At 52.5% G+C, this 63,755-nt stretch overlaps 1 protein-coding gene across 2 annotated transcripts; it reads left to right on the forward strand.

Moving 5' to 3' along the window:
* The first annotated feature begins 12,132 nt into the window (after positions 1-12,132).
* GRK6 (G protein-coupled receptor kinase 6) lies at positions 12,133-46,748 on the forward strand. Of its 2 annotated transcripts, none has more exons than XM_077823875.1 (16): positions 12,133-12,241; positions 20,526-20,621; positions 24,668-24,780; positions 25,218-25,295; positions 25,642-25,742; positions 27,283-27,375; positions 27,776-27,839; positions 28,661-28,801; positions 30,708-30,898; positions 31,492-31,529; positions 31,712-31,801; positions 35,004-35,212; positions 35,906-36,043; positions 36,371-36,508; positions 36,814-36,948; positions 40,172-46,748. In XM_077823875.1, the coding sequence occupies exons 1-16, from the start codon at positions 12,190-12,192 to the stop codon at positions 40,175-40,177; spliced, it is 1,683 nt and encodes a 560-aa protein (XP_077680001.1). In that variant the 5' UTR covers positions 12,133-12,189; the 3' UTR covers positions 40,178-46,748. The 2 variants fall into 2 exon arrangements, with proteins under 2 accessions (XP_077680001.1, XP_077680000.1); XM_077823874.1 differs by having other exon boundaries at positions 41,070-46,748.
* Positions 46,749-63,755: the final 17,007 nt, after the last annotated feature.

Raw genomic sequence — 63,755 nt, forward strand, 5'->3', positions numbered from 1 at the left:
GGCCATATTGGTTAAAAACCAATCTGGTTTAGTGGGGAAGTGAAGGCAGCTATAAAAAGCAAAAACATGTATATAAAACAAATGTAAGAAAGGGAAGGAGACAGCCCTGAGGTAAGTGGGGAAGTGGGATACCGGGAGGAAGCACAAGCAGGAGTGCGTGAGAGGGGAGGGCTCCTGCCTCATACTGAGAAAGAGGGGCGATCAGCAAGTTATCTCAAGTGCCTATACACAAAGGCAAGAAGCCTGGGAAACAAGCAGGGAGAACTGGAAGTCCTGGCAAAGTCAAGGAATTATGATGTGATTGGAATAACAGACTTGGTGGGATAACTCACATGACTGGAGTACTGTCATGGATGGATATAAGCTGTTCAGGAAGGACAGGCAAGGCAGAAGAGGTGGGGAAGTTGCACTGTTTGCAAGAGAGCAGTATGACTGCTCAGAGCTCAAGTATGAAACTGCAGAAAAACCTGAGAGTCTCTGGATTAAGTTTAGAAGTGTGAGCAACAAGGGTGATGTTGTGGTGGGAGTGTACTATAGACCACCGGACCAGGGGGATGAGGTGGAAGAGGCTTTCTTCTGGCAACTCGCAGAAGTTACTAGATCGCACGCCCTGGTTCTCATGGGAGACTTCAATCACCCTGATATCTGCTGGGAGAGCAATACAGCGGTGCACAGACAATCCAGGAAGTTTTTGGAAAATGTAGGGGACAATTTCGTGGTGCAAGTGCTGGAGAAACCAACTAGGGGCAGAGCTCTTCTTGACCTGCTGCTCACAAACTGGGAAGAATTAGTAGGAGAAGCAAAAGTAGATGGGAACCTGGGAAGCAGTGACCATGAGATGGTCGAGTTCAGGATCCGACACAAGAAAGAAAGGAAAACAGCAGAATACAGACCCTGGACTTCAGAAAAGCAGACTTTGACTCCCTCAGGGAAGTGATGGGCAAGATCCCCTGGGAGAATAACATGAGGGGGAAAGGAGTCCAGGAGAGCTGGCTGTATTTTAAAGAATCCTTATTGAGGTTACAGGGACAAACCATCCCGATGTGTAGAGAGAATAGTAAATATGGCAGGCGACCAGCTTGGCTTAACAGTGAAATTCTTGCTGATCTTAAATACAAAAAAGAAGCTTACAAGAAGTGGAAGATTGGACAAATGACCAGGGATGAGTATAAAAATATTGCTCGGGCATGCCGGAGTGAAATCAGGAAGGCCAAATCACACCTGGAGTTGCAGCTAGCAAGAGATGTTAAGAGTAACAAGAAGGGTTTCTTCAGGTATGTTAGCAACAAGAAGAAAGTCAAGGAAAGTGTGGGCCCCTTACTGAATTAGGGAGGCAACCTAGTGACAGAGGATGTGGAAAAAGCTAATGTACTCAATGCTTTTTTTGCCTCTGTCTTCACGAACAAGGTCAGCTCCCAGACTGCTGCACTGGGCAGCACAGCATGGGGAGGAGGTGACCAGACCTCTGTGGAGAAAGAAGTGGTTTGGGACTATTTAGAAAAGCTGGATGAGCACAAGTCCATGGGGCCGGATGCGCTGCATCTGAGAGTGCTAAAGGAGTTGGCGGATGTGATTGCAGAGCCATTGGCCATTATCTTTGAAAACTCATGGCAATCGGGGGAGTCCCGGACGACTGGAAAAAGGCTAATGTAGTGCCCATCTTTAAAAAAGGGAAGAAGGAGGATCCTGGGAACTACAGGCCAGTCAGCCTCACCTCAGTCCCTGGAAAAATCATGGAGCAGGTCCTCAAGGAATCAATTCTGAAGCCCTTAGAGGAGAGGAAAGTGATCAGGAACAGTCAGCATGGATTCACCAAGGGCAAGTCATGCCTGACTAATCTAATTGCCTTCTGTGACGAGATAACTGGCTCTGTGGATGAAGGGAAAGCAGTGGACATGTTGCTCCTTGACTTTAGCAAAGCTTTTGACACCGTCTCCCACAGTATTCTTGCCAGCAAGTTAAAGAAGTATGGGCTGGATGAATGGACTATAAGGTGGAAAGAAAGCTGGCTAGATTGTTGGGCTCAACGGGTAGTGATCAATGGCTCCATGTCTAGTTGGCAGCCGGTATCAAGTGGAGTGCCCCAAGGGTCGGTCCTGGGGCCGGTTTTGTTCAATATCTTCATAAATGATCTGGAGGATGGTGTGGATTGCACCCACAGCAAGTTTGCAGATGACACTAAACTGGGAGGAGAGGTAGATATGCTGGAGGGTAGGGATAGGATACAGAGGGACCTAGACAAATTGGAGGATTGGGCCAAAAGAAACCTGATGAGGTGCAACAAGGACAAGTGCAGAGTCCTTCACTTAGGACGGAAGAATCCCATGCACCGCTACAGACTAGGGACCGAATGGCTAGGCAGCAGTTCTGCAGAAAAGGACCTGGGAGTTACAGTGGACGAGAAGCTGGATATGAGTCAACAGTGTGCCCTTGTTGCCAAGAAGGCCAATGGCATTTTGGGATGTATAAGTAGGGGCACTGCCAGCAGATCGAGGGACATGATCGTTCCCCTCTATTCGACATTGGTGAGGCCTCATCTGGAGTACCGTGTCCAGTTTTGGGCCCCACACTACAAAAAGGATGTGGAAAAACTGGAAAGAGTCCAGCGGAGATCAACAAAAATGATTAGGGGACTGGAACACATGACTTATGAGGAAAGGCTGAGGGAACTGGGGATGTTTAGTCTGCGGAAGAGAAGAATGAGGGGGGATTTGATAGCTGCTTTCAACTACCTGAAAGGGGGTTCCAAAGAGGATGGATCTAGACTGTTCTCAGTGGTAGCAGATGACAGAACAAGGAGTAATGGTCTCAAGTTGCAGTGGGGGAGATTTAGGTTGGATATTAGAAAAAACTTTTTCACTAGGAGGGTGGTGAAACACTGGAATGTGTTACCTAGGGAGGTGGTGGAATCTCCTTCCTTAGAAGTTTTTAAGGTCAGGCTTGACAAAGCCCTGGCTGGGATGATTTAGTTGGTATTGGTCCTGCGTTGAGCAGGGGGTTGGACTAGATGACCTCCTGAGGTCCCTTCCAACCCTGACATTCTAGGATTCTATAAGTTGATTGTAATATAACTCAAGAAGACAGGAATTGTAGCAAATTGATAAGGGAAGCAAAGGGACACAAGGCGAAATCTACAACGAGGAGAGTTAAGGACAATAAGAAGGTATTTTTTAAAGTAAACTAGGAACAAAAATAATCCAAACACTGGTACTGGTCCATTACTAGATGGAAATGGTAGAATTAGCAATAATAAAGCAAAAAAGCCAGAAGTGTTCAATAAATATTTCTGTTCAGTATTAGGGGGAAAAAACAGATGTTGTAGTCCTATCATGTGATAACACTCTTTCCATTCATTGTCTCAGGATGATGTTAAACAGCATCCCTGACATTTTTCAGTCAGCAGGTCCAGATAACTTACATCCAAGAGTTTTAAAAGAGCTGGCTGAGGAGCTTCCTGGACTATTAATGTTGATTTTCAATAAGTCTTGGAGCACTGTGGAAGTTCCAAAGGACTGTAAGAAAGCTAATGTTGTGCCAATATTTAAAAAGAGTAAATGGTATCACCTCCATAATTATAGGCCTGTCAGCCTGACATTGATCCCGGGCAAGATAATGGAGCAGCTGAGCCAGGACTGGATGAATAAAGAATTAAAGGAGGGTGATATAATTAATCCCAATCAAAGTGGGTTTATGGAAAGTAGATGCTGTCAAACTAGTTTGATATCTTTTTTAGATGAGATTACTAGTTTGGTTAATAAAGGTAATCATTGATGTAATAGACTGGGACATTTGCAAGGCATTTCACTTGATACCACATGGCGTTTGATTTAAAAACTGGAAAGGTATGACATTCACAGAGCCCACATTCAGCGGACTAAAAGCTGGCTCGCTGCGAGGTCTCAAAATGTAATCGAGAATGGGGAATCAGCATGGAGCAGGTGCGTGTTAGTGGGGTCCCACAGGGATCAGTTCTTGGTCCTGTGCTATTGAACGTATTTATTAACAACCTGAAAGAAACCGTAAAGCCAGCATTGTTAAATGTAACCCCTCTGGCAGGGGTGCTCTGAGCCCCTGGTCTACAGTGGTAATGGTGGCAGAGGCTCAGGACTCCATTTCCCAGAGTGCCTCAGGCTTAGGGCGGAGCTAGAACTGGCTGGCAGCACCACCAGAACCAATGATGTGCCGGAACTTAGAGACAAGGGTTTGGTTTTACCTTCCATGTGGGCTGTGTTTGGAGTGGAACAGGGAGAGACGAGTCACAGCGGGGGGGGGCTTCTGCCCATCCTAAGGGAAGACTCTGAGCCCTGTGGGGGTTTGAAACAGTGTCATCACAGCTGAGAGCAGACACCCAGGAGGCGAGTCCTGGCCATGGCCTAGCTGCCCACTGAAACCCAGACCGGAGAGCCGCAAGGACGGTTTGACCATCGGGAGGGACATTGTAAGAACACCCCTGGTTGTTTAGTTTGTTGTTGTTTTAAGAAGCCCCTGCTTGCGGCGCTGCACCATCCCTCAGAGCCCGAGCCTGAGCTCACGGCTTCCCCAGCCAGGTGCTGGGAGGGGGCACAGGCTGTAAATGTTGGGAGGGGCAGAGTTTGTGTATTGTTCATTTTGGCTTTTATCATCCTGATCCCTTTGCTCATTGTCCCCTGCCCTGAGTTCCCTACACCAGTTACTCTGGGCCTTGGGATAGCTATTTGAGTTTGTTGTGCTCTGACTGACACGCCTCTGGATGAGATTGCGTGTTGGATATTTTCCCAAGGGACAAGCCCTCTTGTTCTCTGCACTGGGAGGGGTTTCCTTGGGTGGAGGCACCAGGCACCCTTATAGGTGAGCCCAGGACCCAAACCCCAGAGGAGACAAGGGAGAAGGCTGCAGCCACACTGCAAAGCTGGGTTACATAAAGTTTGCAGATGACACAACAACTGGGGGAGTGGTAAATAACGAAGAGGACAGGTTACTGATTCACAGCGATATGGACCATGTGGTAAGCTGGGCGCAATCAAACAATGGGCATTTTAATTTGACTACTTGTCAATGTGTACTCCTAGGAGCAAAGAACGTCTGCCATACTTACTGGGTGCGGGGCCAGGACGACACTCTAGCTGGGGAAGCAGCGACTCTGAAAAAGATTTGGGGGTCATGGTGGCTAATCAGCTGAACATGAGCTCTCAGTGTCATGCTGTGGCCAAAAGGGCTAATGCCTTCCTGGGGTGCATCAACAGGGGAATCTCGAGTAGGAGCAGGGAGGTTATTTTACCTCCACATTTGACCCTGGTGCGACCACTGCTGGAACTGTGTCTAGTTCTGGTGTCTATAATCCAAGAAGGATGTGGCTAAATTGGAGAGATTTAGTGAAGAGCTGCAAGAATGGTCAAAGGATTAGAAAAGATTCTTGTAGTGATATATTCAAGGAGCTCAATCTCTAACAGAGCCCCATTTATCTGATCTAATTGGGAATGGGGCCAGATCGGATCATCACAAATTTGGATAATCCGGAAAAATGCGAGGTTGCAGTGCCATCTAGTGGCCACACGAGAGATCTGCTTCTGGACCTGTGTGAGCGGGCGGTTCCGTTAATATAGAGAGCTGGATAATGGAGGGTCGGATAAACCGGGTTCTACTGTATTTAGCCTAATAAAGAGAAGGTTAAAGGATGACTTGATTGCAGTCTATAAGTAACAACAAGGGGAACAAATATTTCATAATGGGCTCTTCAATCTCACAGAGAAAGGGATAACACAATAGCTGGAAGTGGAAGCTAGATAAATTCAGACTGGAAATAAGATATACATTTTTAACAGTGAGAGGAATTAACCACTGCAACAATTTAGCAAGGGGTGTGGTGGATTCTCCATAACTGGCAATTTTTAAATGGAGATGGGATGTTTTTCTAAAAGATCTGCTGCAGCAATTATTTGGGGAGGTTCTGTGGCCTGCGCTATGCAGGGGGTCAGATTAGATCATCACAATGGTCCCTTCTGGCCTGAGAATCTATGAATCTCACAGATGTTATGCAAAATACAGAAGGCACTTATCACATGAGACCCATAATGAGAAACATCCAGCCTTGTCATGAGGCACCACCACCCTCCCTTCAGCCTTCAAACACACACTCCACTGTCATTCTGCAGCTACTCTAGGTAAAATTAAACCACTTTCTCTTGGCAAAGCGACAGATTTCAGAGTAGCAGCCATGTTAGTCTGTATCCACAAAAGAAAAGGAGTACTTGTCGCACCTGAGAGACTAACAAATTTATTTGAGCATAAGCTTTCGTGAGCTACGAAAGCTTATGCTCAAATAAATTTGTTAGTCTCTCAGGTGCGACAAGTACTCCTTTTCTCTTGCAAAGCATCCATTAAAAGGCTTCAGGAGCCAAGGAAGCAAAGGGTAAGCTGTGTCTTCCAGAATGACAGGAGGAATCATAACTCCGCTAATGTCCATAATGGTCTATGCAGCAAGCAAGCCCGAGTTTCTATAGATCCTGGTATCATGGATCTTTCCAGACACCCCACATTAACACTGGTGAATCTTCCATGGTGATCAACATTACAACACCGTGGAGAAACACTCCTTCCTGTTAATTGTCTTTGCCCTGGTGAAGAGGACAAAGAATAAGGGTGTGTGTCCCCTAAACAGCCCCAGACAGTTTGGGAACCCTATCCTTGCAGAACCAGCAATAGCTTCCTGTGCATTGTCAAGCTTTGACCCAGAACAACAGCATCTTCCTCATAGCATCACAAACCTCCGTGACAACAGCCCTGATAGTTGATCTACCATCACCCAACCGGTTGCTGCAGCCAAACTATATCAACCATTTAAATCCACCAAGACTCAACAGGAAGTTTTTGACAAAAGTAGAGACCTTTTTCACCTTCTAGATCAAACCAGGCAAGAGTGCAGGATAGAAACTGTGTCCAAATTGAATCTCACACATTCCAGCTACACCACCTGGGAAATGATTAAGAGACTGTGCAGAGATTCTCATCTGGACAAGAGGGAATACCCAATCTGCAAACTCCATCACATCCCAGCTAGCCAATGGCAGGGCAAAATCAGGACAAAGCTTTCAGCCATCAGCTTTCAGCCATCCAGCTGACATAGTGGTTGATGAGAGATGGCAGGCTCCAAGTGTAGACACAAACCTCATGGCTTCTTTCACTGACCAAGAGTTCGACATAGTTATACATCAACTGCAGCCAAACAAGGCTCCTGGGCTAGATAACATCCACAACGAGTTTGTCTCTCATTTGGGGCCAGTCACCAAAAGCTGGTTATACCCAGAACTGCAGCATCCCAAAAGCCCAGCATAGAGCAAAGGTCATAACTGTTCTCAAGATGGGGAAACCATTGACAGACCCAATGAGCTACTGCCTGATTTATCTGCTGTCTTCCCCCATAAACTGAGGGAAGAACTAATCCTGATGCAGATTCATGAGGTGGTTGATCCAGCTGGATTCAGAAGGGGATGATGCACCCAAGATCAGGTATTTCGTCTGATTCAGGACAGAGATGAATTTAGCACCTCGCATTGCTAGTGGCTGTTTCAACTATACACCAACTCCAGTCTGTACGTGCTGGCACACAGTTCTGCCAGCTGTTAAGTCTCTTTTCATCTGTCACTGCTATCCAAGCACACAATTATATCTCCATTACGCTACGAATCCTATCACTATCTCCACCCCATTCTCAGACAGGGAACAACACACTGTCAGCTCAAAGGGCTGCTCATATTCAGGAGAGGCATCCACCCTTGTGGTCCAGGATGGGATGCTGAGGTTGATCTCTTGACACTCCTTTGCTACAAAAAGAAAAGGAGGACTTGTGGCACCTTAGAGACTAACAAATTTATTTGAGCATAAGCTTTCGTGAGCTACAGCTCACTTCATCGGACGCTACAGCCGCTCACACACTCTCAGCCCTTTCCCGTGCCTGGATGATCAGTGCCACCAGGGAACCGAAAATCAAGTCCCTACAGAGTGGAAGCCTCGGTGTCAATTCAGGAATCCATCACTGCACCTGCCTTCTTGTCCACTTGATTGTAGATGCTGGACCAAGCTCAACAGGCTACTCTCTGGCTCAACCAGAATTGCCACAACCATGGACTCACTTGGCCTGGTTTCCTTCCCATGCGGAGTACGGGGCAGCATCACAGACTATAACTCAGGGTGGAAAAGTGCCCGACCCGATTTGACGCTATACCCCATATTCTTTATGGAAATATCCGTAGGATATGAATATGGCATAGCAGATATATTTCATGCAAGATGGGTCATGTGAGGTTTCATTGGAAAGGTTATGATTTACTGAATGTGATTATCCTGTTTGTATGCATGTATAATTTCTGTATCTAAAGTTAGGAATATTGACTATGTAACAATTAAAACTGTGTGTGTATTTGGGAGACACCCACCAGGCAACAGGCCATCAGCCTTGATGGACCACTAGGAAGAAACAATGAGACTTCGAAGATACTAATCTCTCTCCTTACTGAGAGGGGTCCTGGGACGTAGCTGTGACACTACTAGGTCAGGTGGTCCTGTCACCTGGTACTAAATACCACCCTGGACACTGCTGGTACTTTTCCACTGGAAACAAAGGCTTCCCGCCTTATGTAAATTCTATTTAAGGCTGGGGAGTAAGGCGAACAGGACTCTTCTCCTTTGCCTTCCTGCCCAAGAAGACAGACTGCTGAAAGTACCTGACAAGACAGAGGAACTGAGCTGAGCGAAAGGCAAGGGCTGAGTCCAAACTAAGACAGGAATCTAGTCTGTAAAGAGAATACGGGGAACTCTAAGCTACAGAAACTCTTCAACTTGCCTAAAACAACATTTTGGGTGAAAAATTACTTCTTGAAACCAAAAAACAAAAACAATGAGGAGTACTAGTGGAACCTTAGAGACTAACAAATGCATCTAATGAAGTGGATTTTAGCCCATGAAAGCTTATGCCCAAATAAATTTGTTAGTCTCCCAAGGTGCCACTAGTACTCCTTGTTTTTGTTTTTGCTGATACAGATTAACACAGCTACCACTTCTTGAAACCTGTCTCTTTAAGATCTTACACTTAGTATGTGTCTTTTGTTTTATTTGCTTAGTAATCCGCTCTGTTCTGTTTGCTATTGCTTATAATCACTTAAAATCTGCCTTTTATATGTAATAAACTTGTTTTTGTTTATTAGTAAACACAGTTTGTGCCATTTATAACTGGGGGCGGGGGGCAAGAAGTTGTGCTTATCTTCCTCCACATTGAGGAAGGGGGTGAATTTATGTGCTTACACTGCACAGATTTCTCTACCATGCAAGACAATGGTATATTGGGTGTACTTTCCAGAGGGGATCTGCACGTGAGTGCTGGGCAATTTCCTAGCTGAGTCATCCCATAGAGAGCTGTTTGCAGACTCTGTGTAATGATTGTACAACTGATGCGTCCCTACCTACCGTGTGTGTGCTGCCTGAGGCTGGAGAGCCTAATTTAGCAAAACAGGGAGCCCAGGCTAGTGGAGCAGTCAGGCTCAGTGAAACCCCAGTACATCAGGAGGCACCCCAGAAGGGAGGTCCAACCTGTCACACCGACCTCTGGAGGGCCGTCTACCATGCCTAGATTCCCTCAATACAAAAGCCATCGTGTGGTTACAAAACACTGGACATCGAGCTGGGATGTTTGCGTATGAGAGGAAGTAGCTAATCGGGGGTGGGAAGCTTCCAGGTGGCAATGGCAGCATGTGTCACTACACTGAGGGGAGCTCTCACGTTCATGTTCTCACACCGTCCCTCCAGGGTTAGTGCTGTGCAGATTTCTAGAAAACTGGCCTTTGTCATCTTGAAGTTCTGCAGACAATGAACAGTGAGGTGCTGTCCATCAGTCACTGCAGAGCCCAGAATGGGTATACCACCGAGCAAAGCTGCCCCAGGTAAATGCTCTGCAGACGTAAACTGCCCCACAGCTACCGCCTGCCCCTCCCCACACCCCAGTTACCACCCTGCCCCTCCCCACACCCCAGCCCCACAGCTACCGCCCACTCCTCCCCACACCCCAGTTACTGCTCTGCCCCTCCTCACACCCCAGCCCCACAGCTACCGCCTGCCCCTCCCCACACCCCAGTTACCGCCCTGCCCCTCCCCACATCCCAACCCCACAGCTACCACCTGCCCCTCCCCACACCCCAGTTACCGCCCTGCCTCTCCTCACACCCCAGCCCCACAGCTACCACCTGCCCCTCCCCACACCCCAATTACCACCCTGCCCCTCCCCACACCCCAGCCCCACAGCTACCGCCCGCTCCTCCCCACACCCCAGTTACCACCCTGCCCTCCCCACAGCTACCACCTGCTCCTCCCAACACCCAGCCCCACAGCTACCGCCTGCCCCTCCCCACACCCCAGTTACCACCCTACCCCTCCCCATCCCCCACTTCATGGGCCCCAGCCTGACTCTGCCGCACGCGCTAAGATGGGCGACTATTGAGGGGGTTTCATAAATAACCTTCATAAATAATCTGGAGGATGGTGTGGATTGCACCCTCAGCAAATTTGCGGATGATACTAAACTAGGAGGAGTCATAGATACGCTGGAGGGCAGGGATAGGATACAGAGGGACCTAGACAAATTGGAGGATTGGGCCAAAAGAAATCTGATGAGGTTCAACAAGGACAATTGCAGGGACCTGTACTTAGGACGGAAGAACCCAATGCACCGCTACAGACTAGGGACCGAATGGCTCGGCAGCAGTTCTGCGGAAAAGGACCTCGGGGTGACAGTGGATGAGAAGCTGGATATGAGTCAGCAGTGTGCCCTTGATGCCAAGAAGGCCAATGGCATTTTGGGATGTATAAGTAGGGGCATTGCCAGCAGATCGAGGGACGTGATCGTCCCCCTCTATTCGACATTGGTGAGGCCTCATCTGGAGTCCTATGTCCAGTTTTGGGCCCCACACTACAAGAAGGATGTGGATAAATTGGAGAGAGTCCAGCGAAGGGCAATAAAAATGATTAGGGGACTGGAACACATGAGTTATGAGGAGAGGCTGAGGGAACTGGGATTGTTTCGTCTGCGGAAGAGAAGAATGAGGGGGGATTTGATAGCTGCTTTCAACTGCCTGAGAGGTGGTTCCAGAGAGGATGGTTCTAGACTATTCTCAGTGGTGGAAGAGGACAGGACAAGGAGTAATGGTCTCAAGTTGCAGTGGGGGAGGTTTAGATTGGATATTAGGAAAAACTTTTTCCCTAGGAGGGTGGTGAAACACTGGAATGCGTTACCTAGGGAGGTGGTGGAATCTCCTTCCTTTGAGGTTTTTAAGGCCCGGCTTGACAAGCCCTGGCTGGGGTGATTTAGTTGGGGATCGGTCCTGCTTCGAGCAGGGGTTGGACTAGACCCTCCTGAGGTCCCTTCCAACCCCGATCTTCGATGGTTTCAGAGGAGCAGCAGCCGGGTCGGTCTGTAGCCGCAGAAAGAACAGGGGGATCCGGGGCACCTGAGGAACTCACCCATTAACTGGAGCAGCAAGGTCCACGGGCTGCAGCCGCTGCACCGGCCGCGGGCCCCGGAGCGGCGGGAAAGGCAGCGGGGAGCCGGGGGGGCCGGACTCAGTCAGGCCGCCGGTGCAGGGGCTGCGGCCCCCAACGCTCGGATAAATCGGCCCGTCTCCCAGGTGCCCGCGTCCCCCGGCTCCTATTGGGGGGTCACACCCGCATCGCGGCAGAGTGGCAGCTGGACCTCCAATCAGGTGTCTGCTCCGCCTGGTAGGCGGGGTCCGTTCCTCACATAGCTCATGACTGTCCAATCCGAGAAAGCACTGAGATTGCGTTATGATGATTGGCAGCTCCCTGACCTATCAGACTCCTCTGACACTGCAGGGGCCAGGCTTAGCCAATCGCCGCGCGCTAACACACGCGCACACACACACACACACACACACAGAGCTCTCGGTCCCCGCCCCTGCACACCTCCCTCAGCTATGGGCCAATAGGAGCGGAGCGGCGCGCAGGGGGCGGGGTCCGTGCGCCGTGCGGCCCAATGAGGGGGCGGCGCGGGAGGCGAATGCGCGGGGATTGCTGCGCTCAGGTAAACAGTGGGCGGGGCGAGCGGCCGGGGCGGGGCGGGGCTGGCGGCGGAGGCGGGCGCTGAGCCGGAGCCGGAGCCGGAGGCGTCGCGAGCCCGGCCGGGGAGGAGGCGGCGCCGCCCCGGGCCCCATGGAGCTGGAGAACATCGTCGCCAACACGGTCCTGCTCAAGGCGCGCGAAGGTGCGGCCGGGCCCCGCCCGCTGCCTTGGGGCTCGCCGGGCCGCGCGTGAAGGGGGAGCAGGCGCGGTGGGGGGGTGGGTGTGAAGGGGGGGACCGGGGCCGGGTGTGAAGGGGGGTCGGTGGGGGGCCCGGGACCGGATGTGAAAGGGGCAGTGGGGGTCTGGGAGGCCCGGGGGTGGGTGTGAAGGGGGGGCCGGGGCCGCGTGTGAAGGGGGAGCAGGCGCGGTGGGGGACGACGACCGGGGGTGGGTGTGAAGGGAGGGCGGTGGGGGGGGGCCCGGGGCCGCGTGTGAAGGGGGAGCTGGTGCGGTGGGTGGGTGGCCCGGGGCCGCGTGTGAAGGGGGAGCAGGTGCGGTGGGGGGGCTTGGGGGTGTGTGAAGGGGGAGCAGGCGCGGTGGGTGGGGGGCCTGGGGGTGGGTGTGAAGGGGGGGCCCGGGGCCGCGTGTGAAGGGGGAGCAGGCGCGGTGGGTGGGGGGCCTGGGGGTGGGTGTGAAGGGGGGGCCCGGGGCCGCGTGTGAAGGGGGAGCAGGCGCTGTGGGTGGGAGGCCCGGGGCCGCGTGTGAAGGGGGAGCAGGTGCGGTGGGGGGGGCCCGGGGGTGTGTGAAGGGGGAGCAGGCGTGGTGGGTGGGGGGCCTGGGGGTGGGTGTGAAGGGGGGGCCCGGGACCGCCTGTGAAGGGGGGGTAGTGGGGGTCTGGGAGGCCCGGGGCAGTGGGTAAAGGGGTGCTGGGTAGGGAAGATGGTTGGGGATGGTTTGGCTTTGGCCAAGCCACAGAGCACATACAGGAGCGGCAATCTCCGAGGCCCAGCTAAGGCCTGGGCATGTGGCTGTGGCATGTGTGGGTGCTGCGGTGGGGCTGGTGAGAAGCAGTGTTTCTGCTGCAGGAGAGGTATGGAGAGGACTTGGGGTCAGTGACAGGGTTATTGATAGTGGAGGCAGTTGGGAGGCCCTAGTGGAGGAGGAAGGCAGAGTGGCTGGCCTGGGGGAAGCTCTTGTTGCACAAGCTTCTGCCTATGAGATGTACGCAGGAAGCTGAGCTATAGCCACAAGCTGACATGGTTGGGGCAGGCAGAGAGAGGGGCATTTGTGGTGTCTGAAGAGAATCAGGGTGAGTTAGCTAAGGGAGTTGTTGGAGGCTGTTGGGCTGTATTGGGGATCAAGGATGTGCCTTGAATTAAGCATCTTCACTAGCAAAAAGAGGGTAATTGTGCTGAGCGATCTGGGTCCTAGACCCAAAACCAGTCAGGGATGTTGAGGGGAAAAACCTTTCCCAAGGGTTGGTCAGAGGGTGGTGGTCATGCTGGGATATGAGGTGGATAGTGGCACTTTTTAGAGAGCTGGAGAAGGTTCCAAAGGCAAAGAAATTGCTGAGAGTGGAGACAATGTAGGGAGGGGACCTGTGTTTAAATGACAGAAGGAAGGGAGTCTGGAGAATGGATTATGTTGGGTGTGGCTGAGCATGTCCAATAGATTGGAGTGTATATGGATAACCTGGGTGAGATTTACGGAGAAATTTGAGTGACGCCCCCGAGTATGGGTGTCAGCCTGGCACTTATTACCTGGGTTCACAACCTGGCATCTTGTTGGATCCTTTGCTGCTGGATGTCCAGGTGCCAGTTAAGAAAACCTTTCATCATTTTTGCCTGGAGTCTGGGTGAGGGACTTAGCAGCAGGTATCTAGGTTTGTCATCTCGGAGTTGGGTCACTGGAATGAGCTGTACATGGGCTACATCTTCAAAGGAGCCTGTTACGTTCTGTTCAGCCCAAACTCTCCAGTGGGTAAACAAGGTTTTATTAAGCCTGAGACAAGTGGAAATGTTTGACATCTTAAAAGTCTAGTGGAACACGTTGTTTTTAAACAAATAACCCTTCTCCAGCCACGTGTGCCACCCAAACACTGGAGCACTGAACTCCAGAGTGGGACTGACTATCATTTTACCAGCTGAGCAAGATGCATAAACCGTGTCCAGATGTGAACTGACTTCTAGAGATTCTTTCCCTTCTGATAACTCTGAGTGCTGATAGTAACACAAGGAGAGGTTTATTTACATTATATGATTTTTTCATTGACAGTGCCTCATCTGAAGATTGCAGCTTATGAACTTTCCCAGGGGAAGCATCTCTCACTGGTTTTCTGTGACCTAGCAGCCCATTTCCATGGGATGTTTATGATGGCTTTGACCTATAAAGCCCTGGACAGTTTGGGTCTTGCCTCCTTTAGAGACTATCTTTGTCCTTGTATGATTCCACAGCAGCTATGTTCACCACGAGTGCACAAGCTCACAGGCCCATGGCTTAAGCAAGAGAAGCCTAGGGCGGGGTACTTTTGGTGAAAAATTCTTGACTTCCCTCTCCTTGGTCTGCCAGGTCCTGGATTGGACAGCCTGGCTGCGTTCAGCCCAGGATTGCCATTGGGGAGGCTATAAGGTGGTGCTGTGCCTAGTTTATCACGTTGTCTTTAGTTTTTGTGCATGTCCTAAAGAGATTATAACTAAATGCCTCGAATCTCTGGGGTGGGTAAGGAAGGGAAAAGTATTAGGGATGCTCCGGTAGAGGAAATACCAACATGAATTAGATTTGTCAGTTTCAGAGAAGGAAGCCAACTGCTTACCCTACTTTTTCCTGGTCAGATGAATGTGGAGAAGAGGCTGTATGAGGTGGAAGAGGGTGGACGACTGGCCAGCACTCTTGGCAGTGTTCTCTCTAGTCTGAGCTTTTAGTCTTACAAGCAGAGAGGCCACTGTCACTGGCAGCCCACTGGAAGCATGCATCTGCTCAGTCATCATTGCAAACCTCCCGCTCTTTCTCCCTCACAGAGCTCTTGATTATATTGTCACGAGACCCCTTTCTAATCTGAGGTGTGAGGATCCTCTCCCCTCCCTTTCACTTTGCCTGTAAGTTTTCTGCCCTGTGCAACTCTTCACAGGCCTTGCTGCATGGTCTGAAAATGGCTGGGATGTCGGTGAGGGCAAGTATGAAGGTCAAAGCTTCCTGGCTCACAGTGCCGCTGCGGCCAAGCATGCGCTCAGTTGCCAAGGAGAAGCAATAGTGCTGTTTTCAACAGGTGGCACAGGCATGTAGTGCCTAGTGTTCACTCTTGCCCTTCCCATTGCTGTCTTCACCACTTGTACCTTGATGGATGCGCAAACCAGCTACCAGTGAAATTCTGGTGCTGTGTAGTCACCCTCAACCTTGTTGGCCTTATCCTTATTTAGTATGGATCCAGATCTCAACCTGCATTCAGTGGTAACTGTGGAGACTCTCTCTTCCTCAGTGAGTAATTCTGCCCCATAGCGCAGCTAACGGATGGTTTGCTGTGGGCTGGGCATTATTAGATTTCCTCGGATGTATTTTCAGTCCAGGAGGACAGCTGGCTTTTGGTTTCTTCATCACAGTCTGAGATACTAGAGAGTCTGAATATCTTATGCTGTTGGATGCTCTGATTCTAGATTGCTGCCCTGACATGGTTACTGAAGGAGACGCGCAGATAGGGCATCGTATCTGTTGATGCAGAGAAAAGCAAGAGCCGGACATGACTAGTCATGTATATGGCTTACAAGAATATGCAATTATAACAGTTAATACGAACAGAGTTTGGAAGGGATAAAAACTCATGCTTTGAGGGTTAAACTTGTTAGGGACTAGGATGAGACCTACATGGTAGGTAGTTTACCTCACATCTGCTACTGCTGGGTTTCTTTTAACTTCCCAGAGGCGTCTGGTATTGGCCTGTCAGAGGCAAGATACTGGACTAGATGGACTGAAGGTGTGATCTGGCCTGGTGATGCCTTTGTTGCCAACGATCAGCCTGGACCCTGGAATTTGATTTCTAGACTTCTTGTATGTCATTCTGAACCCCGAGGATTGTGGACTTCACTGATTAAGAGGCTGGTGAACTCTACAGGGCTGGTAGGATAAACTTGTCCCTAAATGAAGCCCCAGAACTTGGTGTCCAGTCCTGCACTCAAGTGGCTGTGAGACTGGTGCACCTATCTACTTGCCACTGTTCCTTACTGCTTATGTTGCACCAGGAACTCAAGAACCTTTAGGGTTTCTGCATCTCTGGGCAGCAATTCCTCTGTCAACAAAGCCATTTACACACCACACTGTGGATCTCAGTGGTTCTAGAGCCTGCCCCAGAGGCTGCTGCTGTCATAAAGGCGAAGAAGCAAAGCCTGGCTCTGCAGTCTCTTGGGCAAAATGGTAGATTTCAGCCTGACAATCCAACTACCTCTGTAGTGGCCCTCTCCAGTGCTCACCCCAAAACTTTATAAGTGCAGGTCCCACTCCTTTGCTGACTCCTATAGTGACCATGGGCTTCAGTCTTCTGCAAAATGGAGCAGGCTCTGCCAGGTGCTGAGGCTGAATTCCAGGACTTCTGGGTTGGGTGGCAGGCTAGTAGCAACAGAATTGTGTGAAACGTGGAGCTGGCTAGAGGTGCAAGTTGACTGTGAGGGTGATTAGCCATTGGAACAGCTTACCACTGGAAGTGGTGAATTCATTATCACGTGAAGCCATTAAATCAAGGCTGGTTGTCTTTCTAAAAGAGATCTAGTTCAACCCCATGTTACTGAGCTCAATAGTGTCGCTTATTGAGTGAAGAAGAAGAAGAATTCCCTTCACTGTTGGAATAGGGGGTGAAATTCTCTGGCCTCTGTTATGTAGGAGGTCAAACCAAGTGAACAGAGAATGGCTCCTGCTGGATTTGAAGTCTATGAAAAGGTTTTGAAGATGAGGGTTTTTGGGGAAAAACAAAAGCTGAATAGGGACATGGGCAGAGAAACTCCTCAAGCTACTTGAAAATCAGCTGTGGGGTAGAAACCCCAGGGAAGGTAGAATACTCAGGCCGGGTAATCCCAGAGCTATGTGCCAATGAGGTGGGAAACTGAAATCGCTTTAGTGTTGGACTTAGATACGGAAGGATCCAGTGTCTGAAGAGACATGCTATCAAAACCTCCAGAGTAGTGGTGGACAACCTGTGCCCGTCAGGGTAATGTGCTGGTGGGCTGCGAGACAGTGTTTACTTTGACCATCTGCAGGCACGGCTGCCTGCAGCTCCCAGTGGCCACAGTTCCAGAGGAAACTAGGTGGCAGCAATTATCTTGCTTTCAGACTCAAGAGATGTGAAAGGAACCCTGCTCCTGCACTGGACTGCCATAAACTGCTGATTTCCAGAGACTGGAGTCAGTTACTCACACATGGGGAAATGGGGGAGCCACAGCCTCGGTTCTGGGCAACTATTCAGCAAGGAGCTTAGCCGGCCCTTCTGCTTCTGCTATTAACAGTCACTTTCCATGAGCGTCTGGGTGCAGTTAAGCACAGCCACAGCGTTAATGTGCTATACAGTCTTTTATTAGAACCATGGAAAGCACCAAACCAGAGTTTGCAATGTACGTGATTAGAGAATGGAAGATGCTGGGCTAGCTGCTTGGGTGTACCAGAGCAGTATGTGGCTGTACCACGTTTCCACATCCCCCTATCCTGGGGGTCAAATTGCAAAGCCCTGCTTGCAAGCGAGAGCAGCCTGTGCTAGCCAGTCCAGCCCTCCCTGGAACACCACTTACACTGAGGCAGATGGGATGGGGTGACGCTGCCCTACACCTGTGGAACAGTGCACTCCAGGGAATCCTCAGCTGCTGCCTGAAGAGCGCTTCACGTTTCCGTTGCACTGCTGCAGCAGGGCCGGGAGCCAAGAGGGGCTGAGGATCTGGCCCACTGACTGTAAAGCTATTCCCTACAATATCAACCCGTCCCCCAAATTAACTCCCCATCGCTCACCCACTCTTGCCCCAGATGCCTTTGAAAATAGGCCAACTTGGCAGTGTGCCCTGGAGCTCAGCTCCTTCAGGTTTTGGGTGGGGAAGAGCTCCTACTGGAGAATGGCCTGCCCCTGGCTTCTTCCCCCTTAAGGCACAGGCTGTTAGCTGAAGTGCCCGCACTGCTGGCTGCTGTGAGGGAGTTGTGCAGGGAGGGCAGCTAGAGCTCAGCTGAGCACCCAGCTGCTTGCTAAAAGAAAAGGAGTACTTATGGCACCTTAGAGACTAACCAATTTATTTGAGCATGAGCTTTCGTGAGCTACAGCTCACTTCATCAGATGCATACCGTGGAAACTGCAGCAGACTTTATATATAAACAGAGAATATGAAACAATACCTCCTCCCACCCCACTGTCCTGCTGGCTGTTACTCTGAAACCTGTCAGCTGCTTGCTGTAACCAAGGGGAGAGCTTGGGGGGTGAATGCCTTGCTGCTACGGTTCCTTCTCTAAACAGGGCAAAGGAAACATGAGTTCTGCAGCTCTCCCCCCCGTCCCCCACATGAAGTGGGGTTCTGGGTCTGCCCTTCATCAAACCCTCTGCATGGCAGGTGGGCTCTCCCTGGCTCTGTGGCCCACATCCCCCTCCTGCCTTTGTCTTTGTCACTGATTAGTCCTTCACGTCCTGTCACTGCAGGCTGTAGCTGAGAAGAAGGTGTCTGTGCTGCTGGCTCCTTCCCACTCCTGCTTGCCCTGAGTCACTTCCTTCCTGGGTTTGTATAGTTAGTTGCACAGCAGAGCTGCTGATGTTGGGCAGATGCAATGCTGCTGCCCATAGAACATGCAGCAAACTCTGGCACGTGCACCAGGTGCTCAGCTCCTTGGGCTCCAGCCTGCTGTAGCCTGCATGGCTGCATGAGACATTCTGGGCTGGAATTTCGCTGTATCCAGAGCCCACGTAGTGTGTTGAGCTGGTGGTTTGTGCCCTATTATCGGAGGCAGCAGTTTCTCCTCTGGATGTTTGCGCCTCTGAAGCTTTCAGTGTTGGGTGTCTGTGTGAAGTGAGCGTGGGGGAAGCTCTCTTTTTGCCCCAGAGAAGGCAAGCTGATTTAAACAGCTCTGGTTGAAAGCAGCAATACCAAGGGCTGGCCAGAGCTGGAGGTACTTAGTCCTGCACTGTACCTGGGGATTTTCTGCTGGGTACAGTTCCTCTCCCCACCCCTCTGCCAGGGCTCTTGTCTGTGTATTTAGTAAGTGCCCTGTCCTGTCCAGATGGTCTCTTATAGGCCCTCCCCCACCCCCTCCCCCCCAGTGGTGGCTGCAGGAAATCTGGCTGGCGGGGGATGTGCAAACTGGCCAGGATCAACGCTAGGGGTTGGCTCATGTGTTCAGCAGTTGTTGGTGTGCTGCTGCCAGCTGCTTTTTCACTAGCTGATGGATCAATCAGAATGAAACATCTTCCCCTTTCTGGAAGAGTCCCATTTCTGTGCCTGAATCAGCTGGCTCTGGCTGAGGGGTTGAACACAGCCCAAGTGCACCTTGGCTGGCCTGGAGGAGAGGCAGATGTGCTGTGGGCTAGTTTCCAGAGTGGATATCCTACCCTGCAGCATTTTAATACTTGCCATTTATATAAAGTATTGTATACACAGTATTTAAAGAGCTTCCCAGTCCTGTCCTACGGCGCTGAGCAATTAACCCTAAGAGACCAATCTGCTTTTAACTATTGATGCTGTAATGATACCTAGCACTTGGATCCTGCTTTCCAGACATTAACTAACTCTTGCTCTCTACCTTGGAGGGAGGAGTTAGTTCCATTTGCAGGTGGGGCGGCTGAAGCGACTTGCCCAAGGCTACCCAGTGAGTTGGCTGCAGAGCTGGGATTAGAGCAGAAATTCTTGTCTCCCAGTCCCACATGCATTTTTCATTAGCATGTTGCCTCCCTGTAGTGAATATATTTAGCCTTGGAAGATTAGGTAGCATGAACATCTCTAATTGTGCTAGGCAGGAAATTCTGCAGCTGGGGATTTCATACCTTTGCAGCACCGGTAAATGTTATCCTTCAGCTTACTTTCAGAGATGGGGGTCTGAATACAGGCCTGGGAGCTAGAACTTCAGCTGATACAGGTGCTCTTAGGCCTTCTCCAGTCTGTGCCTTAGTTTCCCCATCTGTAAATGCAGATAAATCCTTTGAAGTGGTTGGACAGAAGAGTTCATTATTGTTGATTCAGTGACTTCCTGCTCCTCTCTTATGAGCTGGAGTGATTTAACTTTCCTTTAGTAGCAAGGCGGGGTCCTGTCACTCAGAGAGAAAGGCACCATTGCTGTCTAGATCCACAGCATGGGGCTCAGGTCCCCAAGGTGCACAGCCTTGTGACTGTTCCAGGGAGTCCATTCCCTGATTCCTGTTGGCTTGGTGTAGCTCGGCATGGGGGATTTCTCCTTCCCAGCTCTCTGTGCTGCTAGGTCGGACGCTCTAGCTTGGTCTCTTTTGTGGCTGCCTCATTGTGATGTCTGTTCTCTGTCCCCTGCAGGCGGCGGAGGGAACAGGAAGGGCAAGAGTAAGAAATGGCGCCAGATGCTGCAGTTCCCGCACATCAGCCTGTGTGAAGATTTCCGGCAAGCACTCGGTGAGGAGTAGCTGTTTGTTGGATGTCAAGTGCTGTCCCCTGCCCTGTTTGCATATGGGGCTGGTGGATATACGTGGTTCGCTTCCTTGGGTGACTCTTAGTTGCCTGGCGGGGAGTTGTTCATCCATTGTCCTGCAAGCTCTGCCTAATTGCATTTGTGAGTCTCACTGTGTCATGGGAGAAACTAGGGGCACTGTGGTGTGTATGGGGCACAGATCTGCCAGACGTGGTAAGAGTCTGGGTGCAGAGAAAGGGGGAATGCTGGTAAGTCACGCTTTCTCCAAGCCAGCTGGACACATCCAGCAAGGTCCTCCAGGGTCCTCTAGACCAGTGGCTCTCAACCTTTCCAGACTACTGTACCCCTTTCAGGAGGCTGATTTGTCTTGCATATCCCCCCAAGTTACATCTCACTTAAAAACTACTTGCTTACAAAATCAGACATAAATACAAAAGTGTCACAGCACACAATTACTGAAAACTGCTGACTTTCTCATTTTTACCATATCATTATAAAATAAATCAATTGGAGTATAAATATTGTGCTTACATCGCAGTGCACAGTATATAGAGCAGTAGAAACAAGTCATTGTATGAAATTTTAGTTTGTACGGACTTCACTAGTGCCCTTTATGTAACCTATTGTACAACTAGGCAAACACCTAGATATGTTGATGTACCCTTGGAAGACCTCTGTGTACCCCTGGTTGAGCCACTGCTCTAAACCATTAGAGGTTTCCCCAGAGACAGGAACTTTCTTGTTCATGTAAACATAGCCCAAAGGGTGTCGCTGAGCCCCAGATCACATTTCAGGGCTGCCCCTTACATAGATGGAGAAGTGGGTTCCTATGGCCAAGGCCCATATACTCCCTGGCAAGCTGGGCCTAAATTCTTCACCACCGTCCCTGGGGATCTGGTGCAGCAGCTTCATTCTGATTACCAGTGGAGCTTTTCAGTGAACTGCAGCTGAGATAGTCACAGTGGATACAGTAGCGCTGGGTTGTTTGTTCTGATATTCAGTTCAGTTTATTGTATGCTGTCCCCATGTTTTCAGTGCCTGAGGTGCTTCAGGGTTTGGTACTGACATTGCATAACTGCATCATCATAGCCATGGAGGAAGCTGGAGGTTTTGGCAGTTGAGTAGGAGGCAGCTGGAGCTTTGGGCACTGGAGTTGTTTGACACTGGGATAAAAGCCTTACAGATGAATAGTAGTGAAATAGTGAAGTCACATTTTAAGTTATCACCCGTAAGTTTCAGAGTTAACAGCCAGTTGAGATGAATTATGTAGTTCACCCTCCTGAGCTGTTGTTTCAGGCTGTCTGTGGGCTAGGGCAGATCTCACTGTATCAGGTGCATTCAGGTCACATTAGGAAGGTTCTGTGTAACCAAGAGGCCTGTAAACTTGGGCCATGATTCTGCACTGTGTATGAGCACACTGGATGGTGGTGGCCACAGGGACCTGGGGGTGGTTCCCTCATCCTGAGTGCGAGGCCCCGCCAGAAGTTAGAGCAACAGGGGGCCTACTCTAACTTCCATCCTGTGTGTGAGCTCCAAGATTCTCCTAGCTCAACTCCATCACACCCCGTCTCGCCCTGCCCTGTGTGATGCACTCCTGCCCTTTCCCACACTGGGGATGGAGGGTGCAACTGGTGAGCTTAGAATCAAATTCTCCTGTTTGCCTTTTAAAACAAAAGCTGAGATTTTGGAGCAGCTCTGCCCCTATCGCTGAGGATGGTGGCTGCCTTCGTCTCTAGCCTGTTCCGTAGCCATCCCTATGTTTGTTTGCATTTCTGACTGCTCTGCAAACTGAGCAGAGCATTTCCTTCAGCTGGCCTTGGTGCTCAGACCTCTCTGTTCAGTGAGCATTACGAGGCATTTTGTTAGCCGTGCATGTCACCTGCTGCTGCGCTGCCTGTTCACGCAGGCTGGCTGTCAAAGTTTAAATGTCCTCTCCACTGTCCTCTGGCACATCTGGCCAAGGCATTGCCCTTGGGTTGCTTGGGAAGACTTGGTTCCTGTCTCCACTGCTGGGTCGTTCCCCCTGCCCCCTCTCCTCCCTTTGCTGGACTCCAGCTTTGTGCTTTGCTGGCTGTAGATCTGTTCCAGATAGAGACTCCTTCTCATTTACAGTTAAAGGACTGAGGTACTGCTGCCCTCCTGGGGAGAGGTGAGGGGGACGCGCAGTCCATGTTCAGGATGGGTCAGCATGTTTGTTTCCAGCAGTGGTTCCCGTATTTTCCCCTCTCACTAATGGCTTCAAGGCCAGGTGTGGGCATTCTTCTTTCCCTCCCCACACAACCCAAGAGGGTGGACAGGCCCCTCTACATCACTGAGCTAAAAAGGTCACTGCAGAAATCCAGCCTCTCTGCATGCACTGGTCGTGCCAAGGCCTGCAAGAGTGAGGCCTGTGCCGTGCTGGGGCCAGTGAAGGCAGCGAGGGAGTCTCTGACCTTGCCAGGCACCAAACCTTTCACTCCTCATTGGAGTGAGCTCATTTCCCCACAGAGAAGGAAATAGTGGAGCTAGTGAGGCAGCAGTGTGCCCCCCACCCCACCCCCCCCCGCGCTGGAGCTGTTGTCTCTGAGCTCTGCACCACTCAGGAAGCCGCAGCTTCCTCAGGAGAAACTGCTGCACAGGGGAGGGGAACGCCTACAATATGCCTGCCATGAAGGAGGGCGGGGACCTCTGTCCTGGGGAGTGGCAGGGGATAGGTGCTGAATACAGTGAGATGCATTCTCCCCCTCCCCCCAGTACCTCCCTTAGTGAGGGCGCATGTCCCTTTCAGGCCACCGCACTCACCCCTATAGTGTGAGCAGAGTCAGGTCCTTCTGCTCTGCCTGGACCAGGGATAGACCGCAAGGGCAAATGGAGCCCCCTGCAGGCTGGGTGTGGCCACGTGTCCCGGTCCCTGATGGCTGAGTGCGGGCTCTAAAACATTGCTGATGGATGGGGAATAAGCAACGTTTCTAATGGGTCTTGCAGGAATCCGTTCTCAGTCCACCAGTATCTTTACCAATGAGCTGAAAGAAAATATAAAGTCATTGCAGACTCAAAAAGAAATAAAGAAAAAAATTGCAGATGGCCCAAAGATTGATCAGGGCGGTAAATAAAGATGAGGACAGGTCACTGATACTGAGTGATCTGGATTACTTGGTAAGTGGGGCATGAACAAATGTGTTTTGTTATGGCCAGCTGCAAAGTCCTACATCTAGGAATAAAGACCATAGACCGTATTTTATCCTGGAATGCTGTGGCTCTGAAAAGGACTTGGTGGCTGGGGCGGGGGAGGCGGTATGGTAGATAACCAGCTGAACATTATTCCCAGTTTAATGCGATGGCTAAGAGAGCTAACGTGATGCTTGGATGTACAAGCAGGGGAATATCAAGCAGATGTGGAGAGGTCACGTTACCATTCTATACAGCATTAGTGAGACCATTAGTGGAATAGAGTCCAGTTCTGGTGTGTGCACTTTAGGAAGGATGTTGACAAATTGTAAAAGGTTTCTAGAATAGCTACAAGAGCGATCTGAGGTTTGGAAAACCTGCTGTACAGGGAAAGGGTTAAGGAGTTCAATATGTTGAACTTATCAAAGAGAGAGTTGTGGTGACTGGACCATGGACAATAAATCTCTCCATGGGGGAAAGATTTTTGATAGGAGGGCTCTGTAACGTAGAAGACTGAGGCAGACCAAGATCCTATGGCTGGGTATTGAAGTTATCCAGATTAGATTAAAGGACGAAATAAGGCACACACTTCTAACAGTGAAGGGACTTGCCTGCTGGAGCAGCTTGACCTAGGCTCATGTCAGGTGGGATCTCTAACCAGGACTGGATGTCTTTTTACACTCTAGTTCATCTGCAAGTTATGGGCTCCATAGGGGAATCACGGGGCACGATTCTTTGGCCTGTATAAACAGGCGGTCAGAATAGATTGTCGCAGTGAACCCTACTGGCCTGATCTGTGAATTCTCATTGGCTGTGGCTGTGCTGGGCTTTGATTATACCTACGCTTGAGGCAAGTGGCTCACTTCCTCCTTTGCATTTGCAGAGCGGGACTATCGCAGCCTTTGTGAGAAGCAGCCGATTGGGCGTCTGCTCTTCCGGCAGTTCTGTGAGACGCGGCCTGAGCTGTCACGCTGTGTCAGGTTCTTGGATGCTGTGGTAAGCACAGAGCTGTGTGAGAAATTCCTCCAGGACGCTGTGACCCATGTTCGGAGAGTCGGGGGCCAAGGCCCAATTGGCCTAGAGCCCTCAGTCTGTTGCTAAATCTAGGGCTGAGTGTGTGGGGAGACCTGAACCCTTGGCCCTTCCTCCCCTGCCTCAGCATTGTGACTGCTTCTCTGCTTTATGCTGCAACATTTCCCTGGGGAAAGAGTCTGTTAGCTGCTGTTCAGTAAAGGTCTCTGGAAAGATTGGGGCTGTGCCCTGAGGCTGGGGGGCAGTGTGCAGAAGCCCCATGTGCCAGTAATGGGGAGAGGGGGATTATTGATGGCGGGTGGATCATTCATGCTGTTCTGTGGCATGCCCTCTGCACGCACTTCCTGCATGTCTCCATGCCCAGCAGGGGGACTCCTACCAGCCTCATTTTCTCTGTACAGGCAGAGTATGAAGTGACTCCAGATGAGAAGCGGAAGGAGTGTGGGCAGCACCTGATTGACAGTTACCTAAACCCCAAGGTAAGTGACCTGAGCAGGCTGCTCTAGAGGCTGAGCTGCTGGCTCCATGCTGGCATGTATAAGAGGGACGCTTGGGAAGCAGGTGGCCGCATAAGCACCCAGATGCTCACTGCGTGCTCGGGAAAGAGCACCAGCCACCCCCAATGCAGGGCATCCCCTTACAGTCAGGGAGGAGGGAGCAGAGTCCCTCCCCCTACCCCAGGAACAAATGTGCCTGAGCTCTAAGTGTCCTGCGGGCAAGCCGAGACCTGTGCTGGGTTCCTGTGGATTCCATTCCCCTGGCTGTAGCCCATGGAGGACCCTGGGGCTCAGCTTCCTGTGTCTGACTCAGCCCCTCCTTTCCCAGAGTGCGGATCATGTGCCTGAAGTTCCCTTGCCGCTAGTAAGCACCTGTTCTGAGAGGCTGGAGCAGGAGCCATGCAAGGAGCTCTTCAAGGAATCAACCAAGTAAGTTGGGGAGGGGCCCCGGGGCCTGGCTAGAGGAGTAAATAGTGTAAATATTCCCAGGGGAACGGACATTACAGGTAATTGGCTGAGTCCAGTGTGGCCATCAACATACGCCCTTTGCAGGAGCAATTTGGGTTGCTCCTGGGATTTGAGTCTTGTTAGCTATCCATGCTAGGGAGCGGGATTTGCATTTGCAATGAGCAGGCTGAGTCTAGCCAGCACTGATGGGGGAAGGAAGTGTGAGTGCAGGCCAGCTTTTGCGTTTCCTGCATTTCAGGGGTCCCTGAAGGCCACAAGGTGGTGCAGGAATCTCTGTTCTCTTGTGTTCTCTGTCTTTACTGGTGTTCGAGTCACCATCCTGCGTGGATCCTGTCCTATCGCCTATGGCCAGCCCTGGACTTGCTGGCCTCCTGCTTGTGGCTTTCGTTGGGCTCTCCAGCGCATCTCTTTAGGCTGAGATTGGGACAGACCAAGTGTCAAAAGTTCTGCTTGCCTAACGCTGTCTGCATCTGGATGTGGCTGTTGTGAAGACATGGTAGAAACTGTGAGTCCAGGGGACTCCAGGAGGTGGGGTGTGCAGGGGCCTGAGGCCTGCTTGCTTGAGGGGAACCTCAGTGATGGTGCCTGGAGTTCTGAACCGTGTAAGTATGTAAAGGAAACTGTTCAGCAGGCCAGTCCTTCTCCCCCTCCTCCATCATGCTGTCCAACTCAGACATTGCCTGACTGAATACTGGGCCCAGCAGCAGGTGCTCCCGCTGCCTTTATGGAACATAACCAATGGCGTTGTGTGAACAAGGAGTCTCCAGTCTGGGCCCTGCCATCTCTTGGCAGCCCCTGAAAAGGGAAGAGCCCATCTGCTGCTCTTGATGTCGTCTGCATTCCAGACACTTTCTGCAGGGCTCATCGCTCTGTGGGCTGGCCTTGGCACTAGCCTCAGGAGCCAATAATGGTTCAGACAGGTTCCCAGTGTGGCCTGTTGTGGACCCTGCTCCGATCTCCCCGCCTGCACATAGCAACGGTGCCTCAGCAGCTGATTACAATGTCTGGGCATGGGCTTACAATGTCTTCTGCAGCGGGCTCCGTTGCTAAGGACTCTCTCTCAAGGGGCAGACCGCACCACATCCTCCTCGTGTGCATGGCACAGCCAGCACCTGCTCACAGGGGCCATGCTTGGATCTGAGCAGTGCCAGCCCAGCTCCGTAAACTGCTTTCCCCACAGGACGATGTCATCCCCAGTGTCTGCTTCCTCTTCCTGCAGTGGCTGCAGATTACTGAATGTCAGGACCAAAGGGCTGGAGTTTGTGGGAAAGAGCTCTCCTGGGGTGCTGGTGGGTGCTTGGGGTAATGCCTGGCTGCCCTGCTAGGAGGGGGCAAGGGTCTCATTCGTCTTGGGTGCAGCTGTGGGGAAGGTCAGCTACTGCTTAGATCAGAGGGGTCTTGGGCCAAAGTCTGGGCTGGCAAGCTGCTCCATCCTTCGGAAAGCATTTACAGTGTCCTCCTGCCCAGGAAGCATAACTGACTGGCTGCCCCTCTCTCCCAGGCTCATCCATGACTATCTGAGCGTGGCTCCCTTTGCCGATTACCTCGACAGCATCTACTTCAACCGCTTCCTGCAGTGGAAATGGATGGAAAGGTAACTCTGTCCCTGCTTCTCTCGGGGGCACTGCAGCCCAGGGGCCCTGCAGGCTCGGGGCTAGGAGGTGCTGCTTGAAGGGAACCTGCAGCCCTTCCTTGAGTTCTGGCCGAAGCCAATCAAGTGGGAGCAGATGTTCTGTTACCTCACATCAGCTCAGGGTGCTGTCCTCCTCAGCACCCACGGAGCCCTTTCCCGGCTTTAATTAAGGCAGCAATAGGGCCCTGCTTTCCCTGTGACTGCAGAGCCAGGGTTCGCCCTCTGAGTTCCTGACTCCGTCAGCTAGCTGAGGCCAGGTCTGCCTGCTGCACCAGGGAGGGTGGGGGACTTGTTCCATGCAGCCTGGTACCTCACTGCTCCCCCTCCCATCTCATGCCAGCCTCTTCTGCTTTGTTCACAGGCAGCCAGTGACTAAAAACACTTTCCGCCAGTATCGTGTACTGGGAAAGGGAGGCTTTGGTGAGGTGAGTGGCCTGCATGCTCTCCTGCCTTTGAGTATGAGGGAGATTCAGGGGCCAAACCTTTGTCCTGCCAAAGGGCCCCACCTGCCCCTGACAATGGGACTGGGCCTTGCTTTCTGACCCAGTCCCCAGGAAAGTCTCACTTGCTGGGTACTCTCTGCTCTTGCTCTTGATCCCCTTTTCTGGAGCTGGGAGAGCACCTTATGTTGGAGACTACAGCTGCGTCTGGTGGGGAGGGAGGGGCTGGCATGGTGTGTGTTCAGGACAGGCAGTGCTGGGGGAACACTTATCACCCTGCCACTGCTTGGGCAGAGGACCAATATCATTATCTCCCATCTTACAGATGGGGAAACTGAGGCACACACCTGGGATTCTCCTGAGTCGGTGGCAGAGCCAGGATTAGAACACAGGACTTCCTGACTCTCAGCCCCTTGCTTATGCTGTTGGGTTACACCTCTCTCTTGGCCTGTAACTCCCTCAAGCATCCCCTCCATGGTGGCCAATGGGCTGCAGGACTTGTGTCCAGGCTTCACTGCCATGTGCTCGCAAGGGGACAGCTCAAAGTTGGTAGAAGTAGATAACCAGAAGAGTCAGATGGGCAGGCCACACTGGCCAATGATCAGAGACCAGCAGGCCAGGGAGAACCATATAAGCCCCACACCAGGAAAAGAGTTGGTCTGGTGGCTTGCTTGGCTGGCAGACCCAGAAGTGCATGGCACTAATATTAGCAGTTTGAATGGGGTGGAGTCTGATCCCTGAGCCTGCACCAGCTGGGTTCAGGGGCAGGGTTTGGCCTGCAAGCTGAGCCTGCTGGCTTCCTCCAGGTGTGTGCATGCCAGGTGCGAGCCACCGGGAAGATGTATGCCTGCAAGAAGCTGGAGAAGAAGCGGATCAAAAAGCGGAAGGGGGAGTCCATGGCCCTGAACGAGAAGCAGATCCTGGAAAAAGTGAACAGTAGGTTTGTAGTAAGTACATAGGAATTGCTTTAACTTTGCATTAAGGGGCTGAGAGGCAGCTGACCCACCTGTGGCCCATACTCTGCACTGCAGTGGGGCTGCACAAGGAGCCTGTGTGGGTCCTAGTGCTGCATTTCCCCAGTGCTGGACTGTAAATGTGCCATCTCCCTGGCTGGGCATGAGATGGCATGGCAGCAGTGCTCTGAGGAGGGTGCAGGCCTTGCTCGGGGGTTCCCCAGGTGGCTGGTTTTTGACCGAAACGCAGTCAAAGAGGGACCCTGGCGACTCTGGTCAGCACCAGTGATTGGGCTGTTAAAAGTCTGGTTGGCTGTGTAGCGGGGCTAAGGCAGGCTAGGCTCCCTGCCTGCCCTGGCTCCGCGTGGCTCCCAGAAGCGGTGACCTGTCCAGCCCCTAGGCTCAGGGGTGATCAGGGAAGCTTCACTTGCTGTCCACAGCTACCACTGGCCAGGAACCATGGCCACTGGGAGCTGTGGGGGAAGAGGCAGCGCACAGAGCCCCTTCCGCCTAGGGGCCGGAAATGCTGGCTGCTTCGAGGAGCAGTGTGGAGCCAGGGCAGGAGGGAGCCTGCCTTAGCTCCACTGCACTGTCAACTGGGAGCTGTCTGAGGTAACACCGCCGCCTGGCTGGAGCATGCACCCTGAACCCTCTCCTGCATCCCAATCCTATACCTCAGGCTGGAAACCCCTTTCCCCCTCCCATACCCAAACTCCCTCTCGGAGCCTGCATCCCCACCCCTGGCCGGAGCCCAGACCCCCTCCCATACCTTAACCCACAACCCTGAGCCCGCTCCTGCACTCCAAAACCCTTACCCCCTCCTGTACCCCTGCCCCAGCCCGGTGAATGTGAGTGAGGGTGGGGGAGAGTGAGTGATGGATTGAGTGGGGAGGGCTCAGAGAAGGGGTGGGGCAGGATTTTCTGTGATTAGAAAGTTGGCAACCCTAGACAATCCAGAGGACCCGCTGATCTTCACTCCCTGCTCTGGGCCCAGATAACAGAATTCAGCCCTGTTTGCTGAACAGGGCACAGTGATGGAGCTCCCCCTAGAGGCTGGATGGTGTCACAGCGTTAGTCTGCAGAAGGAAAAGGAGGACTCGTGGCACCTTAGAGACTAACCGATTTATTTGAGCATGAGCTTTCGTGAGCTACAGCTATAAGGGAAAGCTTGGCCTATACAGAAGGCAAGCTGCAACCAGCCCCACCTCTGACCTGCTGCAGCTCGATGGGGGTGTGTGGCAGAGATCTACCGAGCAATTGTGGCGCACTATCCTGTGCCTGGTGGAGCAGGCAATGCGTAGTGTGGGGGCTGCTGCTTCCAGCTGTAGGGAGGTGTTGGCCACATGGCACTGAGCGGTGTGACAGTTCCCACCAGATAGAACTTTGGGGTGAGGGCCCTGCATGAAATGCTTCCACCCAGCTGCTTCCTGTCCAGGTGTCTTGCTGTCCTAGCTGGACAGCAGCTTTGGTTCTGATCTCTTCCCTGGAGACTTCCTAGCTCCTTGCACAGACAATGCAGCCAGTTCCCTTTCAGTGTGCAGTGAAGAGGGAATCTCCTGTGAGCTGGGGATCTGCCTGGCTGGACCCACTAGCTGCTGCCCCATGGGAGACTTGGATTTGAATGGTTTTCCTCTCTGCAGTGTCTGCCCTGGCTGGTTGAGGGCTTCACAGCTGGAAGGCAGGTGAAGCCAGAAAAATGGGAGGGGTGCAAAAGCCCCCTCCCAAGAGATAATCCCCAATGTGTCTGATAGGTGATGGGGATAGGAAACAGTTCTAACCTTGCCACCCAGGCAGCTGTGTCCAAGGCTGGCTGGCTGCCTGGGTGGGCATGGTGCCTGCCAGGGCCTCTATCTGCAGCAGCTCTGTTGTCTTCTAACAGCTTTTCTGCCCTGTCTTGCAGGTGAGCTTAGCCTATGCATACGAGACTAAAGATGCCCTCTGCCTGGTACTGACCCTCATGAATGGAGGGGACCTCAAGTTTCACATCTACCATATGGGTGAGGCTGGCTTTGAGGAGCCTCGGGCTGTGTTCTACGCAGCTGAGATCTGCTGCGGCCTGGAGGACCTGCACCGGGAGAGGATAGCGTACAGGTGAGTGAGCTTTCCTGTGATAGTGGTGGGAGTAGAGGCTCACAGTTACACAATATGCCCTTTAGTGGGGCTGGTTCTTTCACTAGCTGCAAAGGCAAGAGGGCTCCGGGGAGCTCTGCCTCTCCCAGCTAGTCCCCTCCCAATTCTCCATGAGGGTCACCCTGGAACCCAAGTTAAAGGGAGCGGGGAAGGCCTTAGAGGAAAGGCTGGCTGTAAGCCTGCTCTGGATGGGTTTGGATGAGTTCTCTACAAGAGAAGAGGGAAGCAGCCCAGTGGTTTTTCACTTCCCCTCTTTTCATGAGGCTTGGAGTCTGAGCTGTCAGCCACAGGGTGAACAGGAGCTGTGCTGGGCTTGCCTGGTGATGGGGATGTGACTGTAGGAAGGCTGCACTCCTTGCCTGAGGGGTAGGAGTTGCATCCCATCTGCTCATGAGATGCAATATCTGTGCTTTGCACTAGGCTTGTACAGACAGTCAGACTGAAGTAGCAGGCACTGCCCTGGTGGGATGTTGCCTGTAGGACTGTCCCAGGCTGAGCTGAGGGTTTTGCTGCTCCAGGACATGTCTAATGGAATCTGCTCTCTCCCACTCTAGGGATTTGAAGCCAGAGAACATCTTGCTGGATGACCATGGTGAGTCGAGGGCTGCAGGTGGGAGAGGAGCCAGGAGTGTGTGGCGGTGCTCTGGCCCTGTGCCTGGACTGTGGGAGCCTCTCTCATTTCCTTGTGTGAATCAGGGCTACTTTGTGCTTACCAGTAGCCATGGCCTAGCCAGTCAGCTCGTGAGCTCCTAATGGTGTTATTCCCATATTCAGGTCACATCCGTATTTCAGATCTGGGGCTGGCTGTGCACGTGCCCGAGGGCCAGACGATCAAAGGCCGCGTGGGGACAGTTGGTTACATGGGTGAGTATCTCCTGCGACAGGAAATCTGGAGGCTGTGTGCCCTGATTTCCAGATTTGAAATGTGTTCAATTTGCATAATACCTCCCTCTTCCAAAGTTTGCCCTGCCCCCCACAATGTCCTTTCTGACCATAGAGACCCTGCCTAAATTATGGCCTCCAACAACCTGCCTTTGGCCACAGAGAAATGGCTAGAGTGACTGCCTATACCAGTGGCTCTCAACCTTTCCAGACTCCTGTCCCCTTTCAGGAGGCTGACTTGTCTTGCACACCCCCAAGTTACATCTCACTTAAAAACTACTTGCTTACAAAATCAGACATAGAAATACAAAAGTGTCACAGCACACTCTCTTACTGAAAATGACCAACTTTCTCATTGTTACCATATCATTATAAAATAAATCTACTGGAATATAAATATTGCACTTACATGTCAGTGTACGGTATACAGAGCAGTATAAACAAGTCATTGTCTGTGTGAAATTTTAGTTTGTACTGATTTCGCTAGAGCTTTTTATGTAACCCGTTGTAAAACGAGGCAAATCTCTAGATGAGATGATGTACCCCTGGAAGACCTCTGCATACCCCCAGGGTACATGTACCCGTGGTTGAGAACCATTGGCCTATACAGTGTCACTCTATTCATCACCCTGGGCTGCATTCTAGCCAGAGCTCCATGACTGGGAGCAGACTGGGGGCTTTGCTTTTGAGGTAGGTGTCTGTGGACAGAGCCCTGGAAGACCCTTGGAATCTCTGATTTAGAATCCTAGCCGTCCTTAAGGATTGCGTAACCATGGGGACATGGTGCTTTGCGCACACAGCTCCCCTATGCTCCCAATGAAAACAGGAGACAGAAGCAGGGGTGCCTAAAACTAGGAGTCTACTGACAGATCATAACAGCTCTGGTATCCTCAGCTGGGTTCAGTGAGGGGATGGCTGACTGAAAATTAGACTGGAGACCTTGGAGCAGAACACTGTAGGCACTGATTCTACATCCCTCCTGTGACCCAAGGTGCCTAGTGTGGCCCACACTGAAAATGCCAAAGTCGGCGCAGGTTGCAAGAACAAGAGCAGATTCTCCCAAAACTAGTGGTTAATACTGTAGTTAGATTCGCCAATCGGTCACAAACTGTGCTTCTGATCCCCAACACTGGTTATCAAGACGCCAAAAAAAGAAACCACACAGCCCCCTTTATTGCATTCCAGTCTCTGGCTCCTAATCAGCAAATAGGTCCAGTAAAGTGAGAAGTTATTTAAAACTCCATTCATTGTACAAAATGTTCTTCTGATCCCCAGAGGGCCAGCCACATTCCGAGATCAGTACTAGTTTGGATCTGACCCAAAATACCACGCTGCCAGCCAATCCCTTAGTATCTAAAACTAAAGATTTATAATAAAAGAAAGGAAAGAAATGGTTGAAGCTCTCTTCTAACAACTATCAGATACATACATATGACTTCAGAGTCTATATATCGGGTTCGTAGCCACATTGGTGAGTTTGCTGGCTTGTAAAGTCCCTCTGGAACACACCCAAAGCTTGGATGGGTCTATCAGTCCTTTGTTCAAAGCTTCAGTTTGTAGAGAAATTACTCCAGAGGTGAGAAGCAGGATTGAAGACAAAATGGAGAAGATGCAGCTGCCTTTTATATCCTTTGCCATGTGGCTTGTACATCCTTTGGCCCAGACACAAGCTCCCAGCACATGGGCATGGAAAAGCTTTTGGAGTCTTCTGTCCATAGGCATGTCCCTACATGTCCTGCTGACTCATAGGTATAGGCCCTGGCTTCTCTCAGTAGATTCATTGTACAGCTGACTGCCCTTGGTGGGCCATCCAACAGGCTAGATAGTGCTGATGTCAAGTTGCCTAGGGGTGTCACCTAGGGACACAGCACAGGTTTGAGATGTAGGTGTATGTCACACACTTATAACTCATGATAAAAAGATACAGACCTATAAACAAGATTATCATACTTAGCAAATCATAGCCATGTAAGGTCTCAGTGGAAAAGTTATCTGGTAAGATTCATTGTCATATATAATATGGGTATCTTCTAGTCTAAGCAGTCACCCATATTCCATACAGCATCCCACCTACTAAAGGCGATGGTAACATATAGCAGTTGAGCAGTGGCACACAGCCATGGGGGGCAGGTGGGCCCCCCCTTTGGGGAGGCGAGCCCCCGGCTCCACCCACTCCCTCCCCATGGTCAGAGCCCACAGACAGACACACACACACAAGCCCCTCCCCCATCCAGAGTAGCCCTGAGCTCTTCCCCTGACTGGGCTGGAGGAGCCCTGGGCTGCCCTGAGCGCTCCCCACCGGGGCGGGAGGAGTCCTGGGCTGCCCGGAGCCCTGAGCGCTCCCCACCGGGGCGGGAGGAGCTCCCTGTGCCTCCCCTTCCTGGCCCCAGCCTGCTGGGTCTGTTGGAAGATGCGTTTGATGTGTCCCATGCAGGGTCCGGGGCAGCTGAGGAGGCAGTATGTGCTGCCTCAGCCGCCCCGGAACCTGCATGGGGCATAATAAAGCAAACCCTGCCACAAGCATTCGGCAGCCGTGCCGGGGGAGGCAGAGCCTCCCCTGGCCTATTGGACCCGCAGCCCAGACATGCTGAGCGCAGCCCACCCCAGGTCTCCCACAGCAGATCCCTGCCTAGACAGCTGTGGCTGCACAACCTTAGGGCTGGACAGGTCTCTCATTTTTGACTGGTCACAAAAATCACCCTTTCCATCTCGTGGCTATTCCTCTTTCCCGAGAGTCCTCCCAGACACAGGCAAGGCTGGGGCTGTGCCCACCCCTGACCACGCCACTCATTCTCAGACTCTGCCAGTGCCACAGAGCAAGCCAGCTCCCTAGCTGTGGCTCCGGGACGTACCCATGGGGGCTGGAACAATGTGTATAGTGGGGGTGCAGAGAGCCACTGAACCAAACTGTGAACCCTGTATGTGATGGAAACCGCTTCCAACCAGGGGTGCCATAGCCCTAGTTCCAGCACCTATGGACTGACCTGATAGTTCCAGGGGAGAAGAGCTGGGGAATTGTTAAGAGGTGGAGGAGGCTAGAAGCTGATAGCCTGGAAGGAGCCCTTGCCCAGCTCTCCTGCCTGAGCCATTCCCAGCCCTTCTCTGACTAGGCTAGATTCACCCTCTGCCCTCGTGGGTCGTGTTCCATCCTCATGTTGCACTCGTTTGCCCCACTCCCTTGCAGCTCCCGAAGTAGTGAAGAATGAGCGCTACACATTCAGTCCTGACTGGTGGGCTCTGGGCTGCCTTGTCTATGAGATGATCGAGGGCCAATCTCCCTTCCAGCAAAGGAAGAAGAAGATCAAGCGGGAGGAAGTGGAGCGGCTGGTGAAGGATGTACAGGAGGAGTACTCGGAGAAGTTCTCGCCTGGCGCTCGCTCCCTCTGCTCCATGGTACCAATGCCTGAGTCCATGGGTGCCCAGGGCGTCCATGGGTTTTCCAGGGCTGGAGCACGCACAGAAAAAAAATAGCGGGAGCTCAGCACCCACCAGCCACAGCAGTTCGGCAGCTTGAGGAGGGGTTTGCGGGAGGGTGGAGAGCAGCGCGGGGGCCTTGGGGGCGGGGGCAAGGCGAGGGCAGGAAGAGATGGAGTGGGGGTAGGGATTTGGGGGAGGGGGTGGTGGAAGCAGGGCCTTGGGTGGAGCACCCCAGGGAAAAATAAGTCCACGCCTATGTCTGAGTTCCTCCCTTGCCCTGCAGATGCCAGAGCAGCAGTGTCCAGGCTCGCTGTCCTTCGCTCAGCTAACGCTGCTCACGTACCTTTGGTCCCAGCCAAGTCGGCTGGGGATGAGGCTGCAGGCGCAGCCTGCTGCTTGACCTTGGTGGGGGACGGGGGGAGTTGCATCCTGGCATCCAAAAACAAGGCATGTGGAGTGGCTGCAGGGTGCACTGACTCCCCCTAGCACCTGCCCGGCTGGAGAGCCTGCCCTCTGAGAGCTCATTCAGAAGCCCAGTCTAAATTCGACCTCAGCTCCTAGTGTAGACCAAGGCTAGGTGCTGCTGTTCCATGTATCTTCTTCCCCAGGCTTCTGTGGAAGGGTCCTGCCCTCTGCCTGCAGTTCTCACCCTGCTGCGCTGTGTTGCAGCTGCTGTGCAAAGACCCTGGGGAGCGGCTGGGGTGTCGAGGAGCTGGAGCCCAGGAAGTGAAGGAGCATCCTCTTTTCAGACACCTGAACTTCAAGAGGCTGGAAGCAGGCATGCTGGACCCCCCCTTCAAACCAGATGTAAGTGTTGTTCCTGGGCAGATCAGAAGCCGTGGCCCTGTGGGGAGGAGCTCTGCTCCCACATTACCTCTCTGTCCCATTTGTGCGGATCTTTTCCCAGGTGAGCAGGGGCCCTGTAGCTACTTACTAACGAGGGGGTCCCCCTGCTCCCCACTCTGGTTGGGGTGTTTCTGGAGCAGCTGCCCCAGCCTCCCCAATGTGAGGGTTGCTGTTGGAATGGGTGGCATAGGTGGGAAGGGAACTGCCTGGCAAATGGTGGGAGTTCTGACAGGGCCCATGGGGCTCGGCTCCGCTGCTTTGTGATTGCTGCCTCTGCTTCTCTCCCAGCCCCAGGCCATCTACTGCAAGGACGTGCTGGACATTGAGCAGTTCTCCACAGTAAAGGGAGTGGAGCTGGAGCCCACAGACAATGACTTCTACCAGAAGTTTGCTACAGGGAGTGTGCCCATCCCGTGGCAGAACGAGGTAGGGGGGGTTCATGCACAAAGGGCGCCTGCACTGCAGGGAGGGCTGCCTCCCATAGCACAGCACTTGACTAGGTCCAGGCCTTGGAGAAGGGGCCAACAGAACCCAGTGACCCTGCTCCTCCGTGCAGTGACTGAGTGAAGGGTTCTTGGCAGTCTCTTGTGCCCTGTGTGATCAGCCTTCAGTGGGGTAGGTAGGGGCTTTTCTGGGCTGTTCCGATCAGCGGGTCTCCAGCGCCCAGGGTCCTGTCTGCTGAGGCAGGTGGGTGAGTGTCTCATGCTGCAGTCATCTCCTTTCTCTGCTAGATGATTGAGAGCGAGTGTTTCAAGGAGCTGAATGTCTTTAGCCTGGATGGCACAGTGCCCCCTGACCTGGACTGGAAAGGACAGCCTTCTCCACAGCCCAAAAAGGGTTTGCTACAGCGCCTCTTCAGTAGACAGGTAAACCCCCAAGTGGGGAGCGGGCCCTCTGGGGATGGCACCCACCTTCCCTCTGCACTGAGACTGCCAGGACACTCTCCCCCCGTCCCCCACCCAGCAGAGTCAATGGCAGGAGCCAGACGCTAGGGGGCACCAGAGGCGCAACGTCTCCCACGGGGTCACCGGCATGATGGGGCCAGTTTCCGGGCAGCCGCACTCCTCTGGAGTGCCAGGGGAGTGCCTCTCCTGGGCATTCAGAGCCTGGCCGGTCCTCTGGCCTCCCTGCCCTGTTCCCTAAGGGCTGGAGCCCTCCGCTGTGTCCACCGGTGCCTGCAGCGTGCTCGCCTTTCCCTGGATTTTCAGGCCTGCAGCTGATGGAGCTTTGTCCCCCTCAGGAGTTAACCAGCCCTGACATCTCCAAGTGAGCTACTGCCCTGCACAGATATCCCTGTAGTGCGCACGGCCTGATGGTGGGGTGGGGAGACTTGTACTCCTGCAGACTTCCTGGTCATGTCGGCTCGTGCTGGGCTTGCATTTCGCTAGGGGAGTGCCCAGGACATGGTGAACTGGTCTGGCTGGGGTCCAGCCCTATCTCTTCTCTGCTGAGCCCCATTCTTCCCTTGTTTCCCCTTGATCCATGCTCCCTGGTCTGAGAACGATACGTGTCCGCAGCACAGAGACTTGTTGCTTCCCTCTGCAAGAGGTGGCTCTGTACCTCCAGTCCTCTGAGACTGGCTCTGCCCTCGCATGATCCTGTGCACCTAGCCCTATGACATCTGTAAAGACAATGCCAGCTGCAGCCAACTGCACTGTTGCCAAGTAATCTCCAACCCTAGGTCAGGGCAGTTCAGCTCATTTGAGGCCCTACTTTAGATCTGCTCATGTGGACACAACCACTTGAACCCCTGGATCGGGGAAATTATATGGCGGGCCATGAATGCTTACAAAATTGCGGGTTGGGGAGAGGGCTCCAGCTGGGGAGTGGGCTGTGGGATGGGGCCAGAAATGAGGAGTTCAGGATGTGGGAGGGGGCTCTGAGCTGGGGCAGGGGGTTGGGGTGAGGACTCCAACTGGGGTACGGGCTCTGGGCTGGGGCAGGGGATGAGGGGTTGGGGGTGCAGGAGGGTGCTCCGGGCTGGGACCAAGGGGTTCGGAGGGCAGGAGAGGGATCACGGCTGGGGCAGGGGGTTGTGGTGTGGGAGGGGGTCAGGAGCGTAGGCTCCAGGTGGCGCTTACCGGAAGCAGCAGCATGTCCCCACTCCGGATCCTACACGGAGGCACAGACAGGTGGCTCGGCGAGCTGCCCCGTCCTCAGGCACCATCCCTGCAGCTCCCGTTACCCATCGTTTCCAGCCAAAGGGAACTGTAGGGGCGGTGTTTGGGGCGGGGGGAACATGTGAAGCCCCCTGGCTGCCCCTACCCAGAGGGGGGACATGCCACTGCTTCTGGGAGCCATGTGGAGCCACAGCACGCTCAGAGCAGGGAAAGCCCCCAGCTGGAGCGCCGGAGCAGGGAAAGCCCGGACCCCACTCCCCAATGGGAGCTCGAGGGCTGGATTAAAACCTCTGAAGGGCTGGATGTGGCCCCCGGGCCGTAATTTGCCCACCCCTGCCCTGAACCTGTGGCTTTCCCATGCTCTCCAGGTAGTCTGCACAAGCCATCAACCGTCACTTCCTGGGTTTTGCCTTTATTGGAAACTTGAATAAAAGCAGGCTTTTCCCATAAGCCTGGCTTGTCCTCAGGCTTCCTTCAGAGCCTTTCTGTGTGCCTTGTTTGCTCCAGGCTCTGAGGGACACCCCTTCTGATCTGAGGGGATGGGAAGGGGAAATTATGGGGCAGCAGGACTCGGGCCCCTGCGTGTATCTCTGCTACCAGAGTAGATCAACAAGAGCCTTCATCCCTCCAGAGGGTGGGAGATTGTCCGGCTCCTGCTGGAGACGCACACGCCCTCCCTGTGCAGCTCCAGCCTATCTGCATGATGCTATCTATGCTGTGCTGGAGGATGACAAACTCCGTCTCCACCCCGTTCGTTAGCTCTTACCCTGCATGTGGCAGCAGTGCCCAAAGGCTGTGCATGCATTGTGCTGGGTGCTGCCAGAGAGACAAGGACGCTGCCCTGAAGAGCTCAGTCTGGTCTGAAACACACGCCAAGCATGTGACAGATGGGGGCGGGCTGGGCTGGGGTGTGGTGCCCTGCAGTCCTAGGGACGGTGGGTGTTTCTAACTGCACTGGAATGCCCAATCCCCTCTCCTGCCTATGTTGGCATTGCAGCAGGAGTGGGGGGCAAGGCCTTGCAGACCAGCTCAGGAAGGGTGTCCCATGCAGAAGGGGGCAGTGGAGAAGGTGGAGAGGAGCAAGTGGAAGGGGGTAAGGTAGCAAACCTGACAAGGGGATGACACCAGAGAGAAGGCCAGATGGGCATGGAGGAGCAGAGGGAGGCAGGGCCTGGATGGGTGAGGACAAGAAATTTGAAGTGCGTGTTGTGCAGGGCCAGGGGAGGGGCACAGTCAAAGCCCCAGGTCAGAGAGCTGATCTTGAATGGGTTGGAGGGGCTACCATGAAAGCTGGGAAGGGAGCGTCACTGATGGAGGTGCCCAGGGACTGGACCAGTTGCTTTGGGAGGTGGAGGAGAGGAAAAAGTGGTCGGGTCAGATCTATCTGTGTAGTTGGGGTCAGGGTCTGAGTTGTGTGCCCCCATCCCAGGCGGAAGGACTCAGTGCACAGACTTCTGAGTGTCATCCTGCCAGGCCAAGTCCTCAGCGTTAATGAGACTCCCAGCATGGCTCAGCCTGCAGCAGGCAGAGATGCTGCTTGGTGCACAGCTCTTGGGTGCCAGTGGGCGCAGAACCACTGCAGACTTGTCTCTCTGCATGTTCTCTGGCATGGAGTAGCCTCGGTTTGTATCCAGGGACAGGCATAGCCCATGCTGCTGCCACTGAGCTGCTGCCTAGCAGCTGTGTGAACTGAACACAAGTAAATGTCAGAACAGCCTGGCCCAGACCCGTTCCGAGCTACCTCCTCTGCTGGTTCCCGCTTTCCCCTCGTAGGCTCTCAGCATGGCTGTCCCTCTTTGGTGCTGTTTCATAAGAGCCTCTGGCCGGAGCCACTTATCCCACTGTCCTGGCACAGGAGTGCTCTGAGCCAGCTGTGGGACCTGGCAGGGGGGCGGGAGCTGCAGCAAACATGGGGTCCTGCCTGGTTGTGACTCACCAGCCTCTCATGCCACATCTTTTCTCTTTCCAGAGGTGAGCAGCCCTCTCCTGGCTGCTCTGCTCAGGGAAATACCTGGTGGCCTAGACTCACCTGCGGACATGGCAAGACCTGGGGAAGAGTCGTCTTGTCCTTCAGTGCCTAACCCCCACCCTCCCCACCCCAGCAGAGCAGATGCTGCTTGTGTGTGTTAATTACCCCGTGAGCGACTAACCCTGCTTCCCTGCACTCTTGTTGCCTCACCCCAGTGTGAGAGGGGGCTTTGCCACTGCTGTCCGCTCAGTCAAAGCTTCCCTGCATTACCACTGCTGTGGGCCCTGCTCCCAGCGAGGGGCTCCAGGAAGTCAAAGGCTCCTGCTGACCCCCTGACCTCCATCCTGAGCTCTGAGTCTCGCCAGCCCAGGTGCTTTGTAGGGTTTGGGATATTTGTATAGGTCTATATGTACTGAGGGCACAAGGATTGTTTGTGATGGGCTCCAAGAGCTGCCTTGCCCAGATCCCTGCCCTCTTCCTGCTGAGGGAACCGGCTGCCTGTGGGCCCCCAGTGATCAAGGGGCCCTGTGCTGTGTAGGGTGCAGACATTGGGTCAGACATGAGCTGGTTGCTGTGTGTCTTCTGCACCTCGATGGATTTCAGTCTGGGCAAGGCCAGTGAGGTCCCACCTCAAGCTGCTGAGCTGGCCAGTATAGGATTGTTCCTCCACTCAAGGGCATGTCCTCTGGGAAATGGTCCTGCTGGAAGGACTCCCCTATCTGTTCCCCTCCCAAGGGTGTTAGCTCTCTTCCCCGGCTCCAAGTCCCTTCTCTCGCAGTGCGGGGTGACCCGCCCTGCTCAGGGCAGCTGGGGGCGTGTTGTTTTGTACCCATGCTCACCCTCTGCTTGCTGTGCTCCTCTCTCCCTCTCCTCCCTTCTGTTGCCCTTCTGACTTCAGGACTGTTGTGGAAACTGCAGCGACAGTGAGGAAGAGCCCAGCCGGCTGTAGACCCCAACCTGTTCTCCGGGCCTGGACCCTCTTGCCTCTCCCAGGCACCCAGCTGTGCAGCACGCCAGCCTGATGGACAAGGTAGCAGCTACCCTGCCACATGGGATTTGTTTACAGTTTTGCACATCTCTATTTTGAGACACTCGAAGTAGACCCAGAAAGATGCTCTGGGCTGTGAGCAGCAAGCCCTGCGCCAGGGAGCACTGTGCAGCAGGGCCTCGCTGTGCTTGGGGAAAGCCCATGGCTGGGAAGACCTGGATGCTTCCGAATCTGCTGCTTGGAATTGCTCTTCTGCTGCTCCCCTTCTCAGCCCCGCTGCTCCCCTCCACCGGGGACAGAGGGATCCCCCAGCACAAGGTGGGGCTGCCAGGGCAGGAGCTGGCAGGAGCAGATCCAATGACCCATTCCAGTAGCTGGCCAGTCTCGCAAGCCCCAGGTTTGATATATTTATATAGGTCTGTATGTATGTATGTATATATCATGCATAGGTTTTTTATTTCTCGGGGGAGGGGGTCCTTCTGCATTACCCCTCCCCCTCCCACGGGCTCTGGGCACAGTGCTTCCCACAATGGGGGAGCTGCTGCACCTGCTCTGCCCTGGAAGTCTTGGGCAGGGGCCCCTTGGCCACCTCTGGCACCTTAACATGTCTAAAGTATCTTCCCTAGGACCTTCTGGGACTGCTTCCGAGGCAGCTTAGCAGCTGCCTCCCCCCGCCCCCCGGGAGGATGTCTCCTGGCAGCACAGGCTAGAGGGGAGGTCCATTGTGCAAACATTCCCACAGCCCTTTGGGCACAGGAAAGTACCATGCCAAAGCATTTACCACTAAAAAGCCCAGCTATGGGACCAGTCAGTGCTTCGCCTCACCCCCTTTGCCTGCTGGGCACCTTTTCTCCTTGCTTACCCTGGCACTCACTGCCTCTGGCCCCTCTGATGGGAGCCAGGATCACCCCGGCTGTTTGAGGCTGCAGTTCAGCATCTGCCGCTCTCCGCAGCAAGGCAGGATGTGGCCTTTCCCAAATAAAGCTGGAAGCCAGGCCAGCTCCTGGATTCTGCATGTGGCGTGGGGTGCCCTGGCTGCTGCTGAGAGCCATCGTAGACAGCTTGGGTAGTCCCCTGGAGGAGCTGCAGCAGGAGTCTAGCTCGCTGCACTGGCTGGCAGAGGCCATCGGTGCCCAATGTGTCTAGCTTTCGCTTTGTGCAGACTCCATAGGAATGTGCCTCTTCCCCCATAGAGGGCAGTGGGGCCGAGCCTGCTGCCTGTGTCCAGCTGTGGTGTCTGCAGCTCCACCCTGCTCGGAGGTACTGAGCTGCTTTCAATGGAACAGCCCCACTCAGGCCACCACCTCCAGGCTGGGCCTAGCTGGCTGCTGAGCCCCAGGGACCTGTGCCAAAGGCTTAGTGCACCTCACCCTTTCTCCATGGGAATCTCTTCCATTACGCAGCCTTGCAGCATCTAGAAATCTTGTGCCTTCCGGGGAATCAAAGGAGAGGGGCTTGGCGTCCCAACTGGAGCCTTGCATGGCCCTATGGGACTGCTTCAGCCCTCTGACATGCTCTAGGGGTCCATCCATTTGCTCGTGTCCTGTACAGTGCACACTTGTTCCTAGCGGTAGCGGGACTCTTCCCCCATGCACTGGGCTGGCTGCTCCTCGGACCTGTGGTATCGTTCGCTTGCATTGCACTGATGGTGGGAATATTTAAAGAATTTTTAACCTTTCTGTTAAATGTAAGTTCTGTCATGTCTGTTGCTGCCGTGCAGAGGTGAATACAGTGAGCACAACACACTTCCCATTGCCTCCTCCTTCTCCCCCTGTCTCTACCTAGCAGCCTGGTACACAAACCTGCTCGGGGAGAGCTATGCTGCTCTGCCCAGGAGCACAGTCGTCAACTTACACATGGTAAATTAGCTCTCCAACTTTCACAATAAGCCAAAAATCAAGCTAATCCCATTTCAAAACAAGCCAGTCCCTAAGAACCCCAACACTCACTTATTAGACCCCCCGGCGTGCAGTCTGGGACTGTGGTGGGCTCCAGGTGAGCACCCCTGACTCTTCCCCCCCCCCACCGCCCCAACCCTTGCCCCTGCTTGCCAGGAACCAATCACAATAAAGAAGCAACAAACTAGAAGCCAAAAACTAGCTAACAAGCAACTCACAAGCCAATTAAGCCAAAAACAAACCCAAATTCTGTTTTTTCTCTCATGGGTTTAGCAGGTCTGTTTAGGAGCCTAGGATTAGCCGAGCCAAGCCCCTGGGTTCTCGGCTGCCTGGTGAGCCATGGGCATGCAGAGGAGTGAAAGGTGCTCACCTCTCTTGGGCCAGGGTGGCTCCTCTGTAAATTCTGCACTTCCATAGGCCTGCATCAGGCTTCTGCTATGAACACTGAGAGCCCTCCCCTGGGCATCCACCTGCCAGTCACGTTTGTCTCCCTGCTGCATCCAAGCTCCCCAGGAATCCTGGGTGTAGCTCTGCTAATGGGGCCTGGCTCCTGCTCTGTGCATTGGGCGGTGCCCATCCCAAACTGCAGGATCCCCCTTCTTCCTCCATCTGAGCCGCTCTCTAGCAGCTCATCCACAGCTTCCCCTCACTGGGGGCCTGGGGACTTGTTTTGGGTGCTCCTAGCCAACTTGTCTGAGCTGCATGCGGGGCTCTCAAGTGCGCAGCCCTGTCCAGCCAGCAGGGAGCGTTGACCACTTGAAGGAAAGGAAGGCTTCTGAAAAGGGGTAGCAGCTCAATTGCCAGAGGGTATGTGGAGCTGTCTCCCCTGGGGTTGTGGAGGGGAGAACACAGCGACTGGTTTACCCTCAGCACAGGGGCCTGCTCCAGCCCAAAACCACAGCGAGCCTGGCTGTGCAGACATTCTCCTATCCCTGGGGCAGAGCAGGATCTTACATATGGGTGGAGAAAGTGTTTCTCCCTGGGAAGCCCTCTCCAATGACCCCAGTCAAATCCCGCTCCTGGACCAGCTCTATCTGGACAATGGGGATGGCTCTCGGCTGGGAGCAGTTCTCTGGGGCAATACCTGGGCATAAGAGGCTGCATGAATTCATGCTATGGCTGGGAGCTAGTACTGCCTGGCTGAAGGGGGACTCGCCCCTGTGCTGGAAACTGCAGGCATGCTCCTGCTGAGGCCCTAGAAAAGGGAATCTAACCCGTGCCTTGCAACCTCCTGCTGGGAGGGACTCCAGCTAGCATGGGAGCGTGGCTGCGTACCAGGGTTTGCTCTGAATCAGTGCCCTTGTGGATGCTCATCTGTAACACCCACCTCTGCTATCTGATTTGCTCCAGCCCCTCTCAATCTGCTGCCAGGTGCGGGAGTTGGGATTGCCCATCAGCAAGCACAGGCTAAGCCTCCCATCAGCTGCAGTGCTAGTCAGGGTCAGCAAATTAGTTCTAAACGCAATTCCAGGGCCCGTGCAGGGTGCCTTCATTCTGCCCTCCATGCATTGCCCCCTCTGCCTCCCACCAGCCTTTACGCTCCCCACGTTCACTTGCTTTTAATCCCTCCTGCCCTCAGTGCATCCCCTCCCTCCACAGCTGTTGAAGTCTGTGGGTTTACTGTTGCATTTTCATACCTTTAGAAGCGGGTTGTCCACACCCCATTGCTGTGGCAGCCCCACGTGCAAGGGGAAGTGCAGACGCAGCTCTACCAAAGTGCTGTCAGGTACACCAAGGAACCACTGAGGCTGTGAACAATGGCGTTTAACTCCTCCTCCTGGTGTGCTGGTGCAGGCTTTGGGGATTGTCAGGCAGGTACTTGGTGCCCCTTTAATGGCTCCTAGCAGGGGCCCCTTGCCCTGCCATGGCATCTGCTCTGCCAAGCTGTGGCCTATGGGGGGGTTTGTGTTCAAAGGCCAGGGTTTGTTGCAGCACTTGAGCAATAGCTGGAGCCATTCTAGTGTTGCGTTCCTCCCCAGCATGTTCGGGCAGCACAGGCTGGGGTGAAAGCAAGGGGCTGGGGCGTGTAAGTTCAATCAGATTTGCACTTCCAGCTGGAGTGGGCTGCTTTTGTCCCTTTTCTAGCTGGAGTCTGGACACTTGGACTGAGCCACAAGCATATTCTGCCAGCCACTGCTCCAGCATGTGCTCTCTCAGGGCGTTACTAGGCTCCTACTTGGAACCACTGGCTGAAAGGACTGTTCCTATGTGCTGGAACAAGCCCCAGCAGCCGCTGCCCTCCCTCTACAGGGCACGCTGATGGTGGGAGCTGCGTCTCTCCCCTCTGTTTGCTGGAGATCAAGCCCTGTATTCTTTAGAAATAGGCACTGTGGGTGGGTCCTAGCCCCCCTCCAGGCCATGGTGAAGTGGCTCGGAGAGCTGCCTGGGCACACGGGGACCTCTGTGTGTGTTGGGGGGGGCAGGGAAGGCAGGGCCCCTTCCCACAGAGTCCCAGCTCCCCCCTTCACACATTACTGAGAGCTGGCACTGCCGTCCGTGGTTTGTGGGGGGAGGTGGTTTCCAGGAGGGGAGTGTCACCAGGCCAAGTCAGAGTAGTTGACTTCACCCTGTGGAGGAACCGCTCCTGCCTGGTGAGAACAGTCTGCCCCTACTGTCACCTGAAAACTGAACCTGGAGGGGCAAGCAGCCCACGAGCCAGAGCCCTCTTGGAATGACTGTCCCCCACTTTTCCTGTGCCTCACACAGTGCCCCTCAGTGGGGGGGCAGGCCCCTGCATGCCTCGGGCACACGTGGCATGCCCCCTTTTCTGGCTGTTGGCAGGGAGCCCAGCTCTTCTTCTCTGATCACTTCACCTGCTCTTGCTCTCAAGCCCAAGTTCTGGTTCTGACATCGCCTTGGTTGCTGGGGTGATGGGTGTGACGTCACATGCAAAGGATTAGGGTTTCCTGTTTAGGGCTGTAAGCAGCAGGGGCTGGAAAAAACAGCAGCAAAGCTCCTATTTCCAGGCATCTGTCCTGAGACCCACCAGTTGCTCTTATGCCTGATCTGGGAGGTGGCAGCAGGTTTTCAGTGCTGAAGCTAATAGTTTGAAGCTGTTCCCTGTGGGAATGGGCTGAGTGACTCCATTGATAGAGCATGGATCTACCCGTGGCAAGTGCCCTGTAACTTCACAAAAGTTCCTGCCTGCCTGCCTGCTGAGGGGTGGGTTTTTGAGGGGGGGCTCCTGCAGGCAGAGAGATTTTTGAAGTGAGCAACGCTGTGTGGTTACAGCACATGGAAGGAAGGAGAGTTTCGGGGAGATGTGACTTTAATATCCTCTCTCATAATTCAGCTTGGTAATGGTACCTCTGGCTCTATGCTGTTGCATTCAAGGTGGAGGAGTAGGACTGGGTGGGTGGTGAGATGCAAGTATTGAAAGGCTGAGAAGTTAATTTTTGGAGCTACTTGCTAGCAACTTGGGGGCATGTGCAAATCTCCAGGCTCCTTGCAGCCTCACTGAACTTTGCCAGGGGGAGGCTGTGCTCAACGAATGTTAAGAAGAGTTCAAGATCCAATTTCCAAATTGTTGTTCAGCAGTAATAGCAAGGGAGAGAGAGCAAGACCAAATGTGGCACCTAGCAAGTCATTTCCTGTATGGAAAGGGGCTCTATCTGCCGAGAGCAGCACTGGTTTTCTTGGCAAATGGTGGGGTTTTTTTTGTTTTGTTTTGTTTTTTTAAAGGAAATTTCCCAATAAAAACTTTGAAACATGGTTGCAAATTGCTTTTTCCCAAGAACTCCTTGTCCTTAGTTGCCCCTAAAAGCCCTGGGCTTCTAAGTTGCAATTACATTTAAAAACAAAAAACTGAGACCCGTATTAAACTCTTGGAAATGCTTCATTGTGGGACCAGTAACTGAATTGACCCCAGGTGGTGCCTATCTGCCAGAGGGTCCTGCCCCACAACTCCACAATCAGACATGACTCTCAGCCAGCCAGTGAAACAGAAGGTTTATTAGATGACAGGGATATGGTCTAACACAAAGCTTGTAGGTGCAGAGAATCGAACCCCTCAGCTGGGTCCATTTCGGGGGGCAATGAGCCAGACAACCCCGTCTGCCCTTCACTCTATGGCCCCAGCCAGACCCAAACTGAAACTCTCTCCCGCCCCTCCTCCTCTGGGCTTTGTCCCTTTCCGGGGCCAGGAGGTCACCTGGTTCCTTTGTTCTCCAACCCTTTTAGCTCTCACTTTACAGGGGGGAAGGGCCCAGGCCATCAGTTGCCAGGAAACAGGGTGTCGGCCATTCTCTGTGTCCAGATCCCTGCACACACCTGCCCTCTAGGGCTCTGCAATGATCATACACCCTTATCCCCCCCCCAGATACTTAAGAACTGCATAGGGGAAACTGAGGCACCCCCACACTATTCAGAGGAAACATTAAGAACAGTCCCACTTCATCACATCTCTCCCCCCTTTGAGATTGAACTGAGCGGGGTCACTTTAGCCGGTGACCTGGGGAAGTTCGAATCCACCAACGTTCCCATGGATGCCCCAGCATCTCTCCCATTCCTTGGTGGGAGTTACACCAGGCCCTTCCAGTTTCACGCCCTCCCTTAGGTCAGGGGTGGTCGATAGTACTTGCATGCTGCATGTGGGAAGGTTTATGCGGCCTGTGCCCTTTTGCCACCCCAAAATCCCTGGGGGTCAAACTGGGATCGGGTCTTCTCCCAGCGCTCCAGTCTGGAGGGTTGCAATTTGGGCTCTCTTGGTTAAGAGCCCTCATCTTGACCTGGGCCACATACTGTTCACTTACAGAACTAGCATGGAGACATCCCTTTCTCCACAACCTTGTCTCCCCAACAAGCTGGCCAAACAGCCACTGGGTTAGAGGACTGTTTAACTTTCTTAACAGCTCTCACTCCATCTGAGGCCTTCTCAAAGCTATCCACACTGGATCTTTCAACAGGAAAGTCAGTGGATCCATTCATAACAGAAAATTTCTGGCTGTTAGGAACTGAAATTTTCTTGATTAAAAGAAAAGGAGTACTAGTGGTACCTTAGAGACTAACCAATTCATTTGAGCATAAGCTTTTGTGAGCTAAAGCATCCGCTGAAGTGAGCTGTAGCTCACGAAAGCTTATGCTCAAATAAATTTTAGTCTCTAAGGTGCCACAAGTCCTCCTTTTCTTTTTGCGAATACAGACTAACACGGCTGCTACTCTGAAACTTTCTTGATTAAATCACTTTCACACCCTTCAGTTGCAGTAAACTGTTTGCAAAGACTCCATGAGGATTCCTTTCCCTAGGGCTTTTCTATGCAACAATTCACCCCTCACAGAAATTCTGCTCTTACCCTCTTCACCGAAGGCTTGCTCTAGAGGAACACTGTCCTGAGCAACAACAGACTCTTTCTGGGTCTCCCTTACATCCAGAATCAGCTCTGGCCCATCCGGCGGATTCCTACACAATCCCCTTTCGGGCAAACTCACAGACTTCCTAGATAAAAAGTCAGAAGCATTCTCCTTCCCTTTGCCACACACAAGTTCAGGAATCTTTTCCTTCTTGTGACAGGTTTCCACACCCTCCGTAGGTAACACGATCACATCACCTTCATGCTCTCCTTGTGCCCTGGCTAGGATCTCACCCTGATTAGACAGAGTTGCGACACCCTTTCCCAACCACACACTAGCAACAGGCAAAATACAAGCACCAGAATTGTCTGGGCTCTGGGATTTTACATAGACACTAACTGGATGCGACCTAGTTACAGGGCCATTCTCCCGAGCAGACACAAACTTAGGACCCTTCCCTTCCTGGGCTTTAGCTGAATCCAGAACCAGCTCTGAGACAACTGCACGACCCTCAACCATCACAGGCTGAAAGGCCCCTTCTGTCTGCTCCACAGACAAAGAAGAGCCGGACACACTTTCTCCTTTCCCACACCCCAGCTTGGGACCTCTTTCCCCTTGTCCCAGCACACAAGGCTGGTCACAGACAACTGCTTGGAGATCGGGGTAGCTCCCTCCACAGGCAAGTCAATACCCCCGACAGACACGTTTCCTTCACTGTCACAATTGAATTTGAATCCAGGGAACCAATTGTGGGAGAGGGAAATGGTCAGTGAAAATGCAGATGACTGTCACAATTCTCCACCCAGCTAACAGGTAAGGTCCAGGGACACTCATCTTCCTCTCTCCTCGCCTTCCCACCCTGCTGACTAGACACAGCCATCAGCTCACAAGGCTGCCTAGGCTCATCCAGACTTTCCTTACTAAGCACCTTGCCGCTCCCCACAGATCCCCTGACCTGCCTGTGTCTCCCCCCACTCAGCTGGGGTCTTATCTCCCCCCTGTGCTCAGCGCTGCCCTTGCTGTCCCAGTGGGGTAGGCAGGGAGCTCACTGCTTTCCTCACTGCATCAGAGCCAGGGTGAGCCCCCTCCTTGGTGTGCAAGGGGGGCAGGGAGCATCTCTCTGTCCCACCCAGCCCCAGGGGTCTGGTTACAGGCAGGCAGGTAGGTAGCCCAAGCCTAGCAGCTCCTCCCCACTGCCAGCCAGGTCATCTACATTTTCACTGACCATTTCCCTCTCCCCGAATTGGTTCCCTGGATTCAAATTCAAACCCTTGGCAGTTACAGGAGCAGGGCCTGGATCCTGTCCCAAAGAGACACAGTCGCCCCACAACAGGGTCTTGCAGCTGGTATCCTGGAGAACCCCAACGACCAGCCAGCCCCACCCCTCCTGGGTCTGCACAGGGATCTGGGCCATAGGCAGGGCAAGGGGCTTCATCCCTGGGACCCTCACCCAGCTCACCCAGCCCCTCAGCATCTGAGGCTGCACCACCCAGAGCCTGACAACAGTTCTCTCTGTCCCAGGATCTCGCCACCCCAGGAATGTCTCCCCATTGACCATCACCTTCCGCTCCCACTGGGGGTCCGAGGGGCCTGGCCCCAGGAAACTCCACGCAGACATATAGGTTGGGGTCAGGAGTGGGAGCCTGTCCACCTCCCCACCCATCTGGCTGATGGAGTCGGTGGCCTTGGGACCCATCAAGGGAGCTAGACACCGGGGCTTTTCCGCAGGGTCCCCCTGGTTCAAATCTCCAGCCTGCTCAAAGGCAGTGAGGTGGGCATCCACACCCCCCCCTCATTAACCAGGGGCAGCAATTTAGTCTCGAGGTTCCCTGTGGAACTGGCCCCCCGGGGTCTATCCCCACTCACCCCTGGGAGGTCCCCTAGGCCTCTCCGCTCCCCCACCGCCAGTTCATGCTGCCGCTGCTTCTGCAGCTCTTTCTCGGGCTCTCGCTGTCTCCCACAGTCCTCTTGCTCTCTCGGACTCAGCTTCAATCCCGTCCGTCTCCGATCCCCCAATGGGGAACCCGATCATGAAGACCCCTGTCTGGTCAGAGACAGGAGTCTTGGGGATGCCTGGCTACCACTCCAGCTGCTCCCAGATCCTGCTATAGCCCCATTTGGGTCAGAAATCTGTTCCTTAGAGCGGTCATCGTCCTCCAGCTGCATGATGAACTGTGCTTTGGTGAACTTTCCAGTGTGAAACCCTCTCTTTCTGCACAGGATTACAATGTCCTTCTTAAGGAGACGGTGACAGGCCATCACTCCGCTGTTCCTAAGTTGTTGTGGACTCACAGGCCTGTGTGCTCTCAGCTCCCCACGGTTTCCAGGGAGAACCCCTAGTGTGCCAGCCCTTCTCGAGGTCCCCACCTCTTTGCCAGGGTCGAGCCGCAGGCTCCTCCGCCCCTTGGACTGCTCGCTGCAATCCCCAGGGAGACCCCATTACTGCACAGTCCTTCTCACTGGTCACACACTCCCAGGGGTTAACCGCCCCCCGAAACCGCTCCTCTCTGAGCCTTCAGCACGACAGGTCCTCGTCAATCCCCCTTCATTTTACTGCTCCCCAGTCACTTACTGCAGGAAGCACCATCTGCAGGGTGCAGTACATCCCACCACTGTCACCAGTTGTCATGGAGTCCCTGGGCAATACTCTGGAGCTGCTCCCTGCGAAGCCAGTCAGGACTCTGGGGAAGTCTCCTTTCTGTGAGCAGACTGTCTTCAGGACACGCAGCTCACACAGGTTCCACCTTCCTGGGTCTGACCTTGGAGCATTCAGCCTCCTCTGCCCCTCCCTGCGCTTCCCACAGCGAGTCCGTCCAGGCAGGGTCCTGGGGAAGCCAGAGGGTCCTGCCCCCCAACTTCGCAGTCTGACGTGACTCTCACCCAGCCAGTAAAACAGAAGGTTTATTAGACGACAGGGATATGGTCTAACACAGAGCTTGTATGTGCAGAGAACAGGACCCCTCAGCCGGGTCCTTTTTGGAGGGCAGTGAGCCAGACAATCACGTCTGCACTTCACTCCTCGTCCCCAGCCAGCCCCAAACTGAAACTCTCTCCAGCCCCTCCTCCTCTGGGCTTTGTTCCTTTCCCTGGGCCAGGAGGTCACCTGATTCCTTTGTCCTCCAACCCTTTAGCTCTCACCTTGCAGGGGGGAAGGTCCCAGGCCATCAGTTGCCAGGAAACAGGGTGTCGGCCATTCTCTGTGTCCAGATCCCTGCACACACCTGCCCTCTAGGGCTCTGCAAGGATCATACACCCTTATCCCACCCCCTAGATACTTAAGAACTGCATAGGGGAAACTGAGGCACCCCCACAATATTCAGAGGAAACATTAAGAACAGTCCCGCTTCGTCACACCAGGAGAAATTGATGATGACTTCAGGTGTTTATTTACAATGTCCTGTTTTAATACAGGAGGAATCAAGCTGGAGTTAGTTTCTTTGCTCACAGTTCAAAGCCTCTTTTAAGTAGGACTTTGCCCAAAAGCTCTTGCTTACGTGGCCATGCTGCCCGTGCTTCTTTTCTGCCTTCTCTCAGCTTCTCTGGGCTTTCTTGCTTTTTCTATCACAGACACACAAACCTTCACCACACAATAGCCAGTGAAATTTCCTCTGCCTGTTGGTTCAGATCCTGGGTTACATAAAGGAGTTTAATGCTTTTTACAACTATCTCAAATTGTTGGTCCCAGGCTGTGAGAGAGAGAAGGTGGGTGAGGTAATACCTTTAATTGGATAGACTTCTGTTGGTGGAAGGGACATGCTTTTATAGATTCATAGATACTAAGGTTAGAAGGGACCATTATGATCATCCAGTCCGACCTCCCGCACAACACAGGCCACAGAATCTCACCCACCCACTCCTGCGAAAAACCTCTCACCTATGTCTGAGCTATTGAAGTCCTCAAATCGTGGTTTAAAGACTTCAAGGAGCAGAGAATCCTCCAGCAAGTGACCCGAGCCCCATGCTACAGAGGAAGGCGAAAAATCTCCAGGGCCTCTTCCAATCTGCCCTGGAGGAGAATTCCTTCCAGACCCCAAACATGGCGATCAGCTAAACCCTGAGCATATGGGCAAGATTCACCAGCCAGATACCCAGGAATGAATTCTCTGTAGTAACTCAGATCCCACCACATCTAACATCCCATCGCAGGCCATTGGGCCTATTTACCATGAATATTTAAAGATCAATTAATTACCAAAATCATGCTATCCCATCATCCCTTCTCCTCCATAAACTTATCAAGTTTAATCTTAAAGCCAGATAGGTCTTTTGCCCCCACTGCTTCCCTTGGAAGGCTATTCCAAAACTTCACTCCTCTGATGGTTAGAAACCTTTGTCTAATTTCAAGTCTAAACTTCCCAATGACCAGTTTATATCCAAGGCTTTTGAGCTGCATAGAGTTCTTCTCAGGTCTGTCTTGCTCCAGACTTGAGGAAGAGAACTGTGAAGCTTGAAAGCTTGTCCCTTCCTCCGCCAAAAGCTAGTCCAGTAAACTCTATTACTTCGCTTTCTGTCTCAGCTATCTTTAATGAAGGAGTCTGGTTACACCACCTGGTTTCAAATACGTTTAAACAAGCTCATAACATCCATCCCCCACAAATCTTAGCTTCAACCACTGTCTCAAGGGAGTCCAAAATGGTGACGATCTAAATCAGTGGCTCTCAACCTTTCCAGATGACTGTCCCCCATTCAGGAGTCTGATTTGTCCTATGTACCCCAAGTTTCACTTCCCTTACAAATTACTTGCTTACAAAATCAGACATAAAAATACAAAAGTGACACAGCGCACTCTTACGGAAAAATGCTGACTTTCTCATTTTTTACCATATAAAATAAATCAACTGGAATATGAATAGTGCACTTACATTTCAGTGTGTAGTGCACAGAGCAGTAGAAACTAGTCATTGTTTGCAGGAAATTTTAGTTTGTACTGACTTTGCTACTCTTTATGTAGCCAGTTGTAAAACTAGGCAGTTATCTAGATGAGTTGATGTATCCCTTGGGAAACCTCTGGGTACCCCCAGGGCTATGTGTATCCCTGGTTGAGAAACACTGCTTTAAACAATGGATCCCAGCCAGAAGAGAAAGAACTGAACAAATCAGAAATGATTAGTCATGACTGTTACACATTTAGAGTAGCCTTCTGTAAGGGTGTGTTCACATCACCAACCTGAAACCACTTTTCATAAGAACCACCGTGATCTAGTCTGGCCTGTGTAACAGGCCATAGGACCTCCCTGAATTAATTCTTGTTTGAACTAGAGCACATCTTTTAGAAAATCATCCAGTCTTGATTTTAAAATTGCCTGTGATGGAGAATCCATCATGAGCCTTGGGCAATGCCAGTGGTTAATTACCCTCTATAAACATTTGCATTTTACTTCCAGGTTTCTCTCACTTCAACTTCTAGCCACTGGCTTTTGTTAGACCTTTGCCTGCCAGATCAAAAATCCCGTTATCAAATTTTTGTTCCCCATGTAGGTACTTGTAGATTGTGATGAAGTCACCGCAAACCTTGTCTTTGGTAAAATAACTAGATTGAGCTCCTTAATTTGATCACTAACAAGCATGTTTTCTAATATTTTGATCAATCTTGTGGCTCTTCTCTGAACACTCTCTTTGAATGGTGACCACCAGAACTGGACTTAGGATGCAAAATATAGAGGTAAAATATCCTCGCTACTCCTACTTGAGATTTCGCTGTTTAGGCATCCAAGGATTGTGTTAGCCCTTTTGGCCACAGCATTGCCCTGGGAGCTCAGGGTCAGTTTAATGTCCACTGTGTCCCCCAAATCTTTGTCAGGGTCGCTGCTTCCCAGGATAGAGTCCCTCATGCTGTAAGTATGGCCATCACTCTTTGTTCCTAGATATTTACATTTAGCCATATTACAATGCATTTTGTTTGTTTGCACCCAGCTTACCAAGTGATCCAGATTGCTCTGTCATTGACCTGTCATCTGCAAACTTTTATCAGCAATGATTTTGTTTTCTTCCAGGTCATTAATACCAAAAATTTAAATAGTGTACATCAAAAACCGATCCTTACAGGACCCCACTAGAAATGTACACATGGAATCATAGAAATGGCAGGCTGGAAGGGACCTCAAGAAGTCATCAGGTCCAGTCTCCTGCTCTGAGGCAGGACCAAATAAACCTAGCCCATTCCTGGCAGGTGTTTGTCTAACCTGTGTTAAAAGCCTCCAATTACAGGATTCCACAGCCTTCCCTGGAAGCCTGTTCCAGAGTTTAACTAGCCTTAGAATTAGAAAAATTTTCCAAATATCTAACCTGAATCTCCCTTGCTGCAGATGAAGCCCGTTGCTTCTTGTCCTGCCTTCAGTGGATGATGGATCCCCACCCTCTTTATAAGAGCCCCCCACAGATTTGAAAGTCCCCCCTCAGTCATCTTTTCTCAAGATTAAACATGCCTAGTTTGTTTAACTTTTCTCAGGGGTCAGGTTCTTCTTCAAGTGTGTGCTCCACCTCTGGTGGTCACGTGCTTCACGTGTCTTCAGCTGAAGATCTGTTAGCTGTGTCCTTTCAGCCTACGTATGCACTATCCACATCCTCATGCCCCTGCCGAGGCTCTCTAGGGCTGTGTGGGCGAAGAGCCACAAAATCCTTCTCAACCACCTTGGCCTGAGATGGGGCTGCAGCGTGTTTGCTGCCAGCATGCCTTATCTTTATAGAGTCCCTCTCTCAGTCTTAGTTTAGCAAGTCGTGAGTTTATGTTTTGGTGAGAGGAGTGCCTTTTCCTCTCTTCTCCCACCAGGGAGACTTGTCGTCCTCAGGAGAGCATGCCCAGCTCTTCAGGCTTCAAATGTTGTGTCACTTGCTGGGAGATTCTTCCAGTTAGCCATGGCCACTCCAAGTATCTCCACTGCCTAGGGGAGCTGCCCATCCCACAGAAGTGTAGCTTCTAGTTAGCTCAGAAATCTAGGGCGAGGAAAAAACAGGACACCAAGTTGAGACATATGATGGAGTGCTCTCTTGGCCCTACTTTGGAGCCAGGTCAGGAGAATCCCCCTGTACACCGCCTCCAGACAGAGCTAGTGCCCCTTTGATTTTGGTCCATCACCTCTCCAAGAAAGGGAATGCTTCAGAGACCTGTAAAAAGCCCCGGGAAGAGGTGCTCTCACTTACCTCATAAGGAGTTTGCTCCAAAGAGATCACAGTCTCCCACTGAGTCAGTGGTCTTGGAATCAACTTGTAGCTCTGGTACCATGGAAGCTGCAGGTTCCTCAGATGCAAGGAAAACCAAGACGCTCCTCCAAGAGCAAGCATGGTCTGAGTGAGCCTTGGTAACAACCGGACATGACGGGAACAGCAAGGAGAGACATTCTTCCAGAGAGGTGCCATCAGACACACCTCTGCCACTAGTATCACCCTCAGTGGGTCAATTGGTATAGTTTGAAGCATCTACATCTGGCACCCTATGGGAGCATTCTAAATCCTCTGCACCATCTACATCCAGAGAGACTGTCACGTCCTAGTGACGCTACATTCAGTACCGGGAGAATTTCGGACTCAAAGGACTTGACTGTAGCAGAGGAAGCACCGTCTCTGTTGATCATGGGCACAAAGGGTCCCTTGGTATCAAGACTAGTTTGGTCCAGGCGCTGGTTTATCACAGGTACCACCTGATTCATCACCACTTTCGGTTGGGGCTCTTCACTGTTCATGAGGAAGAGGATGAAAAGGACTTCTGTTCACCTCTTCAGTCTCAATACAGGGTTCTCCTTCCCCCGCCCCTCCTAGGAATACTTGCTGTGTGGGCCACAGAGATGGGGAGGAATCCAGGACAAGGCATCACAAGGGGTGGGAGCAACCCTGGGGGCCCTCCTCCCTGGTAGGGACTCCTCAGTGGGAATTCTGGGCTGCTTACCAACAGCAGTTCCCAGGGCTCTGAGCGAAGCTCACCAAGAGGGAAGGGAGGTGCAGTCTCTACCGCCTCAGCCCACCGCAGCAGGGGAGACATTTAAGGAATGAGATGCTAGAGCAGATCAGGCCGCTACTTCTCAATCCACTGTCTCCCCACCACCATGTGATGAAGCAGGGGTGCCTCTGCACCTTCTCTGAGCAACAACTTTAAGCAATTTCAAGACCTCATGAAGAATGTGGCAGGCTCCCTTCAGATACCACTGGGAGAGGTCAAGGATTGCAATAGGATTTATTGAATACCTTCCAATTGGCAACACCGACCAGACTCGCCCTGCTGATTAACGAGGTGACCTTGGATTCTGCAAGGATGGCTTGGCACAGAAATGAATCGTACCTGCAGATACTGGGGCGGGGGCACATGACCACCCCACATGTCACCTCTGGGAAGAGCCTTCCAGCCCCACCTCCCTGGGCCAGGGCAGCCAATCCTGCTGGCTCCTGGAGGACTGAGGCCACAGAAGTGGGGATTATATGCCTCTGGGCGAGGCTGGGGCCGGCCCAGGGAGATTCACAGCACCGGTGTCTCCCTGGAGCTCCCACGCCCTCACGGACATCTCAGCATGGGGAGGGGCACGGACAATGTCCCTAACTTGAGCTGAGCAGAGGAACCCTGCTCCCTGTGCCTTCCCCAGTGACCCCCCCGACCCCGGTGCCCAGCCCAGGGCTGCCATATTCCCCCTGCCAGTTACCTGGGGGGGGGGGGGAGAGGGGCTCTGTCCTTTTCCCACTGCACTCCCCTTGCCCCCCCCAGCATATGTCCAGCCTGCTTGGCCCCTCTCCCTGGCAGCCAGGAGTGGAGGGAGGGGACTGAGCTGCTTCTCAAGCCAGCTGAGGGTGGCCACGGAGGGTCCTGCTCCATGCAGCTCAGTGGCTGCCTGCAAGAGCCAGGCTGGGGAGGCAGCAGCATCCCACACCCTCCACTCTCAGCCCGGGCGGCCAGGGGCAGGGGCTGAGGGAGCTGGAAATGTGCTGAGGGGGAAGGGAGGCTCCCACCCAGAGGGCCTTAGCTCTGTTCCTATGGTTAGGCCTACAGCTCAATGTTGAGAAGTCTGTGTTGACTCTGTGAAGAAGATACATGGGGTTGGCTGGCTGCCAGAGCTGTCTTCCTAGGGACAGGTTCATAACCTTATCAGTCCTCAGTGAGACTATTCAACTGAGATCTCAAACCTCAGTGAGGTTCTGTTTGCAGTTCCTGGGTGACCTGGCAGCTTGCACTTGTCACAGCTCGTGCAAGAGTGCACCTTCACTGCTTTCAGGGGAGGCTCAGGACAGTCACCTCACCAAACAGCTTGGACAAACAGGTAGAAGATTCCCTGGGCTGGTGGGAGGACACCACAGCCGTGAGGCCCGCACTCCCTTTGGCCAGTGCCACTGGCTACCGTAACAATGGATGCATTACTGCTCAGCTGAGGGGCACATCCTGGTGTTCATACAGGCCAGGGCAAGCAGCCACCTCAAGGGACCAGTCTCCACATCAACCTGCGGTCAGAAATGCCTGTCTCCGCTTTCTCCCTCTCATCAGACGGAAGTCTGGCAAGATCTCGCCACCGTGGCATGTATGTTTCACATCAACTGGCAGGGTGGTGCGGGATCCCCCTTTGCGTGCTGAAGCAGTACAGTTATGGAAGGGGTGCATAGCCCCGTGTATTCCCATTTCAGCAGTGTGCATTCCTGGAACACGCTCTGCCACACCGATGTTCTCAGCAGACGCTTCTCCCAGGACGGAGAAGGGGAGCTGGATCCCCCACAGACCCTAGACGGCATATTTGAATGTGGGAATGTCCAGAGGTGAATCTGTTTGCCTCAGCCACAAACAGGAAGTGTAGTCTGTTCTGTTCCAGGGAGCCTAGGCCTTCAGTCTTTGGAAGATGCATTTCTCCTTCCTTGGACGAAGGGCCTGTGTCAAGGTTCCTCCCCCACTCTGAACTCTAGGGTACAGATGTGGGGACCTGCATGAAAAACCCCCTAAGCTTATTTTTACCAGCTTAGGTTAAAACTTCCCCAAGGTACAAACTCTTTTACCTTTTGCCCCTGGACTTTATTGCTGCCACCACCAAGCGTCTAACAAATATATAACAGGGAAAGAGCCCACTTGGAAACGTCTGTCCCCCAAAAAATCCTCCCAAGCCCTACACCCCCCTTTCCTGGGGAAGGCTTGATAAAAAGCCTCACCAATTTGCATAGGTGAACACAGACCCAAACCCTTGGATCTTAAGAACAATGAAAAAGCGATCAGGTTCTTAAAAGAATTTTAATTGAAGAAAAAGTAAAAGAATCACCTCTGTAAAATCAGGATGGTAAATACCTTACAGGGTAATCAGATTCAAAACTTAGAGAATCCCTCTAGGCAAAACCTTAAGTTACAAAAAGACACAAAAACAGGAATATACATTCCATTCAGCACAGCTTATTTTATCAGCCATTTAAACAAAACAGAATCTAACACATATCTAGCTAGATTGCTTATTAACCCTTTACAGGAATTCTGAACTGCATTCCTGCTCTGGTCCCGGCAAAGGCAACACACAGACCGAGAGAGCCTTTGTTTCTCCCCCCTCCAGCTTTGAAAGTATCTTGTCTCCTCATTGGTCATTTTGGTCTGGTGCCACCGAGGTTATCCTAGCTTCTTAACCCTTTACAGGTGAAAAGGTTTTTTCCTCTGGCCAGGAGAGATTTAAAGGTGTTTACCCTTCCCTTTATATTTATGACAGCCTGTATTACACACTTTCCACAATATCTCTGATTCTAAAAGTAAGGAACAAGATCAGGCAAGACAAAGCCAGGGTCGTCCTGATAGTCCCTGCATGGCCGAGGGAAGCCTGGTTGTGACAGGTCGGATCACAGAAACCCCCTGGGAACTGCCCCCTGATGGGCCAAGGCTACTTCTGTGCCTGCTTTCCTGCCCTGCCAGCTTAGGACTTCAGTGCCCTGCCTGGTTTGAGCCAGACCCGCTAGCCTGCTGCAACCCCAGACCCAAGTCTGAACCACGTCCCCAATAGTTGTAGGCGTAACTGAAAGCAGCTTACAGAAGTGTTCCTGTCTTTGACCCGCAGATGCCCAGCTCCCAGTGGGGCCCAAACCCTGAATAAATCCATTTTACCCTGTATAAAGCTTAAGTGCCCAATCAAGAAGCACTTAAGGAACAGTGCATCTTGGAAGGCTCCAGTCCACGTAAGAAGTCTTCCTGGAGACAGTCAAGATGCCAGGTTGGCAATGGTTTCTGCCTGTAAAAACTGAGAGTCATGCATGGACCTGTGACTGGCCCAGGTGACTCCAGAACTCCACGTTGGAGCTGGACTTTGCATAGGCGAGAGGAGGGAGTCTCCACCCACAAGAGAGAGTCAATTTAAGCCCGTGGGAGACCCTCTGTTTTGTCTTCAGCTGGCTAAGGAGATAGCCTCTCCACCCCCAAGGATACCTGAAAGAAACTGGAACAAAGGACAGTAACTACAGGGGGTGTGAGTGATTGCTGGCCCCAGCCTAGAAGGAGATCAGTCTGTAAAAGGAAGCTTAGTGGAACTGGTGAGGTTTTGTCTGTATTCAGTTTGATTAGACATAGACTTGTGGGTTTTATTTTATTTTGCTTGGTAATTCACTTTGTTCTGTCTGTTACTACTTGGAACCACTTAACTCCTACTTTCTGTATTTAATAAAATCACTTTTTACTTATTAATTAACCCAGAGTATGTATTAATACTGGGGGGGGGGGGGGAACAGCTGTGCATATCTCTCTGTCAGTGTTATAGAGGGCGAACAATTTATGAGTTTACCCTGTATAAGCGTTATACAGGGTTAACTCATAAGTTGTTTACCTGCTGTAACACTGACAGAGAGAGATGCACAGCTGTTTCCCCCCCCACACACCCCCCGTATGAATACATACTCTGGAGTCACCAGGGCCAGTCACAGGTCCATACGTGACACACAGGTTTTACAGGCACAAGCTGTTGCCCACATGGCATCTTGAATGTTTCCAGGAAGACTTCTTATGTGGACTGGAGCATTCCAAGATGCATTGTTCCTTAAGTGCTTCTTGATTGGGCACTTAACTTTGCGAATTCCTTTCTCCAGGAACTGACCAAATGCTCTACTAAGGTTATTTAGAAATCAAGCCAGTACACAGCCACTATTCATAACTTTGAATACAAAAATGATACCTGCATACAAATAGGATTAATATTCAGTAGATCATAACCTTTATATAGATATGTTACATGGCATATGTAGCATAGACCATATTCCAGTTATGTCATATATATATGTCACCGTCACACTGGTATCCTGACTTGTTTGACTGCTGGACAAGGAGACAATCAAATCTTCCATGCTTCCCTCATCTTCTCTCTCAAGATGTGGGCCGAGCGCTTCATTCCAGCCTAAAGGACCTCTGCCGCCAAGCATGGCCAGCTCCTTAAGTATTCTAAGTTGTCTGTAATGTGGTCTTTCCCCATTTTGTCTTGCATTCTCCCCTTGTCATTGCTTATGGTGACTGGATACACAGCACAGTTAATCTTTTTAGTGAAGACTGAATCAAAATAGGCATTAAACGCTAAAGTTATCCATTATTAGTTCTTCTTCCCCACTAAGTAAATGATCTGTGCTTTGTCTTGCTCCTAATGTATTTAAAGACCCTCTTTTTATTGCCTTTTATGTTCTTGGCTAGGTGTAACTCATTTTGTGCCTTAGCCTTTCTGATTTTTTTCCCTATATGCTTCTGCTATTCTTTGGTGGTACTCCTTAGCAATTTACCCATGTTTCCACTTTTTGTAGGATTTCTGTTTGCTTTTCAGGCCATTAAAGAGCTCCTGGTGGTGCTATATTGGCCTCTTACTATTCTCCCTATGTTTCCTTTGCATTGGAATTGGTGGCAGTTGTGCATTTAATAATGATGACTCCCTGTTTACAATTACATGTTGAGACCTTTCACTCAGACAACTCTATCATCTGCTTCCCCTTCCAATATAGGACAGCAGTATGTATTGAACACTTCGTTACTGCAATTCCACCATGGACCAATCCCAGTGTTAGGATTTTTGTAATTTTGTTCCTCATATACTTTACAAACTCCTTATTGACCACAATTCTGCAGGCCTTAGATTTTTTTCCTTGTGTCCTTTTGATTCTTTTCTCAACTTCCTGCAGTTCCTAGCTTTTGATTTGTATTCATTACCCTCCACTTCCCCTTTCTCCCTTTTGTTAGAGATAGGGTGTTGTTTTTATAGCTGCTTTCACTTCCCCTATAGGCCAGTTTTTTTTCTTTCTCAGTTGAGACTTTTTTTATTTTGGTTTTTAGGCATTTAGTGAAATCTAGTCCCATCCAAATCTGCTTAGAGTCGTCCCCACCCCACCCAGCTGATTTCCTTTCAACCACTGTGGGGGGGGGGCTTTTTTTCATCAAGCCCCTGAAGAATGCCTGTTGTCTTTTGTGAAATATGCTGGTTGACGCGAACCCTTCCCTTTGTATTTTACTGTGGAACTCATTACTGTCACAGCACTTCCAGTCACAGGAGGACACCTCTCAGTTGCCTCCCTTTCCCTCTGAGAAAGACAGACCTACTGCTCACTTGTTGGCACCTGGATGCCCCAGTCAGTGGTGCCCTGCTTTAGACAGATGACAAAGCCCATGAGCCTATTTCTCCTTTATGCATTCTGGGAACAAGGCTGTCTTTAATGTACTCAGAACTGGGCAGCCCACTCTACCTCCTCTGAGTACACCGAGGCTGTAAGACCTCACACCACTGCCTTTAGTCACACCTGCTATGGCAGGGGAGACATCGCTTCCTGGAGCAGGGGCCATCCCTTCTGCCTGGTGCGGCTGAATGATTGCTACAGCGCTGTGGGGCTGGGTCAGATGTGTTTTGACCCTTGCACATGTGGGTTCTAAGCTGCAAGTTCTTCTCTTTCCAGTTTGCAAGAGCAGCACCTGCATGGCCGGTATCCTGGAAGAGCTTGTGCTGGGCTGCCCCCTTCCCTCAGCTTCGGCTGGGCATGGGGGAAACGGGCCACCCATGGGAAGGCTCAGGAAGCTGGTGCTGCTTGCAGCCTGATGTGTCTTGCTTGCTTTAGCTGGTCCTGGGTCCAGCTGGGAGGGGATGGACCCTTGGCCTGTGGCTAGGAGTTGAAGTGGGCTGATGCTGGCAGCTCTCTAGGATCCTGTCCCTTCAGAGCCTCTTGCTGCTCTGCTCGGTCCCTGTCTTTCACAGCTGCACATGCCTGAGAACGGCAAGCGCCGTTTGTTATCTTGGGAACCGTCACCATGGGAACAGGCAAAAGTAGTGCTTTCTCGCCAGGAAAAGGAGCATCTTCGAGGACAATCCCAGGAATTTTCTCTGCTGCAGCCTGAAGACTCAAACTCCCCAGTCCTGCAGGAGGGGCCCTGCCCCCGGCACAGCTCTAGCCCTGGCCCCTTGCGGCCACCTTCCCCGACAGCTGCCCAGCCCTAAGGGGGTCTCTGCATGCCCTCAGCAGCACAGCGTCTGGGACTGGAGACAATGCCCCCTTCGTGTGAACCCAAGCCAGGGCTGGGGCCAGTTCTCCACCCAGTCTTTCTGGCTCCTTGGGCAAGGCCAAGCGGGTCCGATCTGGGAGCGGGGTTCCCCCGGTCTCAGCCCGCCGAAGGGTGCTGCCCTGTTGAGAGGAGCAGGGCTGCCTGGCCAATGTGTGTGGGCAGCCTGGGCGTTCATGGCTGAGCTGAGCAGGAGAGCAGTGGGCAGGAGCCTGGGCTACTGGACTGCAGGCCTGTACATAAGCTATTCCCAGTGGGGCAGTGCTGCGGGGGACTCTCACTGGACTAGGCTGTTAAATGGCTAGAAGAGGTGCTGAATCCCATGCCAGCCACCCCTGTAAAACCAGGAGCCTGCTGGCTTGGCATATGGGGCATGGATCAGAGCTAGTAGGTGCTGCAGCTGCATCACCAGAGGGAGAGCAGGGCTTTCCTCACCTCCAGGGGCTGGAGCCTGGGCTGGCTAACAGTGCTGGGGGCTGGACCCTCAGCCAGGTGCAGAAGGGCAGGAGCAGCTCTGGCTAGTTCAGATAGAACAGTGAGCGCATGACTCCTCCAAGGCTGGCCTGGGCCCCAAGAGTGGTTCTGCCTTCACATACCTGCTGCCCCCCCCCCCGCCCCCTTTCCCTTCCATAAGCCAGGGAGGCAACACTGCAAAGCAAGTTTCAGGGGTGAGTGATGCTCTCAGCTGTTGCTAGGATAACCGCTCCTCCCCCAACCGCATGGCTGGCAGCAGCTTTTTGACTCCTTCCACCCTCTGCTTTCTGGGCTTATTTGGGGGAGTTGGATTCTGTGCTGCCACTCTGCCTTGCAGTGATGGACGTGTTCTCGGCCTGGGCCTCGAGGGGTCTGGCCAGCTGTGGCCCTGGCCTGTTGTCAGCCCAGAGCGGCCTTGGAGTAGGTGAATAACCCTGCCTGGAACAGAGACAGTGAGCATCTCCCACCTTGCATGACTGCTGGCTGGGCCAT

This window comes from Eretmochelys imbricata, chromosome 8, assembly GCF_965152235.1.
Source record: "Eretmochelys imbricata isolate rEreImb1 chromosome 8, rEreImb1.hap1, whole genome shotgun sequence".
Lineage (NCBI taxonomy): Eukaryota > Metazoa > Chordata > Testudines > Cheloniidae > Eretmochelys > Eretmochelys imbricata.

What these genes read in the sequence shown, in the direction of transcription:
- GRK6 (XM_077823874.1), top strand. Translation starts at nt 12,190, where the DNA reads ATGGAGCTGGAGAACATCGTCGCCAACACGGTCCTGCTCAAGGCGCGC. An exon ending in CCTGCTCAAGGCGCGCGAAG is followed by an intron (nt 12,242 to 20,525) that starts GTGCGGCCGGGC and finishes TGTCCCCTGCAG; the next exon opens with GCGGCGGAGGGAACAGGAAG. An exon ending in GAAAGGGAGGCTTTGGTGAG is followed by an intron (nt 27,840 to 28,660) that starts GTGAGTGGCCTG and finishes GGCTTCCTCCAG; the next exon opens with GTGTGTGCATGCCAGGTGCG.